The following is a 72089-nucleotide window of genomic DNA, read 5'->3' as shown; positions in this document are numbered from 1 at the left end:
ATCAATTGTTATGTCTTGATGCTCTTCTCCAGCAATTACCTTCATATCATAATTAATTTGATCATTTGCTTTTTCCCTTTTTGAGGGTTCTTATTGATGGAACAAATTAGTCTACTACGTTTAAGATGTGGCTTAGACACATTTGCATTATCATACTATTCAACTTAAACATGAACTCGAACTAAAACATTTGTAGCTAGAGTATGAGATTTAGTTACCCTTGGAAGGTTAATAAATAGATTTGGCAATTGATTTGCAATATTTTACAAATAATATTTTTCTAAACCATAATCTTCAAATTGACTTGTACGAGGACCCAAATGTGATAAAGCTAATACATTTCAATCTTTCTCTTTTCCCATCTGTTTATTTTCTCTCCTAATATTGAAAAAATTGATTTATCAAAATGATAATCAGCAAATTTGACCGTAAATAAATCTTTCGTCATTGGTTCAAAATATTTATTAATAGAAGGAGAATCATAACTGATAACTAGGGATTATAATACATTTTACACTCCTTCTTACTAGAGTTCTGATAAAAAATGTGTACAAAATGGTCCCAAAGGCTTACATGTTATACTTGTTTGCAGGGTTTGGTCAACAAGGTGACAATTCATCAAAACCAACTCAAAAAGGAGTGAAACAAGCACAAGTACCAAGAACAAGTCCAAGCACAGTGCAATAGGTCCACTGTGGCCGCACTCCATTTGGAGCGGTTCGCAGTGAGGAGGTTCAAAGAGGTGCCTATTTCAGGAAATCAAGCATTGCGATCGCAAAGCATTTCATGCGGACCGCAATAGACTCACTGCGGCCGCACTCGATATTGTGCGGTCCGCAAAGAGGGACTTCAGAGAGCTGAAGATTTAGAGCTTAATGCCAATGCGGTCCGCGGTCCTTTTTGTGCGCACCGCAACAGAAGCCACCACAGCCACGGTGCATTTTGTGCGGCCCGCGGTGGCCAAGTTCAGAGAGCAGATTTTAAAGCCAAGAAGCCTCACTGTGGCCGCACTCGATTTTGTGCGGACCGCACTACCCCCGTTGGGATATTTTTGTCCAGAAAATTCGGCCTAGTATAAATAGTTTCTTTTCCCATTTTTAGATCATCAGTTGTATTTTAACTTCCAGTTGCGCTCGTGAACAGTGTTCCTTACCCATTTTGAGTAATTTTAGAGTAGTTTTATCATTGAATCTTCAAGCATTAGCTTGTAATTAAATATTATGGGTTTTTCTTCATCTATTTCTTTGTTGTCTTCTATTATCATGAGTAGCTAGACCCATTAGCTAGGGTTGTGGTTCAACCGTAGTGTGGGTATTTGATGGGTCTTGTGTTTTAAGGCTTGAATGTCTATGAGTGTTTGATATTTGGACTAATTTATGGTTTCAATGTTGAATTAGTGGTTGCAAATTTGTGCCTATTTGACTTGGGTTCTTCTTGAGAAAGAGAACTTGAGTCTAGGAAAATTAGTCCAATAAGGAATTTGGGCGTATTCAAGAGATTGATAGCCCCAATTAAAAGGTTAAACCTAGAGATAGTAATACCCGACTTGAACCTAAATTGCTTGCACAAATTATCATACCCAATTGGTCTTGAGAAAGTCAATTAGGAAAAAATCACTCAAACTACCCAGAGGTATAGAGTGAGAAGTTCAGTGCATTGTTTATATCGTAATCCCCAACATGACAACCTAGCCTTAGCCTAGAGAACCCGTCAAGTATCCACCTAGGAGAAAGTCACTTCCCTAGTGTCTTCTTAACTATTTAGACAACCCTCAAGTATTTCACTCTTAGCTTAATTTAACATCTTATTATCATAATATTAGAAGTAATCAAAAGACCAACTATGATTAGAAGTGCAATTAAGAGCAATTAAACATCTCTAGCTTAGATAGAAACCCAATTCCCATTTCTAGCTCCCTGTGGAAATCGATCTCGACCTTCTTGGGTAAAAGCTGCTTCGACCACTCTCGCTACTTTGTAGTATTGCAGGGTTGGCTCCTATCACTTTTTGGCATCGTTGCCGGGGAGCTAACAATTTTGGCTATCTATTTAAATAGTTTTGTGTATTGTTCTTCTTTCCTTCTGTGTTACTAATTTGTGTGTGTCACAACTTCAAGTACAAAATGGCAGCAAACAACCCACCTCTTAAAGATCTTCTACCAGGGGAGGAGGTAGATGACAATGTTGATGATGAGGTTCTTATTATACCTCAAGGACAAAGGAGAGGCCGCCAGAACAATGATAATATTCCAGACCCTCCCCCGCCACCTCCAAGAGTGGCTCCTCGAGTGCTTCCAACCAAGGATATGCTAGTGCAATTGTCCCACCCCGGATCAGGGCGGGCAATTTTCAAATTACAAATGTGATGCTGACATTGCTGGAGCAGCCTGGGTATTTCACAGGCGCGACCAATTAGAATGCTTACAAACATCTCAAGGGTTTCGTGGATACCTGTTGGGGGAGCAAGCAAACTAATGTGTCGGAGGATGCACTTCGGTGGAGACTATTCCCTTTATCACTTAGAGGGAAGGCATTGGATTGGCTTGAGCGACTTCCCAACCATTCTATCACTACTTGGGATGAATTGGCGAATAAGTTTATTGCAAAGTTTTTCTCACCGGGGCACATGACAGCATTGAGATATGAGATCTTAGCTTTCAAGTAGGAGCCCACCAAACCATTACATAAGATTTGGGAGCGATATAGAACCATGGTAAAGGAATGCCCCAACAATGATATGACTAAGGAAATGATCCAATAGACTTTCTACCGGGGCATTAACACAACAAACCAGTGCATAGTGAACCAACTTGCTGGGGGTAACTTTATGAAGCTGTCTTATGATGAGGCTTGTGACATTCTTGACGAGATGGCTGACACATCCTCCGCTTGGCAAAGTAGAGCCAATGTGCCACAGGGTGACCCCACGGTCACTCACTTGCACAAAGAGCTACATGACCATGGGCAGGCTATAGCAGAGCTGACAACTACAATAAACCAGCTAGCAAAGGCATAGTTACAACAGGTTCAAAATTTGCTCTAAGTAAATGCTATGGAGGGTGTCAACATGCTAGTGAACAAAAAAAGACAAAGAGGTCAACAGAATCAAGGGAGTTTGGATCAATTTGATAATGATTATGGTGGATTCCAAGATGATGGTTATGATGTGCATAATGAAGAGATGCAATACATGAATAACTACCAAGGCCAAAGGGGCAATTCTTCCAACCAACAACAATGGAGACCCCAAGACAATTGGGGCAATCAACAACAACAAGGGAATAGTAATTGGGGGAACAACAACCAAAATTCCAATTGGGGCAATCAGAATAATAATTAGAACAACCAGGGTAATTGGAATGGCAACAACAACAATTGGGGTGGTAACAATAATCAGGGAGGTTGGAACAATGACAATCAAGGACATCGGGGGCAAGGGTTTCAAAGGCCCCCAATGTATCAACAACCGAACAATCCACCCCCATTTCCATCCCAAGGTCCTAGTTCTTCCAACAATGAAATGGGGAGAATTGAAATAATGTTTGAACAAATGATGAAAAAGAATTCAGACTCTGATGCTCAGTTGGCTTCCCACAATACTTCAATCAGAAATTTGGAGGTTCAATTAGGCCAAATCTCACAATCCTTGAATACTCACCCTAAGGGGGCACTACCAAGTGATACAGTAGCTAACCCGAAGGGTGGGAACAATCATGTGATGGTTGTGACTACAAGAAGTGGAAGAGGCGGTGATGTGAATGCCTCCAAGCGAAAAGCAATTTTGAGTGATGAAGTTGAGTTGCAAGAAGATGAAATTCCTTTGGTGGTTGAAAATGTGATTAATAAGAATGTGAATGAAGAAGTGAGGATTGATATTCAAGATGCCGAGGTGGAGACTCATAATGACGTGATCCCGTCTAGGGAACACGTAATAGACATGCCGGAAATGGTTGTGCCTAAAGCCAAGGCTCCTTTGCCAAGGCTACCTCCACCTTATCCTCAAAGGCTCGCGAAGCAGAAAAATGAGAATCAGTTTAAAAAAGTTTATTGACATGTTGAAGAGCTTATCCATTAATGTGCCATTGGTGGAGGCTCTAGAACAAATACCGGGCTATGCTAAATTCATGAAGGACTTGGTGACAAAGAAAAGATCTATGGATTGCGAAACTATCAAGATGACCCACCAAGTTAGTGCAATAGTGCACTTAATGGCCCCAAAGCTTGAAGATCCCGGTGCTTTCACCATTCCTTGCACCATTGGGAGTGTGGACTTTGTAAAAGCTCTATATGATTTAGGGGCAAGTATCAACTTGATGCCCTACTCAGTTTTCAAGACTTTGAGTATTGGGCAACCGAGGCCGACTTCCATGAGATTGCAAATGGCGGATAGAACTATGAAGAAACCATTGGGTGTTATTGATGATGTTCTTGTTCGGGTGGACAAATTTATCTTGCCAGCTGATTTTATGATTTTGGATTATGAGGTAGATTATGAAGTTCCAATCATATTGGGTAGACCTTTCCTTGCTACCTAGAAGGCATTAGTTGATGTGGAAGCAGGGGAACTCACCTTTCGGGTGGGTGATGACAAAGTGGCCTTTCATGTGTACAATGAAGCAACCCAACAGTTCTGAGGTGTGCTCTTTTGTGGACCTTGTCACATCAGTGATAGTTTATGATACCAGTGCAATGATCAATATGGAGGACCCTCTAGAGGCCGCATTGCTGAATCTTGATGTAAATGAGGATGAAGTCCGAGTGAAGTGCGTGAATGCTTTACATGGAATGGGCTCTTACTCTTATGAGCCTAGGAAACTCTCTTTGGATCTTGAGAATAGGAAGAATCCACCAACAAAACCTTAAATTGAGGAACCTCCAGTGTTAGAGATGAAGTCGTTGCCTCCACACCTTAGGTATGAGTTCTTAGGCCCTAGTTTAACTTTGCCCGTTATTCTTTCTTCTTATCTTACTAACATGCAGGTTGATGCCACATTGGCGGTGCTTCAAAAGCGGAAAAAGGCAATTGGATAGACTTTAGCTAATATTCGGGGGATAAGCCCCGCATTCTGTATGCACAAGATCATTCTGGAAGATGATGCAAAGCCCTCCTTGGAACATCAAAGGAGGTTGAATGAGGCAATGCAAGAAGTTGTGAAAAAGGAGATGATCAAGTGGTTGGATGTCGGGGTTGTATACCCCATCTCTGATAGCTCTTGGACTTTGCCAGTGCAATGTGTACCGAAGAAGGGTGGCATGACCGTGGTTACAAATTCACAAAATGAGTTGATTCCTACCAGGACCGTCACCGGTTGGAGGGTATTCATGGACTACCGCAAGTTGAATAAAGTGACCCACAAAGATCACTTTCCATTGCCTTTTCTTGATCAGATGTTAGATCGACTTGCTGGGCGCGCCTTCTACTATTTCTTGGATGGGTATTCTGGATACAACCAAATCTTGATTGCTCCGGAAGATCAGGAGAAGACCACATTCACTTGTCCATATGGCACCTTTGCTTTTCTCGGATGCCTTTTGGGTTGTGTAATGCACCGACTATATTTCAGTGATGTATGATGGCCATTTTCACCGATATGGTGAAAGATATTTTGGAGGTGTTCATGGACGACTTTAGTGTTGTGGGTGATTCGTTTGAGGAATGTTTGAAAAATCTTGATAGAGTGTTGGCCCGTTGTAAAGATACCAATCTTGTTCTTAATTGGGAGAAATGCCACTTCATGGTGGAAGAGGGCATAGTTCTTGGGCATAAAATTTCAAAGCATGGTACAGAGGTGGACAAAGCAAAAATTGATGTGATTTCAAGGCTCCCTCCCCCTACCTCGATCAAGGGAGTTAGAAGTTTTCTTGGGCATGCGGGGTTCTACCAGAGATTTATCAAAGACTTTTCGAAGGTAGTGAATCCCTTATGCAAGTTATTGGGAAAAGATGCCAAGTTCGTGTTCGATAAAAGATGTATGCAAGCCTTTGAACTTCTCAAGCACAAGTTGACAACCACTCCTATTATTATCGCACCCAGTTGGAGCTTGCCTTTTGAGCTTATGTGTGATGCGAGCAATGTTGTGGTTGGGGCAGTTTTGGGTCAAAGAGTGAACAAAATGTTTTATCCGGTGTACTATGCGAGCAAGATAATGAATGATGCTCAAATGAACTACACGGTGACTGAGAAAGAGCTTTTGGCTATTGTGTCCGCGATGGAGAAATTTTGGCCGTATATCATGGGTGCCAAGGTCATAGTTCATAACGATCATGTCGCACTCCGGTACTTGATGACGAAGAAGGATTCCAAAGCTAGACTGATGCGATGGGTCTTGTTACTTTAAGAGTTTAATTTGGAGATTGTGGACCGGAAGGGTAGTGAAAACCAAGTGGCAAACCACTTGTCCCACTTGGAGGAGGAGGGGAGGTCTTGTGATGGCCTAGAGATTAATGATTCATTTCCCAATGAACAACTACTTTCGGTGTTGGTGAATGGTATGCCATAGTTTGCGGACGTTGCTAATTTCCTTGTGACTGGTATAATCCCGTGTGAACTCTCTTCTAACCAAAGGAAGAAGCTCAAACGGGATAGTTTGGATTTCTATTAGGATGAGTCGTACTTGTTCAAAATTTGCACAGATGGTGTGATCCGAAGGTGTGTCCCGAAGGAGGAGAAATTGAGTATCTTAGAGGCTTGTCATTCCTCTCCCTATGGTGGCCATCATGGCGGGGTAAGGACGGCTTCCAAAGTTCTTAGTTACGGGTTTTATTGGCCAACTTTGTACAAAGATGTAAGTGAACTTGTGAAGACGTGTGACGAATGTCAAAGAGTTGGTGGAATTTCGAAGAAAGATGAGATGCCTCTCAATACCATCCTTGAAGTTGATATTTTTGATGTATATGGCATTGATTTTATGGGCCCGTTTGTTAGCTCATGTGGGAACACATATATTCTTATGGTGGTTGATTATGTTTCAAACTGGGTTGAAGCCGTGGCTTTACCCAACAATGAGGCCCGGAGTGTTGTTGCGTTTCTCAATAAGAGCATTTTTACAAGGTTTGGCACTCCTCGTGCAATCATAAGTGATGAGGAGTTTCATTTTTATAATAGAGCTTTTGACACTTTGCTTGCAAAGTATAGTGTTAATCACAAAGTTTCTACTCCTTATCATCCTCAGGCGAGTGGCCAAGTTGAAGTTTCAAACAGGGAAATCAAGAGTATATTGTCAAAGACGGTCAATGCAAATAGGACCGACTGGTCAAAGAAGTTGGATGATGCTCTATGGGCTTATAGAACTGCTTACAAGATTCTGATTGGTATGTCTCCATATCGGTTGGTGTTTGGGAAAGCTTGCCATTTACCGTTGAGTTAGAGCACAAGGCCATGTGGGCTTTGAGGAAGCTAAATCTTGAATGGGATGTGACAGCAAATCTTCGTGTGGAGCAGCTTAATGAACTTGATGAGTTCCGATTCCATGCTTACTCCAGTTCGTCCTTGTACAAGGACAAGATGAAGTACCTACATGATAAATATGCTCATGGCAAGGAGTTCAAAGTGGGTGATTTGGTTCTCTTGTTCAATTCTCGGTTACGTCTGTTTCCAAGAAAGCTTAAGTCGAAATGGAGTGGACCTTTTGAAGTGGTGTTTGTGGATCTGTTTGGTGCACTTGACTTGAAGAACAAAAATGGGGAGGTTTTCATAGTTAATGGGCATAGGGTCAAATACTACCTGGGCAAGATTAATGACAGCCACGTGGTGGCACTACTCCATCTATAGTGATTTGATGGTGCGACGTTAAATCAGGCACTTCTTGGGAGGCAACCCATGTGTCTTTCTTTTTATTTTTCTTTGATTCTTCTTTATAGTATAAGATTTATTTTTGGACTGACTGGTTGTGAGATGTTGTAGGATTGTTTTGATGCAGTGCATGACCAAGTTAGGAAAAATGCATACTCTCTGAAGTTTGCAATGCGGACCGCACTTCATTTTGTGCAGCCGCAAAGGCCTTAGTGCAGGGGAAAAAATTCAATGCGGACCGCAGAGTTGATGGGTACAAAATGAGGAGTCTCTGAAATTTTCCACGATGGCCGCAATGCATTTTGTGCGGTCCGCGGTGGACCATTACGGCCACATTGCTTTCCTGCAGTTCGTAGTGGATGTTTACCTAGTGCCATTTACTTCTGCGTACCACAGACAGCGGTGCCATTTTGTGCGGTCCGTGGTGGGTAGGTGAGATGGGCTCTAGTTCCTTTTTCTATAAATAGGACCTGAGGCCCTCATTTCAAACTTTTCGACCATTTGCACTCCTAAGCTAAAAAAAATATTGTTCATCCCTCATATCTGCACGAATTCAACTGCTAAGTATCGTTAATCAACATTGCATCCCACTTCTGGTAACTCTAATTCTTTCTTAGTTATTTAATTTCGTTACTTTCTTTTAACTTTCATTTTTCTTAGCTTTTCTCATTTTTCTTCAAATTTTTCTTTCAATTCTATAGCATAGGTTTGATTAATCATGTTTAAATTAGGACTAATTAGTTAAAACAATGATTAAACACTTAGAGGATCAAGAATAGATGAAAAATTGGACTAAAAACATGAAAAACTTGAACCTTAGGTTGGTATTGCTGCTGGGTACTCACCGCGGACCGTGGTGGATTTTGTGCGGTCCGCGGTGCTTCTGTGCGGTCGGTAATGCTATTTTGTACGGACTGCGGTGGTGAAAGTTCTGAAAGCTGTTAAGTGAGGACCGCGACCGCAAAGGATTTTATGCAGTTTGTGGTGCCTCAATGCGGACCGTAATGCATTTTGTGCGGTCTGCGATGCCTAGATTCAGAGAGTGGGTAGTTTGAGTCCTACCTTAGTATGGACCGCGGTGCATTTTGTGCGATTCGCGGTAACTTCTTTGCCGCCGCACTTCATTTTGTGTGGTCCGCGGTCTGCAACTTCTGAATGTCTGCAATTTTTCTACAATGATTCACTAACTCTGCTGATACTAACAAAGTTCAAATGTATTCTCTTTGCAGATCATGGTGAAATTACGAGGCAGAAGTGATAAACAGAAAGGGAAATGAGAGTTCTCCCGGGGTAGGGGACAAGGAATGATTAGATTGACCCCGCAAGCCCGACAAAACATCAAAAACACCAGAAGGCTCATTAAGGCTGCTGACAGAGCTATTGACCAATCAGGGAGTGAGTATGAGCCTTCTCGGGAGGCATCTGACTCAGACTCCGTGCCAAAGTATGTTCCTGACTAGCCGGAGAGAAACAGATTGAGGGATACACCTCCGGTCTCTCCCACTGCCCAAGCATCAGTGCGCATATCTTATGAGTCATCTGAGGGTTCAGCTGTAGGCAGTAACAATGAATATTCCCCCTCACTTACAGTTTCATTATCCAGGGAGGGGCCCGTAGAAGAAGAAGGAGAAGAAGTTGGAGAGGGTGAGCCCCAAGTAGGAGGGGTAAAGAGAACCAAAAACCCGGAGGCCTGGCAGCACAGGTTTGTGAGTGAAGTGGCCTACCACAAGTTCAGAGAATGGTGGCCCAAGAGGAAATTAATACTTGAGCGAAAATTCATCACCCGGGACCTTTTACCTCACAACCCCAATGTTTTGAGACAGTTCAGAGAGAGAGCAGGCTGGGACTATTTCATAGGCCATATAGAGGATGCAAATGAGCACTTGGTAAAGGAGTTTTACACGAATGTTGCCCACATCAAAAAGGGCACCATAGTGACCAAAGTGCGGAACTTAAAAGTAAAATTTGATGGCAAAATAATAAATGATTATTTGGGCTTCTCGGAGGAGGATGAGGCACTGTACTTAGAAAAGGTGGCATTAGGTGAGGCTGTTCGTCCTTGGTTGGCAGAGTAATTAGCAATCCCAGGTACCACCCCAGACTGGTTGACTGCGGGATTCAAGATTTTGAGGAGGACCCTGAATTTCGAAGCTAAAGGGTGGGAAACAATTGTGTGTAGCAGGCTAGACCCCACCACTCGCGACAACTCACTTCCTATCCCTTGGGCTATATTGGTGGCATCGATCATGGTGGGTTACTCGATCAACATTGGGAATGTGATGTCCCAAATAATTACACGGGTGGTGAACAAAGGTGATAGATCCTATCCCTTCCCCAACTTCCTGACCATGTACTTTGAGGACCTAGATGTGGAGAAGCGGAGATTTGATGTGAAAGTGAAAACAAAGGCACCGTTCTCCTGGTACAGCACCAAGGGTCCCGACAACCCCTAGGACCCTAAGGGCAAAGCCACTACTTCAACTGGCCAGTCTGAAGAGCCAGTAATAGTAGTGGCTCCTACTCAGCCTCCTTCCGCCACAGCAGACATGGCCTAAGGACCATCTACTTCTACAGTTCCAGAGATCCCCTCATCTACTGCATATCCTTTGATTGCCCACCGCCTGAACCAGACCCTCGCTAGCATCAACAACTGGATGCAGACAGCCACTTCTAAGTTGTCTGTAATATCTACTTCAGTGGTAGCCTAGTCAGCACCTCCTCCGCCACAGGTCCCACAGTCAGTAGAGGACACTCTGAAGGAGCATCTGGACAACTAGAAGAAGCTCATAGATGCTGTCGATTCTCATGGAAAGGCTGTCATGCCCTGTTTTTTCTTTCCTAAGTAGAAATTGGGTTTATGACATTTAGAGAGACAACTCATTCCTTTTGGGAACTGGGTTTGAATTTGGAGAGTCACCACCTAATGATTATGGTGCATTAGGACACCAAAAGAGTTCGATTTGAATAACCAGAGATAGGGTAAGGGCTTGAAATTATTCTAAGGGAAAGGTGTTAGGCACCCCTCAGAATCCACTAGTGTGGTTCCCGACCAGACCATTATTGTGAATTGAGGTACAATTAAAGTATAAGCAAATAAGGCTCAAATAATAATCGATTTCAACACATAATGGTTTGAAAGTAAACAAGTTTTGAAAGAACAATTAGAAAAGCTGATTTTTTAGAATAAGGAGTTAAATTGCTAAAAGAATAAAGAATTAAGGAAAGGGGGTCCTAGGTTTATTAAAAAACATGGATCACCCCACACAATGTTCGGTAATCACTCCTCAATGAGGGATTACACGTGACATTATCATGTGGTCATCATATCCATATCTACCCTTCCCACCCCGTTAAGGTATTAAAGTGCAGATTGGTCTCGATTACTTGTTGCATGCTATTAATCGTCCCATTCCTATCAATCCCGGAGGCACTTAAGACTACTAATCCTAAAGGGAGGGATGTTGGGCTTATTTGGAGTTTCAAATGTAAAAATTCTAAGATGACATACAAAAACACATATTGCATATGAAAGGGGAAACGCATAAGCATATAGGCTCAAGTATACCTCCTCGAACAAACACATAAAGTAGCATGTCTTACACATACTGCTTAGGTCTGATTGAAAAGCATTAAAGACGAGGGAGACGAGATTGTTGAGGCAATTTTAGTTTATTGCATAACTCAGATAAGAAGTTCGAATCAGGCCTGCCTGCTGGTTGTAGTAATTAACAGATTCAGTTTTACAGTTATTATTCTAAGGTTTGCCTAAGTGTTTAGACGGGGTCCTATAGGCATGATATCTGCTAAATTTAAAAGGTGATAAGATAGTAGAAGCTTGAAATAAATTATTCGAAATCCTATAAGCATGCTTGTTAAACCTTGTTAAGCGAGGGAATTAAGTTATTAAGAGAAACAGAATAAACAAAAAAAAACTGAACTGGTTACAGGTTCTACAGGTGGTAGTATCTACTATTACTGACTTTAATTCCTAGGAGCATGTTATCTAACGTTGACTGCGAGTGACTGCGAGCATGTTATTAAGAAACCCCTATAGGCATGATTTCTATGCATTACTCGTTTTAAACCTTATAGGCATGACATCTAAATGAAGTTTGAATATGCAGAATTAAAAGTACCCTATAGTCAGGTTTTCTACGTGAAGTTTGAATTTTCAGAAGTTAAAAAACCCTATAGGCATGTTTTATACCCTTGCATGCATAGTTACCCAACCCTTTCACTAGCCAGCCCCAAGTGTTTATTACAACTTATTACAAATCAGAATAATAAATTACATCAGAACAGAAAAATACAAAGAAAGTACAACCAGAGGAGGCCTGATTCTTGACTTCCTCTCTGAGTTACGAGATAAACCAACTCAAAGACCATTGATCCAAAGCCTTTCTCCAATTTGAGTGTGTCAGGGTTCCCTAAGAGACTCAATGGGACTCCGGGTAGTGCTCACACCCAAATTGTATTACCAGAATAAGGACAAGCGCAGTGTGGAAGTGCCAGCCCTCAAGTGTCCAAGTTCAGAGGGAGCTCATGGGCCCCAAGGCAAGGCTCACAAGAGGGGGGCAGAACTTAAGTCTAAGAGAGAGTGCAGGTGAAGAAACAGAGTAAAGAAGAGGGAAAGAGGTGCTAGGAAACAATTACAGAGTTAAGGACTTCACACAAAGGGGTTCAGGGATTGGGGATTGCAAAGAGCCTATGCACTTAGGCATTAGTTAATTCTGGGCATGCACAACAATAAGGAGTGTTGTTATGCTTACAAAATCAACCAGAATACACAATCACATAATGGTAACATAGAGGTTATGATCCCAGAGGGATTCACGTCTGAGTCATAGACAACAATTCTTAATACTGTCATGCCTCAAACAAACCATCAGTATCAAACACATTGGGGTAGGGGTTTAGGACACACAATAGATTCAAAACAGGTAGAAGGAAATTGCAGCATGCTAAATTAAGTACTGGACTAAACACAAGCAGTAGGCAAACAAGAAGGCAAAAGTATTAAGTAAACATATTGTTATGATGCTGAAATCTTAATCAGAACATACCAGTTCAAAGAAGCAAAATATAGTAAAAGCAGGTAGCAGGACTTTGAAGACAGGCCACAGTACGAGTAGTAAGAGAGAATATTTTGAGTGTAAGTGATTTCAGAACTAAGTGTGTTCCCTTTGTGTTAATGAAAGAGCAGGGTATTTATAGTTTGAGGACAGGCATAAAATAAGGCAAGGATCATAGTTTAACAGTAATTATGGAACTATGTACCAATTAAAATCAAATCAGTATAAGGACTTTCTTTAATTAAGGAGTTAAAATCAAACGGTAATGGGCAGAAAACATTTAAAGAAAGAAATCAAGTAAGCATCATGTGCAGAGTAGACAATTAGGGGTAAGTGCATAGAAGTTTAATTAAGGAAAGAATCTTTGAAATACTCGGTTAGCCAAATAAGGTAAGAAAACAAAGTAAGGTTGCAGCATATGGAGACAATCGAAAATCAGTACATAGCAAATCAGAGAGTCAAGGATTTCAAAATCACTGATTTAAGGAGAGTAACATGGGTTCCCAAGAATAAACAAGTAAACAAAGTTAAAGACAAGAGAATCGAAAGTCTAAGGGAAAGTTTTCAAACCAATTCAAAAAATAGGGAAATCAGTAAAACAAGGAAATAATCAATTACACGAGTGCAATCAAAATTACACGGGAGGTTTGAAACTAGTCCAAAATTGACGGTCATTTTAGAGAGGAATTTAGCATATAAAAGAGTGCATAAACATTAGGTATGCGAGGCTGAACTTGTGACAAAGAGAATAACAATCGCAAAATCAGTAGATAGTGAATTATCGCAACATGGTAGTCACATAGGTCAACTTAGTAATATGGAAAAAGGTTATCAGAAGCATGCAAAAGTCCGGGTAAAAGACTTTTTCTAAAAAATTTAGTCTAGTTTCAATGCTTACAAGAAACCAAATCACATAGAGAAACAGAAGTTGAAACAAAAAAGACTTCAAATCCAGTCGAGCTAATTCAAACAGATGAAGCAGTTTTCAGAAGTTCGAATAGGTCTAGAGAAATTAGAGTTTTGAAATTAATTGAATTCAGAGCATGACGCACAAGTAAATCACATAGCAAGTAGTCTCAGGACTCGAATGAACCCAAAATTTAGGGTTTTCACCCTCAATCGAGTTCTAGAGATGAAAAGCAAGTAAATCGGACAAATACTAACAAAATAGATTCAGCAATCTCAAAAGGTCAAAACCCTTAACATGCAAACTCGAGTAAAAGAACAACATAAGGAAACACAATAGAACATGTTAGAAAATAAGAGAAAGCTTCGAAATAACTTAACAGAAACTCAAATCGGAAAAGATAAGGGTTCTTGAAGGTAGAGTTTTGAAAGAAAGCTTGAGAAAGCGTTTAAAAGTTTAGAGTAAACACGGATCTAAAATAGATCTAAAGAAATCAAAAGAACCTCAAAGGTTAGGGTTTCAGAAGAAACCCAGATGGTGAGAAAGGCTTGGAAACCATCGATCTAAGCAGGAGAAGTCAAGAGTTCGGCTTGAATAGCCATGGCTGGCCGGAGCAAAGTTAAAGATGACCGGAGACAGCCATAAGAACTGAAATCAACCAAGGTCTGGACCGAGCTTTCCCGATCTGGCCTTGAAACCATAGTACTCGAACACATAAAAGCCAAGGGAAGTGGATATAGGCCTCCAATGGCTTCGGAGGCCATGGATTTGAAGGATTTTCAGGTGGTAATTGAGGGCGGCGGCTTGGGTTTGAGAGACAATTGAGAGAGAAGGGGGGTTCAGAGGCGGTTGTAGGCGAGAAATGGTTAGAGTTTTGGGGGTAGTTGAGAATTAATTAGGAAAGGGTTGGTGGTGGCTGTTGATCATTATGATCAACGCCCTGGATTGAATGGGTAGGTAGGGGATCCGAGCGGGTTGTTCTAATTGGGTCGTGGGTCGGGTATGGCTAGGATTTGGGCTAGGTAATTGGGTTTAAAATTGGGGTTCAATTCAGGCTACAATTGAAACACAATTGGGTTATATTTTAAATAGCCACTCTTCCCTTATTTATTTTATAGAAAATAGTAGAATAATTTCTGGAAATAAATTAAAGGTACTAAAATGATTAATAACACATAATTGTCAAATTAAAAATATTGGATCTAATTTTTATAGACCTAAATGTAATTAATCTAAAAGAGACTAATATTGCAATTATATGCAATTTAACTTTAAAAATAATAAATAAGTTTGTAAAAATATGCAAAAATTACATTAGCTATATTTTAGTATAAATATGAGAGTCCAATAAATGAATCACCAAAAATGATAATTTTGGAAATAATTATTGGTTTTTTTTGGATAAGATAGGACAATAAAATCTTTAAAAATTAAGTAAAAATAATAAAATATTTGAACATACTTATATATGCATACATACGCTATTTTGAAAGTATTTTTTAGATTAAAAATATATAGAGAAAAATTGGGTATCAACAAAGGCATTGGATGAGCTTGCTAGGGAGGCAAAGAAAATGAGAAAGACTCGTGCTTCCAATGAGTCGGTGAAGGAGCTACGGGTGGAGGTAGAGTAGTTGAAGGCGGATCACTTGCCTCTGGATCTGTTATTGCATGACCCGGCTCCAGCAGCCCAGCCCCAGCCAGAGCAGGAGACAGAGAGGCCACCCAAGAGGAAGAAGGTGATTCCCCGTACTGACGATGATGTCATAGAGTTGGAGGACCTGTAGGGAGCTTCCTCTAGCTAGTCCTAGATTCCAGTACAGGCCTAGGATTCAATCTAGGCCCAGGTCCCGGTAGAGACACAGATCACAAGGAGTCAGTCACAGGTTCTCGAGCAGATCGAGGACCCCGGGACCCAGACTCAGAACCCTATGCAGACGGAGGGCCAATAGGGACTTTCTTTTTCCTCCATTCCTTATTTTGTGCTTATTTTGGTTAGTTAGCATTGAGGACAATGCTAGCTTTCATTTGAGGGGTAGCCCTATTTGGATGACTGTATATATTACATTATTTTTTTCTTTTATGCTTTCTTTTTACCTTTGGATTGTACATAATTTTATCATTTTATTGCACTTTTCATACTTTTACTTTTGGTCTATATATAAAGATACGCTCCTATGTATATATTCATTCTCCCTTATGTATATTCGACTAAATCCCCTCTTGTATATATTCATTTTACTTTTCGCATTTTTCCTTTCATAGTTTCTTGTTTTGAGTTTTTGCAATAAGCCTTTGGTTTTCTTAATGTCATGGTTCTTTCCAAAGGTGGAATTTGTGCAAACCGCGTGGCTCTTCCCGATGATGAATGGCATGACAACCTTCTTAAGGGTTTGAGTCTGTTTTCTTTTTAGTAGCCAGTTGGTAAGGGTGCCTCAAGCAAAGCTTCACTTGGGCCTAACATATTTGCCTTTGATCCTATGGTCAAAAATAAATCGTTGTGTATAGGATGGTGAAAGTTGTGACCTTGAGACTCTTGTGTTGGTTGATAATCATCAAGTGATTTTTCGGGAGCATTGTGTTGCTCAAATCTTAGATGAGGTTGTTGTGGGCCCCCGACTCTGTTTCTTTAGCAATCCCATAGCTTGTGCGGTGAGAATTTGAATTGCAAGTCCAAGTCCCGAACCATTAGTCTAGAACTTGCCCTGAATGTTTGTCTAGGCGAAATCCTAAGTGTAATTTGACTTGAGATGTGATTATTGGCTCTCATTGATCCGAATGATATTTGAACACTTCCATAGCTTACCAATGATAATATCCTTAGTCAACCCTTTTGAGCCATGAACCTTTTTCTTTCAAAAACCACGATACAAGCCTTTACCCGTTCTAAAAATACCCTCTCTTGACACCCGATCTTTCCTTAGCACAAGGCAAAAGCATAAGTTTGGGGGGGGGGAGAGACGAGGAATGCAACAAAGTGGTAAAAGGTACAAAATGAAGAAAAAAAAGGCAATGAAAAAGAAAAAAGATCAAAAAAATAAAAAGAATGATCAATGTAGAAAAGAATGAAGGGATTCAATAAAAGTAAAAAAATGAAAAGTGTGGAAAGTTGAGAAAGGAGAAAAAGTTTGAAATGAACAAGAAAGAGTGACAGTGTGTCTCTCTAACCCCTAAGAAAGAAGCAAATGACTTAAAAAGTCAAGTGAATGTGTGCCAAAATGAAGCAAAAGAAGTGCTAAAGGGAAGATGGAACCTGCTTAGACTAAACATTTCCTACTCTGAACCAAAAATCTTCACTATATCTCCATAAAAGCCCTATATGATCTTGAGTTGAATGAAGCTTACATTAGTGGTGACTCACATAAGGGGCAAGCTTATGGTACTTAGAGTCGGACTTGTGACTTTTCTTTGAGAGAGATGAGTGTATTTCCATTATCCCCGTTCTGAGTGCTACAACCCTAAAGGTGAGGTTTGCTTAGGGAGAGTTGAGGATGCGTGAGTTTGGGTTCCACAATGACCAAAGTAATAGAAAGAGTTTCTTTGATGTGTTGAGTCAACTCTTGATGCTCTTGTGTCGCACTAAATCCATAGTGCTTAAAAGAGTGACTGTTGTTAATGATTCATTTGAATTGAGGGCAATTATTAGTCCCAATAAATGCTAGATGAGGTCACTTTAGGTCAGCTAAATTTTCTTGGATTTACTCTTAAGGGGTGAGTCTTATTTTGTTTGCTTGAAGACAAGCAAAAACTTAAGTTCGGGGGAGTTGATAACTAGGGATTATGATGCATTTTACACTCTTTCTTACTTGAGTTCTGATTAAAAATGTGTACAAAATGGTCCCAAAGGCTTACATGTTGTACTTGTTTACAGGGTTTGGTCAACAAGGTGACAATTCGTCAAAACCAGCTCAAAAAGGAGTGAAACATGACAAGTACCAAGAATAAGTCAAAGCACAGTGCAACAGGTCCACTGCGGCCGCACTCCATTTGGTGCGGTCCGCAGTGAGGAGGTTCAGAGAGGTGCCTATTTCAGGAAGTCAAGCATTGCGACCACAAAGCATGTCATGCGGACCGCAATGGACTCACCGCGGCCGCACTCGATATTGTGCGGTCCGCAAAGAGGGAGTTCAGAGAGTTGAAGATTTGGAGCTTAATGCCAATGCGGTCCGCAGTCCTTTTTGTGCGGACCACAACAGAAGCCACCGCGGCCGCGGTGCATTTTGTGCAGCCCGCGGTGGCCAAGTTCATAGAACAGAGTTTAAAGCCAATAAGCCTCACTGTGGCCGCACTCGATTTTGTGCGGACCGTACTACCCCCGTTGGGATATTTTTGTCCAGAAAATTCGGCCTAGTATAAATAGTTTCTTTTACCATTTTTAGATCATCAGTTGTATTTTAACTTCCAGTTGCGCTCGTGAACAGTGTTCCTTACCCATTTTGAGTAATTTTAGAGTAGTTTTATCATTGAATCTTCAAGCATTAGCTTGTAATTAAATATTATGGGTTTTTCTTCATCTATTTCTTTGTTGTCTTCTATTATCATGAGTATCTAGACCCATTAGCTAGGGTTGTGGTTCAACCGTAGTGTGGGTATTTGATGGGTCTTGTGTTTTAAGGCTTGAATGTTTATGCGTGTTTGATATTTGGACTAATTTATGGTTTCAATGTTGAATTAGTGGTTGCAAATTTGTGCCTATTTGACTTGGGTTCTTCTTGAGAAAGAGAACTTGAGTCTAGGAAAATTAGTCCAATAAGGAATTTGGGCGTATTCAAGAGATTGATAGCCCCAATTAAAAGGTTAAACCTAGAGATAGTAATACCCGACTTGAACCTAAATTGCTTGCACAAATTATCATACCCAATTGGTCTTGAGAAAGTCAATTAGGACAAAATCACTCAAACTACCCAGAGGTATAGAGTGAGAAGTTCAGTGCATTGGTTATATCGTAATCCCCAACATGACAACCTAGCCTTAGCCTAGAGAACCCGTCAAGTATCCACCTAGGAGAAAGTCACTTCCCTAGTGTCTTCTTAACTATTTAGACAACCCTCAAGTATTTCACTCTTAGCTTAATTTAACATCTTATTAGCATAATATTAGAAGTAATCAAAAGACCAACTATGATTAGAAGTGCAATTAAGAGCAATTACGCATCTCTAACTTAGATAGAAATTCAATTCTCATTTCTAGCTCCCTGTGGAAATCGATCCCGGCCTTCTCGGGTAAAAGCTGCTTCGACCACTCTCGCTACTTTGTAGTAGTGCAGGGTTGGCTCCGATGAATAACCAACATATATTTTCAACCTTCTTCGGGAACACATCTTTATACATTATGGTGGAGCAACTGGAACATATACATCACATCCAAAAACTCTAAGACGGAAAGTAATTGGCTCATGACCAAAAGCCAACTATAATGGGAGACTTCATGATATCTAGCTGACCTTATGCGCACAAATGTTGCTACATGCAAATTAGCATACCTCCACACTAAAAGAAAAGGTTTTGTCCTCATTAAAAATGATTTAGCTATTAATTGGAGGCGTTTAATCAACAATTCTGCTAGACTATTTTGAGTATGAACATGAGTAATCGGGTGTTGAATTGTTATTCCAGTAGATATACAATAATCAGTAAAAGCTTGAGATATAAACTCATTATAATTATCAAGACCAATTATCTTAATTGCATGACTCTTAACCTTATTATTTGAGTCTCACAAATGGCATTTTACATGTTGATAATAAGCACACTTGCTTTTCAAATGTGTATAACATGATTCTTAATACCTTTATTTATATGGTTACATTGAGGAATACCAAGGGGTATCATGTTCGTGTCATTTACCATTCAGATTATGAGAATGAATCGAGAGGAGGTTATGAAGAGTTATAACTATAATGATAAGAAATAGCGGAGAGTTAACTACATCATGAGAAAAAAAAATAGTGGGAGTAGTGAACAAAATACTATAATTTACAACAAACATTTATTTATTCTTTCTCTTTTAGGACATTTTTGGAAAGTCACCTTGTCATTGAATTTGGATATAATTGGGTATAATTACATAATTTGACATGTTTGTCTGATCAAGTATTAACTAGTCAGCATAGAATTGGGTGTAATTGAGAGAGAGTAATTAAACTCGCCCATTTTCAAGAGGAATGTGAGAATTGGTAATTGTAATTGTAATTGCTAGATAACTTTTTAATTTTTTTTCTTTTATTACTTTTTCTCTTTCATTTCTTTCCGCTTCCCAAATTTTTTTCTTTTCAACGTCAAGTCACTTTGGTGTTGCTTTTCAGATACGAGTACTTTACAAGTCCTTATATTTCTTCTTCCTTTTTAAACTTTTATATTTTTTTTTGTCAAAAAAAATACTTTTATATTTTGATTATTTATTTCCCCCCTTTCAATATTTGTTGAAATATTATTTTTTTGGATAAATTTTGATTGATGATTATAATAATTTGAAAATATCATTATTATTACTAGCTTTATAATAATTAGTTGTTATACAAATTGTGTTGTAGATAGATTAATAAGTAGTGTTTCTATTTTGCTTAATACTTAGAACTTTTTTTTTTACTCATTAGTATAAATTTTATTATAGAGAAGTACTTTCTAAAGTTATACCGATCATTTAAAAAAATAAATTAAAACTTTAATATTTTTTTATATATACATATATTTTTCACACACTAAAGTTTGCTTACTTTGTACATTACTAGTTTTATTTCCTGATTACTAGTATAAATATTTATTATAGAGTATACTTTCTAAACTCATAGTTAATTTTCTTATATTCGCATGAGTTGGTAAAACTATTAAATTTGTTATTAAGATTTTATTAATTAATTAATTTAAGTAACAATATTATTTATTTGGAAGATATCAATTATTTATGACATTATTTATCAATTTATAACGATGTAATTATATTTGTCTAACCAAATATGATAATAAAATTTGCACGGTAATTACATTATGGCAAACGATCAAGGTGTTACATTGCCCAAACAGACCCTTAGTATAGCAATAAAATTTTATGACACTAATGACAGCCGAGCGAAAAAATCCAATATTAAATTCAGTCTTTGCCTTAGTTCTTCTCTTCTATCTCTGCCTCTGCCTCTCACTTCCCTAGGAGAAGCAAAGAATTGCAGTCTGTAATCTGTATGTAGATGCGTGCATATACATACATATATTCAGCTACCTATACTTTCTTCTAATTTAGCCAACCGTTGATTCTTGGTTGTTTCTGGCTTAGATCCCCTCTCCCTTTGTTTTTCTCACTTGGTATAATTCCTGTTATCCTCTGCTTTATGATTTATGCATATGCATGTTTTGTGATATATTCAGTTTGTGTTTATGGATTTCAATCTGTGTCATCTGTGCACTTGTGCGCTTTTCCTCTAGTAAAATTTTTATTGAAAGAAATGGGGTTTTGGAAAAATAATTGAGTTAAAATCTCAGGAGAAAACACTAGGTAATTTTTTTGGACCCGCCTAAGCTTTGGTGAGCAGAGTTACCCAGTATTTGTGCCGGTGGGAGGTAGTAGATATCCAGTGGAATAATCAACATGCGCGCCCGTATACTACTGTCATAAAAAAAAATTGAATTTACTGATTTGGGGCACTTCTTTTTTTGGTTATCCGTCTTGATTTTGTGACATTTTGTTGTAGTGTATGTAGTTTCTGAAAAGAAGATGCTGATTATTCGGAAGTTGCTGATAAATCTTAAGTTCTAAAGTTCGATTATTTTTAGATTCTATCGCCTGCACTTTTTTTGCCAATGCTTTAGTTTGCTTGTCTTTTTTTATGGTATTTATCGAAATGGTTTTACCTTATCTCTTTTTCTTTCCACTTTCCTTGTGATTCAGCCATTTTCTTTATATTTGGAAAAATGTTTGTATTTTGAATGCACGTATGCAATTCGCGCGTGGAGAATTAGGTTTTCTTTACAATTTAGGGTTCAAAAGAAGTAGGCGGTTATTAATGGGATCTTGATTTTGCAGTCACTTGGATTGGTTTCTTATTTTTATTTTTATGTCGTGGATTTATATAACCGACCAGAACCAGTTTTCGACTGAGATATAGTTGTTGTTCTTGTGCTTTTATTTAAGGTGCTTGGTTATTGCGCGTGCAAGCACTGTGATGGCATTCACTAGTACTGATAAAATCAGATTGGCAGATACAGTGGTATGTAGTTATTCTGCTCTTAATCTATGGTGAAACCCATTATTCCATTGGTAGCCATCTGAACTAGTTGTTGAACCAACAAAATTTCACCTACTTCAGTTGCATGCACCAAAATGGATCAAGTGGATATAGAACTATTGGTATTATACAACCACAATAATTTCTCACCTTGATTAGTTGATGCACAAAATGTGACCTAGTTATATATAGAATTATTGATTTTATCCTCTCTCCTAGTTTTGTTGTAAGAGCGACATATTTTCAAGTAGCTAGATTCATATGACCCTAGCTTCGCACATGTTTAGGCCAGTTTAACATGGTTGACCTATTTCCTCCGCCTGGGTGCAACTTATTTATGTGTCTTATCCAACTTTACGTCTATAATAGTCACTTTTTTATTGTGTTGACAAAAGTAGGAGTTGTGTATTAGTATTCTTAAGCAAAGGGTACAAAAAAAGAAGAGAAACGAGAACCTTAAATATCTAAGCTAGCACATTGAAACCTTGTCTTGCATGGGTGTTGAACCTAAGACCCGTAAAGCCATTGTAATCGAGCTCATAAATGAGCCTGATAAAGAAAAAAAGAGTCTAGAAAATGTTTCATGCATTTAGAACTAGCATTTAACTGAAAATGCTCCCATTCCCCGAGAAAACTCTCTTTCCTACTTCCTAGGTTGGCAGGGTAGTATTTTCCGGTGTAATACCCACCGGATTCCCCCATCCTTTCTTCTCCACTCTCCACAAGCCTTACCATAATAATATGGATAATAACAGGATTTATTACAATGCAGGTTTCAAATCTTTCGATATCACAAAAAACAGAACGAGATCAGAAGTTTGGTTCGAATGGGTCGAGCGCAGTAGAAAATTAATGAGGTCTGCAACAGTTAGCATTAAAGTTATGAAATGGGTCACATGTGTGTTTAATGTGGCTTCAAAGGAACATAGCAAGACAATAAGAAGATGGTCTATGAAAGACCATTACACAGAATATTATTGCAGCCTTAAATATAATGAGTATGGTAGGTACATCAGTTTCATTGCAGTACAGGGCGATAATAGATCTGTTATAATTACACCAGAAATTGCATTAAATGCTAGGTGGAGTGCTATAGCCCAGAAAATTCTTAGGCTCATAAATGAGCATGATAAAGAAAAAAAGAGTCAGCCGGAAAACATCCCTCGTCTGGAGTCCTCTTTCAAGGAAGCAATCAATACAAGTAGGTGGCAATCAGAAGGAACAAAAGGATCCCCTATCAAAATCAACAATGCCAAGATCACAATCCCAGGTGGAACAGAGATAACGGAAAAAGATATCTTGAGTCGATGCATTGTAGGCAGAGTTCTGACCCCTATGAAGGAAGCACCATCTTTGAACGACATCAAAAGATGGCCAAGCTCCAGTTGGAAATCTACCATCAATGTTAATGTCCACGAGAAGAACGACTCCCAATTCTTTTTTGAATTTCCATCAAGGAAGGAAGCAGAGCATGTTCTTAATGACGAATGGTACTATTAGAAATTTAAAGTTTGGTTAGGCTGGTGGAGTCCTACCACTGGATGCTAGCCGGAGGAGGTAAGGCGGGACTGGTTGTGGATCAGGCTTTTGGGTCTACCGGTAAATCTCTGGTCGGAAAAAGTGTTCAAAATTATAGGAGATTATTGTGGGGGATGGATAGAAACAGAGGAGGAAACAATGCTTAAAAATCACCTGCGCTGGGCAAGGATTAAAGTGAGGGGAGATGGAAGCAAGGTTCCTAGAGAGATAGCAATAGAAAGTGACAATCTGCTGTACAAAATTCCAGTGTGGTGCGAACTGCCGACGACTATAGTGGAGGTTCCTTTGGGGGAGGAAGAAGAAAGAGGTAGTTGTCTGATGGGTAATGAAAGAAATAGTTACCCGTTGGTTTATAGTGGAATCCACCTTGGAAAGAGTGTATTGTCGGCGGCTTTCCAGGACAGTCACGTGGGTCCTCAGCTGGAATTTAAAAGCCCTAATCAGTTGGCACATGTGCCAGGCTCACGTGCGATTGGGCCTAGATTTGTAAAAGAGAATATGGGCCCCAATTTTAAATTGGGCCCAAGCCAGGCTAATTTTTCTTTCAAGTTATGTTACAAGGATCTAATACCTTCAGCCCATAAAGAAACATTTAATGACCCCCTTTTAATTGAAGTCCAGGCCATCAAAACAGTAAAAGGAAATAACGAAGGGGCGGACCAACTTGAATTCAGAGACAGAATTCGAGGAGACTCTTTACACCCTCAGAAAGAGTCTGAAGAGACAGAGAGATCGACCAATTCAATCACTGCAACAATCATGGAGATCAGCAATTCAGAGAATCAACATGCAACAGAATCAACATGCAACAGAATCACAGGAAAATAATTACATGCAAATTGGGGAGGTAAACGATTTGGGGGAGTGGACCATTGAAGTTCTCCCTCTAAATTCCTTAATCAGTGAAGAAGAGGATGATGCTGAATTTAATGCACCAATCTGGGCGCATCAAAACATTATCAGATTGAGTAAGGAATTTGGGGTAGAGTTTAAAGGTTGTGAGCAGGAAGCTTTTCAATTATTTATGAAAATTGACGGCAAAAGGAGAAATGCAATGGAATCGACCTCATCGATTATGAAGACAGTCACACCAAAAAAGAAGCTAAGCAAAGAAGTTAGGAATTTAGATATAGGGAGCAATTTCAAAAGTAATGGAACAAGGAGCAGGGGGGATACATGGCCATAGATACTAAATGATGATCAAAATAGTTTCTTGGAATGTTAGGGGGCTAAATAGATATAGAAAGAGGGAGTTGATAAAAAATATGATGGGTAGTTGGAAGGCAGAAATTTACTACTTTCAAGAGACAAAAGTAAAAGGGGAAATAAGGGAGATTGTCAGAGATTTATGGGCTAGTAGATGGGTGGAGTACGCTCAATTAGAAGCTAGTGGGACTAGAGGGGGCATTCTAATTATGTGGGATAGTAGGGTATGGGAAGGGGAAATAAGTAGTGTGGGGATGTTTTCTATTACAATCAAATTCAGTGGAAGATCACAAGACTTTGTTTGGCACCTCTCTAGCATTTATGCTCCTAATGATAGAGGGGAAAGAGAAAGAAGTATGGTGGGAGGTAGGGGTTGCTAGGGGCCTATTCAATGGACCTTGGGTGGTATGCGGGGATTTCAATATTGTTAGATATCCATCAGAGAAAAAGAACTGTAGTAATTTCAACAGGTCAATGGCTGAGTTTGCAGAATTCATCAATGATATGGGGCTGGTAGACTTACAGTTAATGGGTTGGAGGTTCACTTGGAGAAAAAGGGTTGATCACAATGTTGCTGCTAGACTGGATAGATTCCTAGTTTCTGAAGAATGGGATGAAGGATTCAGAAAAATTGATCAATCTATTCTACACAGAGTCACATTAGATCATTCCCCATTGCTTTTGCAGAGTGGGAACTGGGAACCAGTTAAGTCCTATTTCAAGTTTGAAAATTGGTGGTTGCTGACTGAAGGTTTCAACAAGAGAATCAAAGAATGGTGGGAGTGTTTCTCATGTGAAGGCAGTCCAAATTTTGTCCTAGCTTTCAAATTGAAAGCTCTAAAAGGGAAGCTCAAAGAATGGAGCAAATCAGCTCAAGGCAACCTGAAAACGCAGAAGCTGAGTATTCTGGGCCAACTAGCTGAATTGGAGGAGACAGAAGAAGTGAGGTCACTGAATGAAGAAGAGAAACTCAAATAAGCAACCTTATTGATAGAGTTCGAAGAAAATGCTAGGAAGGAAGAGATAGCATGGAGGCAAAGGTCTAGAGCAATATGGTTGAAGGAAGGGGACAAAAATACAAAATTCTTCCACAGAACTGCCAATGCCCACAAAAGATTCAACAACATTGACAAGTTACAAGTAAATGGTGAAACAGTGGAGAACCCTGTAGATATTAAGAGAGAGATAGTGGCCTTTTATCAACACCTATATTCTGAGAGTTGGCGACCAAAGTGCAGCTTAAGGGGCTGCCCCACCATTAATGCAGAAGATAACCAAATGTTGCCGAGTCCTATTGAACCACAGGAAATATGGGAGTGTGTTAAAGCTTGTGCAGGGGACAAAGCCCCAGGCCCAGATGGATATACAATAGTGTGTTAAAGCTTATGCAGGGGACAAAGCCCCAGGCCCAGATGGATATACAATGGCCTTCTACATCCAATGCTGGGAAGTGATAGGATTAGAGGAGGTGATTGCTGCTGTTCAAAATTTCCATGAAAGTGGGACCTTTGAAAAGAGTTTTAATGCAACCTTGGTGGCTTTGATTCCAAAGAAAGTCGGGGCCAAAGAATTAAAAGATTTCAGACCTATTAGTCTGATAGGAAGTTTCTACAAAATAATTCAAAGATCCTAGCAGAAAGGCTCAAAAAAGTTATTGGAAAGCTGGTGGATACCCAACAGATGGCCTTCATCAAAGGTAGGCAAATCATGGATGCTATTCTGATTGCAAATGAGTGTGTTGATGCCAAAATGAGGAGCAAAGATCCAGGCATTTTGTGTAAGTTAGGTATTGAAAAGGCTTATGACCATCTGAACTGGGAATTTCTACTGGGAATCCTACTGAAGATGGGTTTTGATGAGAAATGGATCAAGTGGATTAAGGCATGCATAAATACTGTGAAATTTTCAATTCTGATAAATGGGTCGCCTGCTGGATTCTTTTCATCACAGAGAGGTTTGAGGCAGGGGGACCCTATATCCCCTTCCTATTCATTCTAGCAATGGAAAGTTTAAACAACCTGTTTAAATCTGCAAAAGCTAACAACTAGATCAAGGGCTTCAGGGTGAACCATAGAGTTCCAGAGTCTCTGGAAATCTCCCATTTATTATATGCAGATGATACTTTGGTTTTTTGTGATGCTAATAGAGATAAGGTGCTCCTTCTGAGAGTGATTTTCATACTCTTTGAAGCTATTTCTGGATTACACATTAACTGGAATAAGAGCTTCATTTATCCAGTTAATGAAGTAATGGAGATTCATAACTTAGTGAATATTCTGGGAGGGATTATAGGAACTCTGCCAACAGTACATCTGGGAATGCCTCTTGGAGCAAAAAGCAAATCAAAAGGGATCTGGAATGATGTAATTGAGAAATGTGAAAAGAAGTTGGTCAGCTGGAAGAGTTAATACCTATTACTGGGAGGGAGACTTACACTAATCAATAGTGTTCTAGATGCTTTGCCAACTTACATGATGTCTCTATTTCCTATGCCTACAAGTGTAGCAAAAAGACTTGATGCCTTGAGAAGAAACTTCTTATGGCAAGGAGCCAGTGAGAATAACAAGATTCACTTAGTCAGATAGGATGTTCTCACAACAAGCAAAAAGGAAGGGGGTATGGGGATCAGGAATCTGAAATTGCAAAATCAAAGTTTGATGATGAAGTAGCTATGGAGGTTTGCTACAACAGAACAATCTTTGTGGAAGAATGTAATTGAGGTAAGGTATGGGAAGGAATGCAGCTGGACAACCAAACCAGTGAGCACTCCTTATGGGGTTAGCCTGTGGAGATCTGTCAGAAATTAATGGCCAAAGTTTTGTACTAAGTCTAGTCTTAAAGTGGGTAACAGTATGAAGACCTCTTTCTGGGAAGACATATGGCTCGGACAAAGAACTTTGAAGCAGTTGTTTTCAGACATTTACAACCTGAATCAACAGCAAGTTTCTTATGTGGGAGAAGTGTGGACAGTTCATGGATGGAATCTCACCTTCAGAAGACTCCTAAATGATTGGGAAATTCAAAGGATGTTACAATTTTATAGCACCTTAGAACAATTCAAAGGGACTTCATATTCTGAGGATAAGATGCATTGGAATGGGAGAAAAGAAGATAAGTTTACTGTCAGATCTGCATACAAAGCTCTTAATCAGTCTAACAATCAGATTGGATGTTGGCCATGGAAGATGATCTGTAAAGTAAGAATTCCCTGCAAAGTTGCATGTTTTACTTGGTTATTAGCAAGAGAAGTAGTCCTGACACAAGATAATCTTATCAAGAGAGGTTATCAGTTGGGGTCCAGATGTCACCTGTGTGAAGCTCGTGGGGAGACAATCAGCCATCTTTTTTTACACTGTAATGTTACTGATCAACTATGGAAGATATTCATCAATCTGAGAGGGATCCAGTGGGTTATGCCTAGGAATATCAAGGAAGTCCTAACTAGTTGGAAAAGAGATGGGGAACATTCCGGCCAAAAGGAGAGATGGAAGATTGTCCCAGCTTGTATCCGGTGGACAATATGGAAAGAGAGGAACCAAAGATGCTTTGAGGACAACCATAGTTCAATACAAAAACTGAAGATGAGCTATTTAATGCTCTTTTACTTTTGGTGTAAACAGGAATTCCTAGAAGAGTGTGAGAATATTTTTGATGTTTTAGACCATTTGTGAATCCTATAGAACTTTAGAAGAGATTTTGATGTTTTAGACCATTTGTGAATCCTATAGAACTTTAGGCTTCTCTTCTGGGTTCCTGCAATGTAATTATTAGGTGGTTTTCACCACTGGTGTAATCACTTTTATAATCAATACAAACATATTACCTTTTCAAAAAAAAGAAATATTTGTATCACCTTCCTTTTCCACTAATATTAAAGATTGTCTTCGGTTTACTTTCCATGTGAATCAATTATATTGAACTTGACCTAGACTAAACAAGAATAAAGAAAATTTGTGCCTCTTAGGAGATGTAGAATTCATAAACTTCTTTTTCATGAAACCAAATGTTGGCAAAAAGTACCTTATGGATATTTCATAATTCCTTGATCCCAAGGTACTTCGTTATTGGACTACTAGTCCCTACGTTCGTGCGTTGCACAAATTCGCTGAAATGATTTTTAAATTTTGGACCACATATTGTAAACATTTTTTGCTTGAACTATAAATCCTCACAATAAAAAATATATTAACATGATTTATATAGCCGACCCAAGTGTGATTGAACTATATTTGTTGTAATTTTATATTGTGGGCTAGATTAAGAGTCTTATTTGTATTACATGAGTTGTATGGATTAGAAGTTTAGTTTAAGTGTCATGCTAATAGATAGCTGTTGAAATATTTCTTATTTATTTCGCATTATTATCAAATACAAAATATTTTTCTAGAACTTGAAATATTTGATGATAAGTTTTAGAAAACTGTTTTCCTTTCTTTTGTACATTAATGTCAGAATTTTTTAAGAGGTAAAATAGGGGCATTTTGGTCTATCAAAATTTTACTTAGATTCTTCCCACTTTTATAATAATAACAGATTAAACATGTGCAATTTTGACTTCGAGGTATGTAACCTGTACCTTAACAAAAAAATATTTTGACTTCGCGGCAAGTGCTAATGGTGCTCTTGGGGACATACTTCACCTTAAGTGCTTATGTTTCCTAATGCATCCCACCTAAGGCTTGTTAGGAAGCTCTGTTTACTGAACTTAGTTTTTGACTTTATCGTAAGGAAAAATTCTTGATAGGTATTCCACCTTGTGGGAGTGGCATCTCATTAGAACTTGACCGTAGACTCTTGTATTGATTTTGTTTCCACTGGATGCCATTATTAAAAATGCATTACTTTATCAAGAAGACTACACTCTAAACTGTAGAAGAGTTTATTTTAGTCTGCTGTTCAGACCCTAAATAAAGCTTACACCAATGGTATAGGATTAGTGAACAGAACTCAGATTAATTGGTTGAAATTAGATTTCGAGCTTATCAGGTTAAGAACTTAAGATTTATGACCAACAAAGAATCTCCTAAAACAGTGGCTTCAGACATTTTTAAGATTAAGACAAACTTTCTTGGAAACTCTCCCCGAGTGTCAAGTGGTTCCTGGTATCCGGTGGTTCCTGTACACCAATATGATCAAGTAGTTAGACCAATTTTTCAATGTGAAGTGGCCCGCTATATGGATTCATTTGCACTCTTGATGACTTGGGAAATGTTTTGTTTGGAAATATTTCATGCTAACTTTCTTGTTTGTTCAATATAAATAGTATTCCTAAGTTCTGGCTCCCCCGACAGGGACGGGAACAGCCTTCGGACTTTACCTGTTACCTGGCACATCAGGGTATAAATAGTATGCCTAAGTTGTGGCTCAAACTATTTACCTTTTGCTGCTTTATGAATGATTTTATTCCCCAGAGCATCAACTTCCTTTCATGGTTGCCAAGTCTCCTGTAAAGTCATTTAGTTGAGCAGTTTCAAAATTAACTTTTCTTACCACGGATCTCGTTTGTGGCCTCTCCTAGCCTTATCTGGACAGTCACTCTGATTTATCTTCTTGTAGAACTTCCTGTTATTAATGATATTTAGTTTTATTGGTCTTTCATTAGTTTTATCTTGCATTTTCTTGGTGATTTTAAGTCATTGCTTTCATCATAGAGAAGAACTCCTGTACTTTGAGTGCCCCATAGAGTTAAATTATATTTTCTCCTTTGAAAGTGTTTTTGTCGAGACCCCGCACATGTTTAACTGGATCTTCTTGTTTATAAATTTGTTCCTTGTACTAGATGGACTCATTTGGGTATGGAGATTGTTTCAATTGCTACTAGGCTGACATTTCAAATTTGATTTATAATTGCTCTGTATTATCAATTCATATCAGCTCTTGATGACTTGGTGTGAACTCCCTTTCAGCATTTATTTTACCAATCCAAACAGGGGTTCCTGTCTTTGTAGAAAGTACATAAATTAGCCCTTTGGTTAAATAGGATAAAAGGTGTTCTTTTTCTGTCCTATGTTGTTCACTGTTCCAGGAGTTCTCTTGTCGAATAAATCATGTTTGCTTTGTTTGGACAGTTCTATTCAATTTAGAATTGGTTAGATGGAGCGAGATCATCTGGACCTTGCGACCCTTGGAAAAACGGATCATAATGATATTCATGGTTCTTCAGTTGCTAGTCACCGCGATAATATGAAGTATGAGCCAAAAGATTTGAGAAATTCTGCAGACCCTGCTTTTAATCAGAATCCTATAGATGTTACTTCTTCACCAGAACGAGAAGATCATAGCACAGACGATGAGGATAACCAAGGTGAAGATGCTCAAAAGCAGTTAGTGCTTTACGATCCTGCTGCAGTTGGTGCTGGCGAAATTGAACTCGTCCCTGATCCTCTTGATTCTCAACCTCGACGAAACTCCTTTCCGAATTATACATCTAGAATTTTGCCAGCTGTAGGGGCATTTACCGTGCAGTGCGCAAACTGCTTCAAATGGAGGCTCATACCTTCAAAGGAGAAGTATGAAAAGATAAGGGAACACATTTTGGAACAGCCTTTCTATTGTGAAACAGCCCGTGAGTGGCGTGCTGGAGTATCATGTGATGATCCACCTGATCTTACTCAAGATGGAAGTAGGCTCTGGGCTATTGATAAGCCTAATATTGCTCAGCCCCCTCCTGGGTGGGAACGTCTTTTAAGAATCCGAGGTGAAGGAGGCACCAGGTTTGCTGATGTGTATGTGTCTTGCATTCCTTCCCTCCTCCTTTTGCCGTTAGTAGGTCTTAAAAAGTTGTATATGATTCTTCCCTATTAAGCTAGGACAAACACTGCCTAATTAACATTTCTCTTGTCATGATGATTTTTACAGGTATTATGTTTCGCCATCGGGCAAAAGACTTCGTTCCATGATTGAAATTCAAAAGTAAAATTACTAAATCTTGAATCTCTATTCTCTTTACATATTCCTCATGGTTTTTGCTCAATGCTTTCTCTTCCCAGGTACTTGCAGGAACACCCGGAGTATGTAGCAGAAGGTGTAAGTATGTCCCGGTTTTCATTTCAGATCCCAAGACCTCTGCAGGAAAACTATGTTAGGAAGCGGCCTTATCGTCCAGCACTTGCACATGATGAAGATGATCCTGGTATGCCACAACCTTTTGCACCTCCATAGACTTGGTTCTTTAAGCATGCTTAAGTTAAAAACTCTAGCATTTGGGATTAAAGCTAGTTGCATGAATGTAGTTCATGCTGGAAAATGAGGAAATAAAGTTAACAGGTGCTATTTGGTTCTTTCTCCCCCTCTAAGACTGCTATAGGTGAACAATGAAAGAATTACTTTCAAGTTATGAACTGTTCCGACTGGAGTAACTGGAAGCTTGTCCTAGGGATAATGAATCTATCTGAACATACACGTTATAAATGAATCACTGTGGTTTTTGTGCATTAAGCATTCAGCCCTCTTAGGCTATAAGTACTTGATTGATGGATTTTCCTTCACTACCCTCTGTTTATTATAACTAATCACCTCTTGGATTGAGAAATTATACTGTGAAGTTCTAAGTTCATAAGCATAGATCGGTTCATGTTGATTGGTGTGATTCCATTAAGTTTCTAAATTGTGTGAACTTGAGACGGCGGCTGGATATGAAGATCTATGTTATATCTTTGCTCCTGACCGGTTATTCATCTGGTTGTCCCATCACCTTAGTCTAATTATTACTGGAGCTTGTAATAGGCAGTGTTTTCTACAAAAGAATGAGACTTTGTACTCGGCACTGATTGAAGCGCATTTGTAGCTATGGCAGTGAAACGCATATCATGGATTGGTTCAGATGGCGGTACAGATTTACGGCTTGGTATGCCAGGGCTGTCTGCACCTATTTACCGGGCCCCTCTTTTTGAACCTGTGAGCCAATCGCTCAAGAAGAAGCGGACTCCATCTAAACGAATGAGCAACACTGATGCAGCGTGCAAGTCAAGTTAGAAGAGTCTCGTCTACTTTTGTTTGTATACGATCTGGTGAAATCTCTGAGAGTTCATTTTGTGTAAGCTGACATTGAGCAACCTGCACATGGACTTGTACGTACGGAAATGTTACTAGAAATATGGCTTTTACCAAGCAGTGTTTTTTGATGAACTTCCCTGATGGTCATATCTTTTGTTGTTTCCGTTGAGTGTAGACTGTAGATATGAACGAACTAGGTAATGTAAAGAACGAGTTTTAGTTGAATATTTACTTCTGTTAAAAGCGAATGCTTATTGTTAAAACTTAAATATAACTAACTGGCTGTTCATGGTGTTTTCACGTCAAGATGTTTAGAATCTTCTGTTGTCTTATACTACTATGTTTGACGCCCCATAACATTTTTAACACTCCTACAGTGGTCTACTCTTAACTGTTGTACTTCATAAAAGTTCAAATACAAAGAACCAAGTCTTGATACAAAAACAATGACATGATCGCTCTCCACACGCGCACACACAGTCTAATATTGAAAACTATGAGCAAGTTGGTCCGTTTGCGAGATTATCATACTATTTTTAGTAGAAATTGCACGGGGCGACCAAATAGGGCGCCCCATTTAATCTATACCCATTTCTTTTTAAAACTTTTAACTTGTAATCACTTCTTAAATAATTTCAGCTCCCTTTCTCCTCCTCCTTCTCCATCACCATCACAACCTCCCCCCCCCCCCCAATATAATGAAAGCAAAGAGTACAAGGTTTTCACTGGCCCATAGGCCATAGCTACTTAGTAGCATGGATGGAATTATAAAGCCACAAGAAAACTCTAATCTATTCTAGAAGAGATTTGCAGGCACTCCTCATTGCAACAGTCATCTTTTATGATTATGTATTCCCAACCCTTTGTTAATGTCATGCCAACCAACTGTCATCTTTTAGTCTGTTTCTGCAGTTCTTAAATCCTCGATCTCAAAGGTAGCTAATATCCAAGGATTTACTGTATGTAATACATGTTGCTTAAATGACGTCCATATGATTCTCCGAAGCATGATATTTGACGATCCTAGCACCTCGAATAACTGAAGTCTCCCATTTACAACACAAAACTTCAGCTCTAGAGCTGAATATTAATAGGTCGTTACAACACAAAAACTTCAGCTCTAGAGCTGAACTTCAGGCCCGACTACTAGAATGCTGAAGTTTTGCGTGATTGTCTTTGCTACTTCAGCCCCGTATGCTGAAGTTATGCGAAAAAGCGGGTACGCTTGCAATTTTTTTTGCAAAGCGGGCACAAGTTAAAATGTGGCACAAAAAACGGGTATAGATGCAAATGCCCCCTATTTTTAATATAGTTTTGCAACCATGTGTCGTTGATTATAGGGAAAAGGGCTAAATATACCCCTCTACTTTGATATAATGTTCACATTTATTCTCAGTTATACTATCAGGTCAAATCTACCTTCATCGTTAGCAAAGTTTTCAAATTTACCCTCTAATCTAATGGACGCAAAATCCCAAACTCCTATTTACTACAATTTTTTCTCACAAATTACTTATCCCCACGTGTGCTCTACCAAAAAAGAAAATATCCTTGACAAGTTGATTTCTTGTTCCACTTGATTATTTAGAGCAGGAAGACTTAACAAACTCGCCACCTCCAGACATGAGAACACTAGTAAATATTCCTTTGAAAGGATGTTCTGAAGCTGGACATAAATGTAAACAGATTATTTAATTTAGGATTTCTCAGACAATACTAAAGAATCATATGTCACAAATTTCATGCAGAAGTGCATGCACAAGCAAAATTTGCATCAAATGACCTGCTAAATCCAAATCCAAAAGGGAATGCATTTACATGGATACATACGTCCTTGTTATGCGTGTAGTCCATAAAAAAATAGCAAATATTAGTAACAACTTCATAAGCGAATGCATTTCGACCACCTGAAGAATCAAATAAATCTCTTCCAAATTATATACGGTATTTCCCTCATCCTCATTCCGTTGGAGACATACCCATAAACTGTCAATTCTGCCTTTCCTTTATGGTTTGAGCATAACCAAATACAAGGGGAATAATTATGTTGTAACTCCACACTCCCATTTTTATAATATGGACCTTTTTTCTTCTCTGATGGATCACACGAAGGAGATGACTGATTTGTGAAGAAGAATTGCAGTAAATAGAAGGGATTTGGGGCTTTCCGTTAGGTTAGAGGGTAAATTTGAAAAATTTGCTAACGGTGAGGGTAGATTTGATCCGATAATGTAACAGAGGGTAAATGTGAACAATATATCAAAGTAGAGGGGTATATTAGTCCCGTTTCCCTTGATTATATCGTTGCTAGATGCGCATTTCAACGAATCATAATCAGTCTGTGGCGTATGCTTCGGATGAGAAAATAAAATGAACAATAATCGATTGCCTAACTCAAATATAGCTTCTCTGAATTTTATTAAAATGCGTACATACAGTTTCTTAAAATTTCACAAATTTGCTGGGCTTGAACATATCACAGCTTCTCAAATATACTTGATATTTCCAATAAAAGATTGAAGGAGAAAGTATATTATGCACTCTGAAATATCAAGCTTCATGGAATCCTCTGCTCCCCTCGGAAAACTCCATTGCTTTGACGCAAAGGAAACAAGAGATTTTGGGTTAATTTTCGGGGTATTATCACTTTTATCTCGCACTATAAACTATTTATATCTGGTAGCCGAAAAAATATATAAAATTTATATAATGTTTGTATATAACATATAAAATGTATATATACAAAATATATACAAATTTTATATATTTTTTCGGTTGTTATTTTTACAACGGCTATACAGTGTCACTTTTCCTTAATTTTCTCGCGGAAAGCATCATTCTATTGCCTTAATACCTATGCTAGAGCAGATTACATAATATTACGTTTCGTCTTTGCAAATTGTTAAGTGACTTGCCTAGAAATACACAAAAGTTAGGCTTACTTTTATACATAGGGAAAATGACACTTTATAGCCACTCTTAAAATAATAATCGAGTTATATATAAATTTTATATATAAATTTGTAACTTTGTAACTTCACTGTTATAGCCCGTATAGGGGATATTCAACTGTTTTAATGTGATAAAAAAATAGTTTGAATTGTGGATTATCCCATTTAATACTCTTGTGGATCCTGTTCAATGAAGCTCACAGGGGAAGCTTAATGAAAAACCTTTCTCCTATAAATAGGGGGCTAACCACACCCATGTAAAATGTTGTACAACAATCAAAGAGTATATTTACACAACTATACACTCTGATAATATCAAGCCTCGTGGAACTATCAAAGGAACAAGAGAATTTTGGACTAGTCTCGCGGTAATCACCATGCTTCTATTGCCTTAATACCAATGCTAGAGCAGATTACCCTTACAAACATGAGCTCCCTACCTAGACTGGACCCATGCAATGGTGATGAGAGACTACTCACATATATTCACCTTACACCTTTTTTCTTTTATCAAAGATTAGCATCAGCTCTGTTACATCAAGGGATCGTTAAATATACCAAGATCCCACGAAGAGCTGGCTCGCTTACTGTACTGGTTGTATAAAAGAAGGAAAAACTTTGGCAGCACAACTTCCATCATGCTTGACCAACAAAATTCCTAGAAGCTATATTTTGTGTAAGTTTCCAGCTTCAAAAGAATTGTTAACAGGCTATAATTACACGCCTCCCGCATCTGAACTGCTACAAGCTTGGTGTTGAAGGACATTACCTCCAAAATCTCCATCCAAGCTCATTTGTTGAACTTCTTGTGGAGAAAGAATCTTGATGCAGCGGACACAACTCACAAATTCCCTGAAGATATCATATGATAGTATAGAATATGTAAGTCAGAGGGCATATGCTTCTTTTTGTAGAAAATGCAAACGGCTGGAAATTTGACAGAAGCATAATTTATGAACTTACTCCCAAGGGTCATCACCAACCAGGAGAACATCGTTCTCATGATCCACATACACAAGCTTCCATCCTACTCTTTGTCTGTCCTCCAGTTGTCCCTCTATACCAAATCTACGAGCCAAATCTAGCTTAAGCTCCTCATAGCCTGAGTACCGTCCGATATCAATTGATCTTCCCACCGCACCACGCTTGTACACCTTTGAAAGATATGATGCAAAAAAATGTTATAACTCTAAGAAACAATGAGATCCAATTAAATCACCTTACAAGGCTACCAACCTTGGTATAAGTCCGCATACGAGGAAGTTGAGGCGGTGGGTCCCAGGCACCTCTATCCATGAAATTACCATCATTGATAGTAGAATCAATTGAATTAAAGGTCATATATTCGGAAGCCATTGAGGCCAAGAGTTCAGGCTGCGCTTCCTTGGGGTTTTCATAGCTAGAGAGCATGCCTCCTCCTGATGAGAGATTGTCGGAGAAATCCTTCCTTGATCCCATTAAGCTTTTTGTGATCAAAGGATCAGGCATCATAGGCAGTCCTAACTGATTTTCCATATTTGCTCCAAAACCTATATCATTCCTTGAGTCACCCTGAACTTCTCCGTCTGGACTATCTCTGAATATCAATGGATGAGAACTGGAAGATAGTGGTGGGTCTGTAGCCTGCTGCAATTGGACATCATTTTGGGAAAGGCAAGCTGAAGTTGCTGAAGATGAACTATCCAAATAATCCAATGTGTGTCCTGCAGTGTTAAGAGTTTGAGGTGCCAAAAACCCATGGTTCTGGTTCTTGGAGACGTTTATTGACGGCTTAACATCATTTTTCTGTTGCAACTCTTTAACCAGGTTACTATTAGCAGACATAACTTCTAATCCACTCGAATTTAAAAGGGGTCCAGAATAGTGGGTTGTTTCATCCCGCACACCTGTGCTTTCATGGATTCGACCATTCAAATTTTGCTGAACTACATTTTGACAGTTGTTAGTGGACACTGAGGTGGACCATGATGGGACTTCATCCATTACAGGCTGCCCTCCGCCTGCAGTTCTTGTTAAACTACTACCATTTGTGGCAAGCTGATAAGTCGTTCGGGGTAGAGAGTAGCCAACTGGTCCAGATAGGTCTGGTAAGATTCCATATTGCTGCTGCTGCTGCTGAAGCTTTGGTTGCTGAGTTGGCTGGACAAACCGAAGATTGGACTGGCTATTTGTTCTTGTCATCTGCTGCTGCACAACCTGCGAGTGGGAAAGTGAAGTGGAGGTGGACGTGGTTTGAGACGCATCCAACATTTGGCTTGTTGCCAGTGACCTGGAAAAGTTCTGCGATGCATCCAAGAACTGCTTCTGCTGATCCTGGATTGACCCAAGATGCGAAGATTGCTGTAATGCAGATTGTTGTGCTAGAAGTGATTTTTGTTGCTGATGCAGTTTCTGTAGAAGTTGAAACTGTGCTTGATTTTCAGAGAAATGATGTTGGTTAACTGGATCTGGGGGCTGGGACGACATGAAATTTTGCTGCTGACTTTGACCCAGAATCTGTTGTTGTGGTTGTTGCTGCGGTAGGCTCTGAGGGAGGTTTCTCTGCAGCTGGTTTTGAATTGATTGTTGCGACGGAAGAACATTCTGAGATTGCACAAGACTCTGAGCTTGCAGAAGTTGTGCTTGAACTTGGCTTGTAGGCAGTGATTGATTAGTTGAATTTTGTCTTGGTTGCTGACTTATATCATATAACTGTTGCTGCGATTGCATAATTGAATCTAATGAGTTGAGCGTTGCCGCTGGTAACTTCTGGAGCTGTTCAAGCTGTTGTCCCTGTTGGTTTGGCCTTTGAGTATTAAACTGCAAATTGTGCTGCTGCTGAAGTTGAGGTGCTGCCAAACCTAGCTGGCGTGATAGGTCCGCTCCAGCTAGGTTTTGTAGAACAGAACCAGATAGGGAATTCAAGTAGTTGGACATCATCGGGTTAGTCAGAGAAGGGTTTTTTTGCATGTTCATCCATTGGACTAAGCTAAGACCGGGCAGACCTTGAGGATCCGTCATGCCAAAGTCATCACCAAGCCATGGCATTGTCCTCCTGAATACACCATCCATATCAGAACAATCACCATCTGCAAAAAAGTAATAGATCTCTATTGATTAAGAATTTGATAGTTAGTATTTTACATTTGCAAATGACTGTTGTGTTGAAAGCATCCTTCTAGATGTATATTTCATATTTTACGTCAGCATTAGCTTATCAGAAAAACTTTAGTATTCAAGGACCACAACAAAGGTAACTTGGAGTTCAAAGTTTCTTTATTACTTTTGTCACTTAAAAAGGTTCTTCTTTCTTTTTATTTTGGGTCAATTTTCTGTACAAATATCACCTATTTATAACTAGGTTAATCCTTACTATCTTGTTGTTTTTATTTTGCTTTTATATGACTTTTTGGTACTGTCCCTTCTTGTCTATATTTTCATTAATGTGGTGCTTATGCTTTCCTGAGCCGAGGGTCTATTGGAAACAACCTTTCTATCCTCACAAGGTAGGGGTAAGGTCTGCGTACACACAACCCTCCCCGGACCCCACGGTGTGGGATAATACTGGGTATGCTGTTGTTGTTGTTGTTATAACTAGGTTAATCCTAGGTCCACCTCCTTGTAACCGGTAAAAACATTCCGATCAAACATTCTCAGAGGAAACCTTCATAAAAAGACAAGTCCGCATTGGCTGGAAACAAGAGGCAAATTCTAACTGCTCCACATCAACTTTTATTAAATGGAATTCTGTTAACAAATTGCTCAACTACCTGGCATTCCAGGTTGCCTTGGATGCTTGGAGCTGAAGAACGGACTAGAACAGATTAAAAAGGGTGCTGTTATAGGTTCAATCTCCCAAATAGACACTCGGTTGATCCTTTCCCCAGCAGTTGACTCATCCCAACCGACCTAATCAAGATAGGTGTCAGCTGAATAAGTTGGACAAGTAGAGAGGAAATTAGAGAGCAATAGCTCCACTTTTTTTCTACCTGCAAGTTCCTCCATTGAGAGTTCTTCCACCTCACTGGATCCATATCACTGATGCCAGTAATTGTTCCCATATACCTTCTAGTTCCAGATTCTTCTGTCTCAAACATCATGCGAAACCGCATGCCAAGAGATACTTGACTGCTATAAGTTGCTTTGTAGTATTTTGCTAAAGGAATCACAAATTCAGAAGGACCAGCCCTGTTCATATTAGAGGCTAGACTGTAAATCTCATGATAGGAAATATCATTAAGGACTGAAACAATGGTAGCTCTTGAGGTTATTGATGCATATATAGACCTACACAAAAATAAATACACTGACCTTGGGTTATAAAACACAGTGAAAGGGCTGTTGTTTGCAGCTGCATGAGCTGCCGCTGCTAGGATGCCAATATGCATGCTATCACTTGACAACACTGACGACGATAAGTTGGTCGGCTGCCTGTTTGCCTTTCTAATTCCTAGTTGAAACTGATGCTTTTCATCCCTATTGACAAGGATTAAAGGGCGACAAGTAAGATTAAAAGCAAATGACCGAGTAGGAAGAGACTAAGACAAGTGTGTAGATTCTGTTGCAGTCTAAAATACCCTTTTATGGTTTATCATGGAATGTACTTAGCTTTCCATTATAGTCTATGGATTATAATTATGATTACATTTGCCTGTTCCCAGATTTCAAAATTCAGAGACAATATTTCATGTCGGCATATCATTGCCATTTTCATACCTAATAAATAAGACCGAGTCACCTGCAAAAAGCCTTTTTCCACTCACGACAAGGCTCCACCCTGTCGTTAGCAAGTGTCGTTTGGGTTGCCCTGAATGATGAGAGATAGGTAAGACCCCGGAAAAATGCATAATTCTCATTCAGCTATACTCAAGCTCATGAACCCACATGTAACTGCTAAATAAACCTACCTCGATAAACATGTCTAAAGGTCCATACGTTATCATGCAAGTCTCTAGCCACAAGTTCTTGAGCAGGTGGTTGCAGTGAGTAATCCTGATTATAAACAAGTAGCGTGTCGCACATAAGATATAGAAACAACAGATAAAAACTTTACATAAGAAAATATAAAGGATCTTACCAGAGGAGGAAATATTTTCTCTGCTGCGCGTCGAGGCACAGAGAAACCTCCATGAGTGCTTGTATCACTTGCGGTCAAGGTCTTGCAAAAAAATTCTGGTTGTGGTTTATTTACTTTCATAGACAAATCTGACCTCAGTAATGCCTCCTTGTCGAACTGCATGTGAAAAGGTCACGCCAACTGAGTTTTACATTAAATTAGAACAGGCTATACTTAGAAAGGAGAGGAAAACAGCAAGATGAAACAACGAAAACAAAACAAAAAAAGGACTATTGAAGATATCAAGGAAGAGCCATACTGAAGGAACTGGTTGCAGTGTCATTTGGGCATACACTTCATCTGTTTCTGGATCAGCCTAAGTAACAAAAAGGATAATCATTTTCTTAAAGCAAATAAATTAATGTAGGACAACATTTATCAAGACAAGTCAACTGTGAACTATACATACATGCAGTGTAACATTGTGAAGAAGACAAATTAACTTTGACGGGAGATTTGGATAGTTTGGAACTTGAGCTTCCACATCTTTCTTGATAGACGCTGCAACCTGAAAATATACATGCAATAGTAATCAGGGGAGTTGACTCTATGGATTGAGAACGAATCTTTCCAAATGCACAAAACAGATTCAGTTGTAGAACTGATAGTAATGTATAACAATAGACATAGAAATGACACATTCTTCTCATTTGGTTTAGCAACTTCAAGAAGAACATAGATTGACACTCACTTTTATCAATCCTAACTAACAAGAATGACTATATGCTCTTCTTTCAGCCATATGACACTTGGTTATGTTATACTTGTAATCAATTTAAAGTCCCACCCCGCCACCTCCTAGAAAGGATTGTCTACAAGTTTTCGTTATGAGAAGACATTAAAAGAGTTACCAGCTTTGCTAATTGAACAACAACACTATCTCCATCTAGCCTAAAGTACAGAAAAAGCCCTATTATGTAGGTGCAGGCGTGCAGCACAACAAAACAGAGGCAGAGCCAAGATTTGAAGCTTATGGGTTTGAGATTCCAAATCTTTTAAGTTACTGGGTTCTACATTAATAATTTATACATATTTAATGAATTTCATAAGACAAATACATGATTTGGACCAATGATACTGGGTTCGCCGAACCCGTACTATTCTCCCTCTGCCCGAGAACAAAAAAGATAAAAGCGCAAATTACTAACAGAAAATGGACACAGAAGATACAATGCATACCACTAGTAAAATCAACAGTAACAACCGCGAAGTTACCAATACATGAAGTCAGTGATTAGGCTACACCCTGCAGCAACCCAGCCAAATGGCATAATAAGGCCAATCTTAAGCAGGAACACCATACTAGCTCATGTTAGCAAACAAGAAGGTAAAAAGGGTTAAATGTTACCTGTTCACTGTGGCCTTGAGGGAAGTAGACAACGTGGGTCCCAGCGACCGGCAAGTTCACCAGAGGTCCGGCGCAAGCTTGCCATAGCTCTGGGTTTATTCTCTTCTTCTCATCTGCTAACAGAAACCCCCCACCAGTCAATCCACAGTAGTTCATTAGTTATAACCGCCTTTGTTTCTCAAGAAAATCAAGGATTTAAGTTATACACATTGATAACATAAAATTTTCCCATTCAATATAGTTTAACATGCTGTAACTGGTAAATCACCAATCCGCACTTACTACACGCATAAATTGTGAAAAGTTTTTAATTAATCTGGTAGTGTAAAAGATCTTGCCAGCATATAAAGGGGTTGAAAAAAGAGAGCTTTACTCATTCTTGCTAGATTCAAAAGCTATGAAAAGGTGAATCTTTTTCTCTCCTCTTTTAGATCATATTTTCCTGGAAAATTCACTGAAGCAAAATATCCAAATTTGACTAGTACCTCCTCCCCACGTGTAAGCAAGACAATTGGGGAGTCTCTACTCATAATTTTCTGGTCATTGGAGGAAAAAGGATAGGAAAAATTTAGAATAAAACAGAAAGGAAAATCATATTTTCCCGGAACTGAAAATCCTTAAAAACAATAAAAGACAAGAATGAAAAGAAAAAAAAATGTCTTTTTGATTCTGTTATTCTTACAATGCCTTTGTGTATAAGACAGAGAAACTGACCTTCATTGCCAGAAGCCTGCTGAGTTCCGGCACCGGCTCCGTTTACCGGCGTCTTCATTTTACTTATTCCGGCGACTCCTTTTCCAGCTGAAATGAGCACCCCCACATAAACCTCACATGAGATTCATCTCGCCGGTATCAAATCGGAGTTGCACTGAACCCACAAAAGTCCCAGCTCGAACAAACTCAATAATGAATCAAATAGAAATACATACTGATTCTTCTTACTTTACATCTCTGAGCTCAGGAAAAAGGAGATAGCAGAAGGTTGCCGGCGGCCAGAAGGATATTATTCCGGCGAAAAAGGTAGCCGGAAAAAGAGGGAGAAAGAGAAAAGTGTTTTTTTTTGGATATTGGAGTAAAGAAAAAGTGGAGGGGACAAAGAAGCTTTGGGGAAAGGAGGAGATGTTGAGGAATACAGAGACCAAATGCTGCACTTTCACTTTTAAATTGCCCCCTTTTCTACACTACACCTCCCAGACACACACACACACACACACACTATGTAAATATTTTCTTTTTTTACCTTTCTCGTTAATACAAAGCAAGCTCTTTTTACTTTGTCCATGTCTTTGTTTGTTTATTTGTTCTGCTTGCTACTGTGCTCTCATCAAGTATATGTCTCTGTTTTTTATTGTCTCTTTCCCTCTGACTCTCTCTATCTCTGTTTATTAAGGTGGCCTCACAAAAGTTTGACCATTGAGCTGAAAGAATGGCCAACTTGTCCTATTTCTCTTTAAACTACCCAGTGTTAGAGGTTAGGATTTCTAACCTTGTCATCCATATCGTATTGTTATTTAAATATAATATTTATTTTAATTATTATTTAAATTTTATATATCGTACGGTTAAAGTCATCGTTGTAATAACGAAAAGTGTTAGCTTATGTTACATTATTACTTTTTTTCTCTCTCATCTTGCCTTCCTTATTATTAAATAAACATATTTTATCTTTTATCTTATATTTTTACATAATAATTCTATTTTGTATCCTACTTTTTTTTATAATATCACAAATTTATTATTCATATTGATGGTGCATCACATTATGAAACGATTGAAAAATGATACAATCTATCAAAATAATACAAACACATTATGAAATGACATGCAATCCATCCAAACAAGTTGAGTGTAATAGAAGAATTTTAATAGGGAATATTTCTTGTTTAATGAATCTTATGTAATATTAAAGTTAAGTAGTTGGGACTACAAAACGGATAGTGAACACTATAAAGCAAAACAAAAAAAAAAAAGTATATTTCTCTTTTTTCACTGGTTTTCTTTTAATTCAAATTCAAATCTTTTTCTCTTTTAATCTTCTTGGGATAAGAAAAAAATGCGCTTTTTAACATTATTTCACATGATCAATGAAGGATCTTCAAATTTCCATGAATTCTCAAAATTACCCTTTTTATCAATCATATATCTCTTGAATTGATCTACCTGACTACCTTATATAGTTATTAATGAAGTAAAGTGGAAGTTGATTGAGATAGAACTCGGAAGATTAAGGAAGTAAAAGCTTCTGTCCTTTTTAAACTTGTGCGTAAGAGGAACAAGGATTTATTATTGCATCAAATAATATACCACGTATAAACTTTAGGGTATTACTAGTGTGTGATTATAAATCGAACTTTAAGTATAATTGAAAAGTTTCTAAAATATACTTTTTTGTGTTTACATACTCCCACTTTTTGAAAAGGAAAAGATGTACTATTTCGGTGTATATCTTGAATTACTATCATCAACTTATAGCTTATTTGACCAAACAACAAAAATCAACTTATTTTGAGAAGTATTTTTTTTTCTCAAAAGTACTTTTGGTGAGAAAGAGTTTGTGTTTGACTAATTAATTTGAAAAGTACCTCTGAGCAGCAATTAGTGTTTGGTCAAGCTTTTAAAAATTGCTTTTAAATGTATATTTTTCAAAAGTGCTTTTGAAAATAATCTACTTTTTTTCTACTTCTCCCAAACTACTAGCCTATCTGGCCAAATTTTTTTTTGGCTAAAAGTACTTTTTTGGGCCAAAATTTGAGGGGTTTGGCCAAAGCGTTTGGTCAAACATGCTATTATTATGTTCCACTCTATTTAGCACTCTTTTTTTCATTATATTTATAAAAAGTTTTATATTCTGAAATAATTTACTTTTTAAATTTATTATTTACTCTAGTAACATACTTTTATAGTCATAAAAATATCTAACATATTTAAGAATTTAAAAATCCTTCTTTAATATTTTGTTGTACAATTCAACAAACTATACAATAATACAAACATGCAATTTTCACGATCCAATTATGTATTACCGAAGTAGCCTCCCTCTTGAAGTCCCCAAAAGTTTCTTGTTGTTACAATAATTATTCATAGTAAACTTCAGTCATTGGCACTAAAATTTAGTGGCCAAAACATTGTAAAAGATAGAAGAATTACCACTGGGAGTGGGATGAATGCAATTCAGGCTTGAACTTTTGTGGCTGTAGACCATCACTATCAGTCTATCACTTTCTTTCTGACCTTATTGCCCTCGTTAGTAGAATGACTAGTAAATTCATAAGAAAATTAAAAAATTGACTACAGAATAAAATGTCGCAAGAGAACTTGGGGTTTATGCAGTACACTAGTTATTACGTATGTAAATAGAAAGCGAAAAACCTTAAAAGTAACCCATAAGAAAGGAGGACGTATATTATTTTTCATTTATATAATTATCATTTTTCATCAAAGAAAAATATGTCATCCTCCTCTTCTTCTTCGTTTTCCCACTCTTTACTGCTTACTGTGATTCTTTCGGTACTAAAAAATAAATTCAGAATTAATTTTTTGAGTTTAAAAATAAGCAGTGATTCTGAAGATTCCTTAATAAAAATGTCTTGTATGAATTGATCGAATTAAATAGATATTCCTTTAACATAAGTCATCTAAAGAATCTCGAAGACCTACTAAAGTATGAAAGGCAGGGTCTTTCATAAAAGTCCCTTCATATCTTGAAAGCATATTTTCTTCTATATAGGAAATCTTTTCTTGTCCAATCAAAAATAATTTTATCAGAGTAATTAGCACAAATAATCATTTTTAAGACTCCTATTTAAAGAATACTCAAAGTAAAATTTAGCAGCCTCAAAATCAACCGAAGGTGTGAGGTTTCAGTCTTCAATCCGTCGAATTTGAAATTAGGCTCTGCCAAAGTCTAACTTCACACCTTATGTCTAAAGTTTGAATGCAATTCAAATTCAGATTTTTAATCCGAATTTAGGCTCGACACTGAGCTGGGGTCTTGAGAAGAAGAAACAACAACATTAACATGAACGGTTTGATAAAACTAGCTAAGTAAACTTTAAATGTTTGTAATAGCTACATGTGTTCGTAATAAGGATGTTAAAAGCAGCTACATGGTGCCATTTTCTATGATGGAAATATGTTAGGAATATCTTTTGATAAATAAACACTGGCTTCCTCGAATTAGCCATTAGGACGTTCATAAAAATCCGAAAAATCGAACCAAACCGACCAAAAATCCCGATACATTTTAGGTTTGGTTTGGTTTTGGTTTTGAATTTTAAAAACCGATCAAATTTGGTTTGGTTTTGGTTTTGAATTTTAAAAACCGATCAAATTTGGTTTGATTTTGGTTTCAATCAAAAAATAACCGTAGAAGTAGCTATTTAAATTTATTATTACACACACACACACATATATATATATATATATATATATATATTATGTAAAGTTTCTAAAATTTTATGGTATATTATCATTTATATTTTTAGTCTAGTTCTTTGCTGTTTAATAATCTAATTCTTTGCCTTTACATTTTAGTTTGATTGACAATTTTCTTTCGCTAAGTATAAATTTTTTTTATTTCATGCTAAAAATAATTAATTTTAATTGAGTACTTAAATTATTCATTCTCGGAGCTATTTCTCGATGCTATGTCTTCTTTCTCCTTGCTCTGTGAATGATCACCAAAATATACCCAATTCATAAATATTTTGTGTCACATTTTTTTTAATTCCCCTCCCATTTGATTCCCATTTTGTTGGAGCTATCACTCTTTTGGTGACTCAAAACCCACAATCTTAGGATTGTAGGTGGGTGATGCTGATCATCAGAGCAACCTCTCTTGTCTTGTTTCACAAATTTAGGATTAATAATGATGGTAAAATTTTGCTATAGTATAAACTGTCTGAGTCATCATAAATATAGTCATAGCAATTAGTTGGACTCCATACAATAATTATAAGCTATTCTATGTCAAATACAGAGTCTATTAAGTGAGTAACTAAGGTATCTGAAGTTATACTAGGAAATTTGCTTTTATTTTGAAGGAAAAAATAAAGGGATTCTAGCAATAATTAATTAATGCATCAAAATTCTCTTTAGTTATTGTGTGGGGAACAATTTAGTTGATTTCACATCTAAAATGCACTACATGTTTTTCTTTCAACAAAATCAAAAATGCACTAATAAAAAATTTAGACTTAAATATCCCTAAACATGATGTTTCAATAAAGTTCAAATCATGACAAACATTTGACATGTGCAGAGACATGTTCATTACTTGGCATGCGCAGAGCAACGAAAGAGTCTCTTATCTATACACTTAAGTATCATTACCCAACTTAATTCCTTTTTTGTCTTCTCTAATTTTGGTTCATCAAGGAAAACACCAAAATCCAATTGTTGGACCCACACCTCGAAGTGATGTTAACAGCTCTAAACTTCTTTTCGTGCATTTTGGACATCTTTTCTTATTTATTTTACTACGTATTAATTTTGTAATTTCCTAATTGCTTCTCAAGTATATTATCCGTATCAAAACAACAATTTTCAGGTTTCGTTAACTTCTTGTTTTTGTTTTAGTTCGCTTATAACGTCGCAAGACGTCAAAATATCAATGGTAGGAGAAGTTTTATTTTGTGTCTCATACAACTTACATTAGTTGTATGAGGCTCCTTTTTGTCTTACAAATTTATGGACCCCAATATTACATTTCTGGGTCCACAAAATTGCGAGACAAAAAAAAATTGCCTCATACAACTAGTTTAAGTTGTATGAAACACAAAATAAAATTTTCCCAATGGAAGCATTTAGATTGGATGTATCTAGGGTATCAAATGGACAGGTTGACCTAATTTTGGCCGGGTTAAAATGGGCAGAGTCAATAAATGGGTTGGTCAATGACTCGCCCAAAAATTACTTGGTCTGAGATGAGTTGGGTTGATGTGCTAAAATTTGGATTATAGTCCAATCCGCCCAATTCTTACCAAGCTTTAATTAGTGTGTGTTATTTTCTTCTGAATTGTTTAATTATCAAATAAGATTTTTTTTCTTTTGCTATGGTTATATATAAACATATCAAACAAAAAAAATTATTTTAAAGATATTTTAGCAAAGTTACTCATGGATTAATTAGGGCTAAAAATTAGCTCAACTTTAGATAGGTTGAGATGTGCTGGGTCAAGATGAGTTGAATTTAACAAATAGACGGGTCACTGACCAGCTCAACCTTGAACGAGGTGGGCGAGTTAAATGGGTTTAGGTTCAAATTACCACTCCTAGATGTTTCATAATGTATTATTAGTTATATGGTTTACTTGTTTAAATTTATAGTAGAATTTGAAGAATAATAATTTTATTTAGAGGTAAGAATTTATATTTGAAAGTATTGGCCCTAAGTAAAGTTGTTTTGATGATTGACAAAAGAACTTAAACATGGACCAGATCCATCCACAATGTACACAGACACAGGCAGATTCAAGCATAAGGGATGCACGTGAGGGAGATAAGCTTAAGTTGTTATATTTGATATTTCCTGATCGAAAATGTTGTATAAATGATAAGGAGAAGGAATCCTTACTCGAAGAGAACTTTGTCCAAGATAAAGGAGGAGTTAGAAGTTGAAGATAACTAGAGCTCTTCTGCCAAGGAATATTATTGTATTGTAACTCTAGTTATTTTCTATTCTGCTAACTCTGTATATTTCAGGATGTTTTCACTTTACAGACATGCACAAAAGCTGAAGTTAATCGTGAATTGAGAGCAAAATAGCAAGACATTTTGCAAACAATTCTTGTGTGATTCAAGTGTGCGAACCTGAAGCTACATGAACTAGATAGAAGAACTAATTCCAAGTGTCTCTCTTTTATTCTAGTTTCACTGTAGTAGGTGGTTTGCAAATTGTACCTTTCAGATTATCTAGAAGCCATTGTATTAGGTACTCTGATTATTCAAGTTAGAGTTAACTCGAAGTTGTCGCAATAGTTAGAGGTTGGTTGCCACAACGAGATTAGAGGTAATCCGTAGGTTTACAAAGAGTTTTTATAAATGCTATTTTGGCTCAGTAATTTAGATAAGTGTTGGGAAATTTCCTACTAAGTAGTAGGTCGTAGTTTTTTTACCTTTTGAGCCAGGTATTTTCCACGTAAAAATACATGTGTTATTTACTTTCCGCATTTATTATTTCTGCAATAGTAGTATACGGAACACATAGAAGAACCAGGTCCTTCTATAATTTGTGCACGCGAAGATTGGACACCACACAAATTACCCATCCCCCCTCTTGTGTGGCATTGAAGTATAAAACATCAATTGGTATCAGAACAGGTTATCCTTGAAGAGGCTAACACCTTAGGAGAAGATCAACATGAGTGCACCACCTGGAAACTGAGAAGGGCAATCCACTGCTAGGCCACCACTCTTTAATGGCCAGTACTACTCTTGGTGGAAAAACAGGATGAGAGATCATATTATAGGAGAAGACTATGAGCTATGGGACATTATCACCGATGGTCCATTGGCTACCTTGAAGAAATTTTTTGAAGGAGTAGATGTGCCAATGACAAGAGCTGATTGCACTGCTACAGACTTGAGGAAGTGGGAAAAGAATGCTAAAGCCAAGAAATGGCTTGTTTGTGGACTTGGTCCAGATGAGTACAACAGAATCTAAGGTTATACCACTGTTAAGCAAATTTGGGACACACTGCAAGTGGCTCATGAAGGAACACCTCACGTGAAGAAATTTAGATGAACTCTATTGTACTCTCAATATGAGAGTTTTACCATGAAGGAAGGAGAAAATATTCAAGAAATGTACACAAGGTTCACTGCACTGACAAATGAGATGAAATCTCTTGGAAGGATTATTCCTGAAGAAGAAAGGATAAAGATATTGACTAGAGTTTTGCCTATCACTTGGGAGAGTAAAATCACTGCCATCTAAGAATCAAAGAATATTGCTACTCTCCCACTGAATGAATTTATTGGAAATCTTATTGCTTATTAACTTAGGAGACAGACCATGAAGATGGATTTATCTACGAAGGAAAGGATTTTGGCTCTCAGAATCACCGAAGGCTCTGATCTGGAAGATGATGAAATGAATATGATTACCGAAGACTTCAAGAAGTACCTAAGGAGAGGAAAAGATTCTTCAAGAAATGGAAGCTATAGCAACCAAAGGCTCCTAAGACACAAACCAATAATGGCTACTACAAGTGTGGAAAGACTGATCACCACATCAAGAACTGTCTTTTATGGGAAATTGAATGGAAGAAGGAAAGAGCAGAGCAAAGGAACAAGTTCAACCCAAGAAAAGTAACAAAGGATCAGCAAAGGCTATGGTCACTGCTTGGGGAGCTCAGATGAAAGCTCAGGTGATGATGATGATGATGAACGAGCATTTATAGCCATTGGAGAATCTGATGAAGAAGCTGAGGTAAGTGTCTCTCATCTGAAAGACAAGATCAAATTTTGTCTAAGGAATGGTTATCTGAGTTGCTCCTAGAACTAACTGATGATTCTGAGGATGTAAATAATGAAAAGGAACAGCTGTCAAAAGAGTGTAGTTTTAAAATCTAAGTGCGAAAATCTGGAACATAGGGCTAGTGAAACTGAAAGCAAAAATGATGTGCTAAAGAACCAGGTTCGTGAACTTGAAACAACTATCCTAGAACTTAGATTTGAAAATCTAAAACTGAAATTAGGAACAGGTAAAAGGACAGCTGATCACACACAACTCACTTTGGAAGAACATGTAGGAAAATGAAAGATGAGTTGTACAAAAGGGCTCAGGAGGATCTAAGCAAGGTCAAGTATGAGCTAGACAGAACCTGTAAATGCAATAGGTCCTCCGATGCACTTTCATGGCTACAAGAACACCATAGTAGCAACAGAAAAGAACTTGGCTTTGGTAACCCTACACCTAAGTGGGATCCCAAAAGCAAGTACCTCACACTTCCTGAGAATAAAATTTGCACACAATGTGGTAAAACTGGTAACTATAAAAGTGAATGCACTGCAAAAGAAAAGGCAAGTCAAAAGAACAAAGAATTTGTTCAAGGGAAAAATAAGATGTCAAGTTGGGCTAAAAAGAATCTGATTCATCCTTTTGCTTATAGAAAGGTGCCCAAACTAGTTTGGGTTCCTAAGACTAACCCCTGATTTCCTTTTGCAGGTCCAAGTGAAGGGGAGCAACCAAATATGGTACATGGATAGCGGTTGCTCAAAGTATATGACAGGAAACAAGAACCAGTTCCTTTCACTTGAGGACCTTAAAGGAGGTAATGTCTCCTTCAAAAATGGGAAGAAATGTGAGATCATTGGGGTTAGCAAGGTAGGTAAGACTTACTCTCACTCTATTGAGAATGTCTACCTGATTGATGGACTGAAGTACATTCTTATAAATGTATCACAATTGTGTGATAGAGGTAACATGGTTGTATTCACCTCTATAAAATGCTTTGTGATTAATCTTATCACTGACAAGATAGTTTTGTAGGAAAAAAGAGTGAACAACATATATATTGTGGATCTGTCCACACTCTCAGATAATGAACTCACTTGTTTAAGTGTGTTGGATAATGATCCCCTCCTTTGGCACAAAAACTTGGACATGCCAGTCTAAGTCAACTCAACAAACTAGTCTCCAAGGACTTAAGACTGCCTAACATTAAGTTCAAGAAAGATAAAGTTTGTGAGGCCTGTGCAAGGGGGAAGCAGGTAAGATCCTCTTTCAAAATCAAGAAAATGGTAAGCACCACCAGAACGATGGAACCGGTCCATATGGATCTTTGTAGACCAATGAGAACATTGAGCAGATGTGGTAAAAGATATGTTATGGTGCTTGTTGATAATTATTCTAGGTTTACTTGGACATTGTTTCTAACATCTAAAGATGAAACATTTGATATGTTTACTTCTTTTGTTAGAAAAACTCAAAAACAAGTAGGTAATCAACTTGCATCAATTAGGTCTGATCATGGTACTGAATTTCAAAATGCTAAATTTGCTGAACTTTGTGATGAGGATGACATAGATCATAATTTTTCTGCTCCTAGGACTCTATAACAAAATGGATTAGTTGAAAGAAATAATAGGACATTGGAAGAAATGGCCAGGATTATGCTTCTTTCTAGTAAACTATCCCATAGTTTCTGGGCAGAAGCTGTGAACACTGCATGTTATAGCATAAATATGTGTATGACTAGACCTCTTGTTGAGAAGACTCCCTATGAGTTACTTAAAGGGAGAAAGTCAAATATATCCCATTTTAGGGCATTTGGATGCAAGTGCTTTGTGCAAAATAATGGTAAAGACTCCCTAGGTAAATTTGATCCCAAAAGTGATAAGGGAGTATTATTGGGGTATTCTTCACATAGTAAAGCTTATAAGATATATAATAAAAGAACTATGTGTGTAGAAGAAAGTGTACATGTGGTTTTTGATAAAACTAACATTCTTTCTGAGAGGTAGGAATATGAAGATGAAGCAATTGGGCTGGTAAGAAACTCAAATGAAACCACAGCCTAGACTGAAGCTGCACCAGAGGAAGGAACAAGTGATGGAACATGTTCTTCTACCCAGGACAACCTGACAAGGGGAACTGAACAAAGAAGAATCGATCCTCAAACCTTAAGGGAACCTGTCTATGAACATGTTCCTCAGCAACAAAACAGTGAAGGAACCCCTAGGGGAAACCAGCTGGTTGTGAAACCTTACAAGTACCAAAGTTCTCATCCCATTAAGAACATAATTACTGATCCAACCTCTAGAATCAAAACCAGATCTTCTTTGAAGAATCTTTGTGCTTTTGACGCTTTGCTATCTCTTATTGAACTTAAAAATATTGCTGAGGCTTTGGAGGATGCAGACTGGGTGAATGAAATGCAAGATGAACTCAACCAATTTGAGAGAAGTCAAGTTTGGCATCTGGTACCAAGACCCAAGGACAGATCAATAATTAGCACAAAATGGTTCTTCAAAAACAAACTTGACGAAGATGGAATAATTACAAGGAACAAGGCAAGATTGGTGGTTCAAGGATATAGTCAATAAGAAGGCATAGACTATGATGAGATCTTTGCTCCAGTTGCAAGATTGGAAGCAATTAGACTCCTTATAGACTTTACTGCGTACATGGAATTCACTCTCCATTAGATGGATGTCAAGAGTGCCTTCCTCAATGGCTATCTAAAGGAAGAAGTGTTTGTCAAGCAACCTCCGGGCTTTAAAAGCGATAAATATCCTGATCATATGTACAAGCTTGATAAGGCACTTTATGGGCCCAAGCAGGCTTCAAGAGAATTGTATGAAAGACTATCAAAATTCTTTCTTGAGCATGACTACAAGAGAGGTAAAATTAAAAATACTTTATTCTTGAAAGAAAAATGTAAAGATCTCTTGGTAGTTCAGATATATGTTAATGATATAATCTTTGGAACAACTACTGACAAGTTAAGTAAAGAATTTTCTAAACTAATGGGGAGTGAATTTGAAATGAATATGATGGGTGAGCTTAATTTCTTTTTAGGTTTACAAATTAAACAAATCTCAAATGGAACTATGATCTATCAACAGAAGTATGTGAAAGAGTTGCTTAAAAGGTTTAAAATGGAAGATTCCAAAGAAATTGACACTCCTATAGCACCAATCATAAAATTGGATGTAGATGAACATGGTTCATCTGTTGATCAGAAGTTGTATAGGGGAATGATTGGTTCCTTGTTATATCTCATTGGTAGCAGACCTGCCATTGTTTTCAGTGTAGGTCTTTGTGCTCGATTTCAGGCAAATCCAAAGGAGTCTCACTTGACTGTTATTAAGAGAATCTTGAGATACCTAAAAGTCACCACTGACCTTTGTCTATGGTATCCAAAAGGTAGTAATTTCAACTTAGTGGGATATGATGATGCTAATTATGCAGGTTGTTTTGTGGATAGAAAGAGCACCTCAGGTATGACACACTTTCTTGGCTCATGTCTTGTGTCTTGGGCCACCAAAAAGCAAAAGTCTGTGGCCTTATCTACTGCTGAAGCTAAGTATGTTGCTGCTGCCTCATGTTGTGCTCAATTTTTGTGGATCAAACATCAATTCACAGACTCGGGTTGTTTCTAGGTCTAATTTAAACTAAGAAATGAAATTAGGAAAAAAAATTTATTTGTTTTTCAAGTTTTGCAAAAAGCATAGGGCTGTGACCATCACCTAGGTGTTCGCCTAATGGGATATAAACCTTAATGCTTGTTTTATTGGTCAGGGTGAATTATAGCTATCAACATTCAATTACCCACTTAATACCTCTCGGTCAGATAGTGACTTTGCCCAATTTGGCTTTCTCAAGTCCAAATGGGTGTACCACGAAATGGTGGATAAAAGCTCAAGTCGGGTTATTACTATCTTTAGGTTGAACCGTTTAATTGGGACTATCAATCTTTCGATTGACCAAGTTCATTGTTAGCTAAGTTTTCCTAGACTAAGTATCTCTTTCTCAAGTAGAAACTAAGTCAAATAGGCATGAACTAATGTTTGCAACCATCAATTTTATAAATTAAAGCATGAACAAGGCTAAATAATAAACACCCAATCATAAAAAGCACTAAATCAAACACCCATAAGCCTTATACACTAGGGTTGGGTCACAACCCTAGTAAAAATCTAGCTACTCATGCTTGAAATTGAAGAAATAGAAGAAGAGATGATAATTAAACTAATATTGCAAAATAAATGACAAAATCTATGTTAAAATAATCCAAAAGATGAAAAACTACTAAAAGAAGTAAAGAAAAACGACTACTGTAGCTGATGATGTCAAAAGTTAACCTAAAAATGTGAAACTCGTCTATTTATACAGGGATGAAAATTTCAGACAAAAATGCCCTTTCAAAGTTTTTACGGCCGTACAATTCCATGTGCGGTCCACACTTTTCTTCAGCTTCACAGAATTGGAAATCTGCAGCCGCATAATTCTGGACTGCAGCCGCACTGCACTCTTTCTGCGGTCTGCACAATTCATGTGCGGACCGCACAATTCAACTTTTTCTGTTGGCCTTTCCTTCATACTCTGCGGCCCCCGATGATATTTTGCGGTCTGCACTTCTGAGCTTTTGTGTCCTTGAGTTCAGATTACTCCTTCTTGAGTTGAATTTCATCTCGAGAGTTCACTTTCCAATATTTCTGCAATTAAGCACATTTCATCGGTTTTCGAGAACTATGAAATACTGACAAGCAAATAACTGACATCTTCACAAAACCTCTAAGTAGAGATCACCTTGAAAGGAACATGTTAGAATTAGGGATGATTAAGATCACGTAAAAGGAACTAGTTCTAACTCAAAAATTGGTTAGAAAAAATTATGAATTTTTGTATATAATTAGATTAGATTTTGCTCAGTCTCATACTTTCATCATTTAACTCTTGTGCCATGTGCTAAAATGACTCATTAATATCTAATGATATTATCTCTATTTTCTTGGAAAATTCATACTTACCCACGAGATTTCTCAGTGAAGAACCTGGTTCATCAAGATTATTTGGTACGTACTCCCCACTCTGCATATTTTAGAAAAATTATATTTGGATCATGATTAAGAGGAGTTCCATTTAATCCCAAACTCTTTTGAACTTATCCCTTATGAAATGAACCAGTTTCATTCAAATAGAGTCCAAAACCATAATAAGTGCCTAGATTCTAGGGACACTCTTCAACGTCTTTTCAAACTGACTTCCAGTCTGATTAGACTTTTGAAAAAGCTACTATTACCCAACTAAACTCCTCCTTCTTAAATTGATTAGGCCTTAGTGTTTCTTCGCTTCTAATATTCAAGCCGTCAAAAATTCTCTCAATCTTCTCTCATTTTCCAAACACACTCAAACTCATCTTCTCTCATACCCAAACACAGAAATGGCAAACCCCTCTGAGAATCCCTCATCACCACCCAAGGAAATAGTACCCACACCGTCTATTACACCTTCAACCACACCCATCTCTAAGAAAGGAAGGGTGAAGATGATGGCTCGCAAGGTTGTTGCTGGTGGAGAACAAATCAAGAAAATAAATGAAAAATTGAAAGCGAGTCGGGAAGAAGAACCCCAGAAATCTGATGAATCATTCAAGTCTGCTACTGAGAGAGAAGAAACTTTTTCTTTTGAGACAGAAAAGGTAACATATGTCCCTAAAGTTACTCCTGAAATCATCTCTGAGGTTTCTACAAATCTGGAAAATAGGTTTGTTCTAGTAGGAACTGTGGCTAGGGTTGAAACAACTAAATCTGGGAAAATTGGTGGTAAAAATAAAAAAAAAAGAAAAGAAAAGGAGAGTAAGGGTTCTCGAGGTGTTGTGAGGGGAATGGGAAAAGGAGTGGTTGAATCTTCACCCACTCCTATTGGTTTAATTAAAGAATAAGGTGCTATAGTAGTGTGGAGTGAGGAATCTGCTGGAGAAGAAGACAGTGTGAGAGAAATAGAGGGAAGTGGGTCTGGAGAAGCTGCTGAAAGGTTGGTTTGATTATGGAAAGATGTTCAAGAACCTGTATCATCTGAGCAGGAAATCCTCGCAGACCTACTGAGAAAGGTATCTGATAGTTAATCCTAAAAGGAAAAAGAGTTTAGGAGTCAAAGTCCCTGGTACTGCTAGGGAAAATAAGAAAAGAAAGTCTGATTCATCTATCACTGTAGAGACTCCTCTTACAAGAGAAAGAGCTACAAGGACTCAAAAGAAGCAAAGTGAGGCTGAACTGGAAACTGCCTTAGAAGAAAGTAAGAAGAAAGTTGCTTCTAAGGAAAAGAAGAAAGTGGTTGATCCTGTTAAGGTAGTTGAAATTGACGAGATAAACCTGGTCCTTCGGGATGAAGAGGAGACAGAAGAAATGGAGGTTGTGACTCTAAAGGCAAAGAAAGACAAGACTTACATAAAGAAGCCTGTTTCAAAAACACGGAGCTATCTACTTTGGCTAAAAAAGGTCTGCATTGAAACCAAGAAAAGTGAAAATAGTGGAGGGAGAAGAATGGAGTGGAAAAGAAGAAGAAGAATACGATGCTGAGAAGGACAAGATGGTTAAGCTTGGGAAGAGAACCATCTTGAAAGGTAGACTCCTCATGAACTTGGAGGAGGAAGGTATGTTAATGTTGTGGGAGAAGTTACAATTGCAAGGTTGGAAGGACATGGTCCTTCGGATAGATGGAAAGCTGGCCAAAACTGAGATTGTGGAGTTCATGACAAATTGTGAGATCAAATATAGTAAGGTCACCAGTGTGGTAAATGGGGTGACAATGAGTTTTGATGATAAAGAACTTGGAAAGATCTTAGGTGTACCTGCTAAAGGATACAATGATTATAAAAAGCTTAAATGGCCAAGTCTAGAGAATCTCCCTACTGCCCTTGCCATTACTAGGAAGTTTGGTGAAAATGAATAAGAGCTTGAGCCCAAGGCTATTTTAAAAAGTGAGATGAAGCCACCCTACAAAGTGTTTTTCGAATTTGTTAACAAAGTTGTGCTGCCTAGGCAGGAAAAGAGACACATTTTCACATTCATGGACCTGGTCCTTATGGAATGTTTGGATAGTGGGCGTCAAATCAATTGGACTGGATTTATCATCCAACTTCTTGATAGGGTTATGAATGGAACACAAACTCACTCCATACCCTATAATTTTATTCTCACGACTGTACTTGCATATTTCAAGGTACCCATCAAGAAATGGGAAATTGGTACACGCAAGAATTATTTTGGGGCAAAAACTCTAACTGCTTGTGACTATGAAGTCCACACCACTCCCAAGGAACTGGGTTTATCCAAAAAGGTACCTATGAACAGCAAAGTGCGAGCTTTGGTGCAAGAGAGTGGGTTTAAGGAAGCTAAAATTGAAAGGCTGAAGAAGATGTTGGCAGAAATGGAGACTGCGAGAGATGCTCTCAGAGCTGAGATGGCAAAGGAGAAGGAGAAGAATGATGACATTCTTCAGGATATGCTGAAACTACTTCAAGCCAAGAACCAAGAACCTGGTCTTTCCTAGCCTTAGGTCTCCTAGCCTAGATAGATCAACCAGTGACCCAAATGTGATTTTTTTGTGTTTTTTTTCCTCATGATCCAGTATTTTTATTTCTTTTATGCTTTGTGGATGACTAAGTATCAATGATAATCAACTATTTTTGTGCTCTAACTGTTTGTTGATGCTTCTAGATGGCTAATATCATTAGATTGATAAATTATGCTTGATTCCATGATTGCATTTGAAGTAGCCCAAGAGGCCAAGAGTAATTTCTATTAAAATCTGGTTATCTAACAAGATAATGCAAACTTTTGATGACGCCAAAAAGGGGAAATTAGGTTGTGCTTTTACTTTAGATTGTGATGTTTATAACCTAATGAACCTAGTCCTTGATGATTAGTGACTTTAAAATGAAATGTATTCTAACTTTGTGTTGATTTTGAGCTGAGTTGAAACAGGGCTTATGCTTATAGAAAGCACCGAGTTTGTCATTGTCAAAAAGGAGGAATTTGTTGGCCCAAGTAAAGCTGTTTTGATGATTGACTAAGAAACTCAAGCATGAACCAGGTCCATCCACAGTGTACACAGACACAGGCAGATTCAAGCATAAGGGATGCACGTGAGGGAGATAGGCTTAAGTTGTTATATCTGATATCTCCTAATCGAAAAAGTTGCATAATTGATAAGGAGAAAGATTCCTTACTCGAAGAAAACTTTATCCAAGATAAAGGAGGAGTTACAAGTTGAAGATAACTAGAACTCTTCCACTAAGGAAAAGTATAGCATTGGAACTCTAGTTATTTCCTATTGTACTAACTCCATATATTTCAGGATGTTCTCACTTAACAGGCACACACAAAAGCTGAAGATAATCGTGAATTGGGAGCAAAACAGCAAGGCATTTTACAAGCAATTCTTGTGTGATTCAAGTGTGCGAACCTGAAGCTACATGAACCAGATAGACAAATCAGTTACAAGTCTCTTTTATTCTAGTTTCATTATAGTATGTGGTTTTCAAATTGTACCGTTCAGCTTTATCTAGAATCAATTGTATTAGGTACTTTGAGTATTCATGTTAGAGTTAACTTGAAGTTGTCGTAATAGTTGGAGGCTGGTTGCTACTGTTACACCCCATGTTTTCGTACGTAAAAGTATGTCTTAAGCAAATTGGTGAAAGCTCGGAAATGAAATATTACATCCCGCATTTTTCGTACGTTAAAGTTTTATCGTAAGTTAATCGACGTAAATTCGGGAATGAGATTATTTTAAGATTATAAGCATTTTATGATATTTCAAACATGTAATGAGTAAATTCGTGAAGGTTAAAAGGTAAGCAAATCAAAGAAAAAGAATTTCGTCGAAGTATGACATTTTGGGATAAAATACGGCCCGAGCTAAAATACCTGGTATTTATGAACTAGTACAATACAAGGTACCCCATGACCATGATAGTAAGGTGTATAATGTGTATTAAAAGTGAGTAGTATTTTAAGTAATTTGAGATAATTCTCAATTATGTGGATATTTTGTTAATTGTGAATTTTTGGTGAAAGATTAACCATGTAATTAAGGAATAAGTGGATAATTTTTTGGATAAGCCTTATATAAAATACGTGGCAGCCAAATATGTGCAACCTAATGACTACTAATGTCACATAAAATGGCAATAATTTGAAGGGATTAGAGGCCAACTAAGACATCAAAGTGGGGCCCACTCTCTTTGAAAAAAAGGGACCATCTTCCTACACTATTAAAGAAAACTAGTTATGTCCAACATAAAAGGTTACTGTCCAAAAACGTGAGAGTCTTTGAAAGTTTACAAAGTTCAAACGTGAGACTCTCTGAAATATTACAATTTCCAAATATGAAGCTCTCTGAAATGCTACAAGGTCCAACATGAAATGCTAATTCAAAGAAAGCCCGGTACAATCTTTCTCAAGAATATTATATGGATTTTTTCCTACTTTGATCCGCCGTTGCGTGTTTTCGCAAAAGAGATTTGGTTCAAGTATGTTAAGTCTATCCCTTATTTCTTTTGGCATGATCTATACGTCACAAACGAAACGAGCAAGTGCACAATTTCCATAAATGACTCTATTCATATAAATACTAGGGGTGTCTATATTCTTGATTCCCCATGTGAATTATTATTATATCTTCTATTCATGGGTCTCATAAAAATACGTATTTGATAAAAGTTTATCCGAAAGGCATATTGATTTTAATAGCATACCGAGAAAATCTTATTAACATATTTCTTATGCATTTCATGCAGTTATACATGTACATTGACCCATGATCAGATGGCATTATATATGCATATATATGTATATTATATGTATATGGGATATGGGAAAGGGTTACAGCATTATATACGCACCACCACCGTATCAACTGGTATACGTTGATGAGTTGCCCATAGTGGCCGAGATGATATGATGGAATGCCCTCAGAGGCTTGATAATGTTATGAACACATGTACCTATGCACAACATGACATTCATATGCATATGCATGACACTATAAGTATTTCATGATTTACAGATTTATCCAGACTTACAGGTTGAGTTATTTACTCTATATTTCTTTCATGTCTATTATGTACTTATTTATGTGCCTTACATACTCGGTACATTATTCGTACTGACGTCCTTTTTGCCTGGGGATGCTGCGTTTCATACTCGCAGGTCCTAATAGACAGGTCGATTGCCCTCTAAGTAGGCTATCAGCTCAGCGGAAGATGTTGGTACGCTCCATTTGCTTCAGAGTTGCTTGTTTGGTTAGTATGATTTAGATGCATATAGTTTGGTATGGCGGGACTCTGTCTCGACCTTTATGAAAATTATGTGTTCTTAGAGGCTTGTAGACATATTTCATGTACGTAAAAGATTGCATGGCCTTGTCGGCCTATATTCAGTGTACGAGTGGTTATTTTAGCCTTATAGGCCCGTATGTCTTACGTATAAATTGGTATTACATGTTATATTCTACCTATTTCACGATAGCCTCTCCGACTCAGTTATCTATGATAGAATGATACGAAAAGATACGTTATGTTGGTACTTGGTTGAGTAAGGTACCAGGTGCCCATCGCGGCCCATCGATTTGGGTCGTGACAAAAGTGGTATCAGAGCAGTTCTTTCCTAAGGAGTCTACAAGCCGTGTCTAGTAGAGTCTTATTTATGAGTGTGTCGTGCACCACACATATAAGCAGGAGGCTACAGGACATTTAAGACTGTCACTCCTTCTTCTTACTCTAGATCATGTGGTAGAGCTCACTTATAAGAATTCAAACTTTTAGCTCCTATTCCATTCATAATAAGGCGATACCTATATCCAGAAAGACGGTTGGTAAGAGATATGGCTATGAAAGTGTTAAGTTAGAGGAACTCGACTTTGTATCGTGCTTATGAAAAGTAAATATGAGGTCTTCAACAGATCATGTATGTACTAAAAGGTGTAAGCTTCTTGATAAGGATCCCTAAAGCAGAAATATCTATCCACTCTTATGGTAAAAAGCAATGAAATGATCATAAGATACAAGTTTAAAAAAAAAGATGCAATAAAGCAAGGTAAAGAAGGGTACGGGGTACCCAATTAGTAAAGATGAACATTATCTACAATTCAGGAAGAGAGATATAAGCATTTTGAGTTACTTTCATCAATAACAAATGTATGTACAATTGACCGCACCCGTCTCAGTTATTCCCTATGAGGGCTAACAGGTGTAGTTTAAGAAAAGGACGAAACATCAGAATCTAGCTGGGGTTAGAGTAACCCAAAATGATGGATGAATTATTTGCGTTAGTTGACATTTCCGAATAATATTGCAAATGTGCTAACATATCTCCTCGTGATATACCCAGATGTTGCACTTTAAAATAGTACAGCTAGATATGAGCACTACGAAGATAGGCACTGAAAGCCTGAAAGGGATAAATATTACCTTAGTGTGACTCTTGTCCCTAGTAGAATGAGGACGTTGAGCAACCCGAAGAGCTGATGAATGAATCAAGGAGAACTAAAAGTGAAAGAATGTCGTTTTGAAGTTTTCACAAGAAAGGGATAGGCAGAAATATTAGCAGAGTAATGAGAAGAGAGATAAGGAAGAATTATAAGTGAGATGTGATTCATGGATGACAATGGTTGAGTGTTACAGAATCTATTGTCAAATGAAGAAAGAGACGAAAGGTGATAGGCCTTAAGATAATAAAAGAGTATAGGCCATACAGTCACATCCTCATTTCAAGAAATAAGTTCGCAACTCTAAAGTGATTACTAGAAGAAAAAAAAAGTTTGACCTAGAATAATAGAAACCAGTATGGATTGGTGAACAAGATAAACTAAACATGAATTAGGAACTGAGTGATTTGATAATCTCAGCATCATGAGAATTTGAGATTGCATTCTGGCAGTAATAAAATGGACAACAGAAGAAGATCCATGATGAATTCAGAGGATGGTCATTCAGGAAAGTGCTTCCCTAAAACAAGCAATATGAGCAAAGTTAAGCTTAAGGGACTGTATGTGCCAGTTACACAAAGTGCCACCATTACGAGTTAGAAATTTTGTTATCCTTGGTACAGAAAGGATTATCGCAAGGCGAGTAAGGATCATCGATAATGTGAAAGGATGCCAAAGATGAAAAGGTAAAACTTCTATAGGCAGGTCATCATAGCTCTAACTCTTAGTACTCCCATAAATAGGGGAATATGGAATGGTGTGGCATTAAGTCAGAATTAAGTGGATCTAGCAACTATCGAATGATAAAGGAAGAATGCGATAAAATTGAGAAAGGGATGAGATTGCACTTATTTAAATGTTACATATATGCTATGATTCCAAAACATTATGTAAGCACGGCGCCAAGAAAAGGAAGTAAGGGTTCCTGCTCGGGATGTTTTTGATAAATAAAGAGCTAGTAAGACAAAGGAAATAACCCAAGAAAGATTACACGGAATATGGATATGAGAAAGGGCCAATGAGTAGTTAATAATTGATTAAGGAAGAGCCTAGTTATGGCTAAAATGGAGGTTACAGACGAGTCAGCAGATCGTGCAAGATAAATATAGTAAAACCCAATAAAGTGAATTCAGGCTCGCAATAACGTCATTGTAATACTTAAGAAGTATTCAGATAGGAGTAGGGCTGTTAAAGGTATCGTATGACTATTGTGGGAATGAAAGATAGTGCCACTAGGAAGATGATAATAGGCTAGATTTTGGAGACTATTTATGCCCCAACTTGACTATGCTTCACTATCTAGGATGGTTAAATAACGATAAATTCGCCCTAATTGTGAATTTCATGTTTTGCAGGAGCAAGTTGTGCTTATGGAGACATAGGACAGTGTTTGGAGCTAAATTGAAGCAAGGGAAGCCCCTCGGAGTTGAGGACATGTGAAAGAAGAAAGAAAAGAAGAGATAAAAGGCTGAACCCTCTTAGCGCGACCTTAGCAGGGCCATTAGCGTGACTGCGCTAGTCCATAAAATAGAGGTAGAACACTAGGCAATATGCGCGGCCATTAGCGGGTTTCGAGCGCGGCCGCGCTAGTCCAGTCCGGAGCGCATAAGTTCCGGGGTAAACTTGGAAGTCTAGGGGTAATTCCACTTAACATATATGAGGTTCAACTCGCCTAAAAAGACATTATCAAGATTTTTACACCTTAGTGGAAGGCAAGAAGAGGCAAGAGGCAAGGAGGATAATTCGACATCGAGTTCTACCTTTCTCCCTTTTGTATTTATCATTCATGATGAGTTTTGCTGTTGCTATTATGAATGCAATTATGAGTAGCTAATTATTTAGTCTAGGGTTTTGATGGAACCTGTTGAAGGATGAACTTCGTGTTACGTTAATATAGTTTGCCCAGTTTAATCTCTATTTGTTCAATTATGTTCTTGTTGTAGTTAATTGATAGGATCCTTAATTAGTTGTGCCTATTTAGTATGTATTACTTGGGAGAGAGTGCATATTTAGGTAATTGTTGAACAACACCACTCCCAAAGTATATGAGGAATCAATAACCGAGGGTTTAAAGGTGGGACGAGGGATAACAAAACCTTGGGTGCGATCTAAAGTGAGCTGTAATAAAAGCCAGCTAGCGTAACTCGGGAGAGTGCATCTAGTAAATTGTCGTAATTACTTGGGAGAGATTTATGGTAGTAAGAGTGCTCATGATCGATAGAGACTATTAGGCAATTCTATGCGAAACATAATAGCAAGGGATTCTGTCAATAGGGAAAATTACAACCTTAGATCCTTCTCTTATTTGTTTACAACTCAGTCATTGTTAGCATTTAATTTACTTAACTTCATTCAGTTATAGTTAGTAAAAACATCATTAATTGTTATTCAAAATATCTGAGAAGTTGATTACAAAGAATTCAGTGAGTCTGACGAAAGTAATTGGTAGGTTAATTCCCGGTAGGATTCGACTCTAAGCTAAATACTTGGATTATATTTGCAACGACCGCTTGTCCTTTTTATAAGACATAGTTGGGTGTGATCAAATTTTGGCGCCGTGGCTGGGGAATTAACGGTGTTATTATTACAGTTGAAAGAAATACAAAAATTCTTAGTGTAGTCAGTTTTCTTTATTTTCAATCTATACATTGAAATTTTAACGTTTGTTGACTTAGTTGTACAGGTGCATGCCTAGAAACTCATCGAGAACTAGTGAAGTATTTGAAGCATTATCAGATCCCGAGAAACTTTTCAAGGCCTTGAATCGGGCCAACCGGAAAAACAAAAAACAACAATCAACTGAACAACTTGAACTAGACATGGGGGATAACGTGGTAGACCCGGCTGCGCCAGTAGTGGTGCCTCTTGTGCCAGAAGCTGCTCTTTATGACTGGGCACAATCCACAACAGAGAATTTAGCCACAGTGAAATTAGTCCCGCAGATACAGGCCGAATCTTTTCAAATCACAAACAACATGCTGCACTTATTGCAAAACCATGGACTATTTTCGGGGTCATACATTGAAGATCCTCAACAACACTTGAAGAATTTCCTGTCTATCTGCAAAACTCAAAGGTAGCCCAACGTAACTCAGGAAGTAATAAAGTTGTTGTTGTGTCCATTCTCAGTGACAGGAGCTGCCCAGACTTGGCTAAATTCATTCCCCATTAATTCCATCACGACTTGGGAGGAGTTAGTCAAGCAATTTGTGAATAAGCTTCATCCACCCAACAAGACTGCTCAACAAATTGATGAAATTTTGAGCTCCAAACAGAAACCAATGGAAACACTACAAGAAACATGGGAACGATTCAAAGAGATGTTGGTCATATGTCCACACCACGATATTCCAGATCAGATGTTGGGGCAGCGATTTTACATGGGTCTGACAGATAGCGTAAAGACTAATGTTGATGCTTCAGCTGGTGGAGCATTCTTGAGAAAAACATGTAGAGAAAGCCAGAGCCTACTTGACAAGATGGCACAGAATTCGGGGCGGACAACCAGGAATGGACCGATCACTCTAGTAGTTCACTCAGTGCCCTTAAATCCATCCAACACTCTTGCTGAAAATATGGCCACCTCAATAACACAAATGATTATACTCACCAAAAATATGGAAGAGTCAGGGCAGAAGTAGTAGGTGCACATTGTAGATACTACCAATAGGGGCTTATGCACATCTTACATTAGTTAGCCAATTGGTAGCAAATGGAATGAAGAAAGTGATCATCATAATTACCTGAGGACATGAATTATGTGTCTAATTATGGGGGCCAGAGACAGGGTGATCAGAATTGGGACCAACAGAATCAGCCATACAAGCTAGTGCAGCCACAACACAACAATTGAAATATGGGAGCCATGCGACCTCACAATAACGTGGCGCCTTACCAAAGGCCACAGGGATACAACAACCAAAATTAGCAGCAGGGTTATCATCCTCCTCAGCAGCAACATGGTGGGAGACATGAAGATGGGTTTGCTAGACTCGAGGCAATGATGCAACAAGTTATTAGGTCAAATCCAAAAATGAGTGAAAGAGTAGATGCACATGAGTCATCTATAAAGAATATTGAAGTGTAAATGAGTCAGATCTTGATGTCTTTGAATAATCGTCCTCATGGGACATTGCCTGTAGACACTTAGGTAAATCTAAAAGATCAAGGCCCGAAGCAGTTAATGGCAGTGAGTCTACGTAATGGAAGAGACTTAGACTTGGAGCAAGAAAGGGCTCGAGAAAGCAGATAGACTGAGACACTTATACCAGTTCCCATTGAGCTAGATGATACAACGAAACTGACAGAGGTGACAGTATAGCCTGCCCAGGAAGACACCAACAGACAGAGTGATGATGAGAAAGAAGCCGAGACAACCTAGGAATCGATAGTTGAGGTGGTGTCTGACAAAGAGAATACCCAAATCATTGGGAAGAAGAGACCTTCAACACCATTCCCATAAAGGCTGGCCAAATACCAGAAAGAGGAACAATACAAGAAATTCTTGGAGATGCTGAAACAAATCCAGGTAAATGTTCCATTGATTGATGCATTGAAGGAGATGCATGGTTATGTAAAAATGATGAAGGACTTGATGTCCCGAAGTTTGATTTCCAAGATTTGGCCACAGTGACTCAGACTCAGACCTGTAGTGCTGTGGTGATAAGACCAGTTGCTGAGAAGTTGTTTGATCCAGGGAGTTTCACAATTCCCTGTACCATTGGTAACTTTGCCTTTGCCAAGGCACTTTGTGATTTGGGGTCTAGCATATATCTTATGCCCCTGGCGATCTATAAGAGGTTGGGAATTGGAAAAGCTAGACCCACATCTATGTTATTGCAACTGGCTGACAGAACTGTAAAGAGACCCTCATGTATTTTGATGATGTGTTGATACAAGTAGGGAAACTTGTATTCCCTGCAGATTTTGTGATTCTGGATTGTAAGGTGGATGAAGAAATTCCCATAATTTTGAGAAGGCCGTTCTTGGCCACAGGGCGTGCCCTCATTGATTGTGAAACTAGGAAGCTCAAGATGAGGTTGAACGATGAGGAAATAACATTAATCTATGAGGCGACCAAGTGAATTCGCCAATTGTTCTCTTATTGATGCCGTGGATGTAATCGTGGAAGAGGATGATGAGACATTGACTATTGATGATCCTCTTGCTGCATGTCTTGTGAATTTTGGATGAGGTGAATGGGAAAGAATGGGTGCTGGCTCTAGAGGGCAGAGGGTTTTGGGAGAGAACACTTGAATTCGAGCCCCTGTACTTAGAAAACAGAGAAACTCCTCCATCCAAGCCATCCATAGAAGAACCACCAAAGTTGGAGTTAAAGCCACTGCCCGCCCATATCAGGTATGCGTTCCTAGGACCTAACTCCACATTACCTATTATTATCTCATCTAGTTTGTTAGATGTGCAGGCACAACAGCTTTTGCAGGTACTCAAGGAGTGCAAGACTGCCATTAGGTGGACCATGGCAGACATTAAGGGGATTAACCCGACATATTGTATGCATAAAGCTCTGCTGGAAGAGGGGCACAAACCTTCCAGGGAGCACCAAAGAAGGCTGAACCCCAATATGAAGGAAGTGGTGAAGAAGGAGGTGATTAAGTGGTTGGATGCGGGAATCATTTTCCCCATCTCTGACAGCAATTGGTTTAGCCGGGTGCAATGTGTTCCTAAGAAGGGTGGTATGACGGTGGTCAAAAATGATAACAATGAGTTGATCTATACAAGAACCGTCATAGGCTGGAGAATTTGTATGTACTATAGGAAATTAAATATGGCCACCCGGAAAGACCACTTCTCACTTCCCTTCATTGATCAGATGCTTGACAGACTGGCAGGGAGATCCCACTTCTGTTTTCTGGATGGGTACTCAGGGTACAACTAAATCTCTATTTCACCAGAGGACAGAGAGAAGACCTCCTTCACATGTCCATATGGAATTTATGCTTTTCGGAGGATGCCTTTTGGCCTATGCAATGTGTCACACCTCCTTTTTCCTACACCCCCGTAAAGGGGTATATAAGGGAGTTTTTTCCAACTTAAAGTGACAATCGAAACGGGATCATTTTTATTAAAAATGCAGAGTCGCCACTTAGGATAATTATGGTATCCCAAGCCACCGATTCAAATCTCTAATCGAGGAATTCTATTAACCCGGGAGAAGGTGTTAGGCATTCCCGAGTTCCGTGGTTCTAGCACGGTCACTCAACTGTTATTATTGGCCTATTTATCAAATTTAAAACACTTTTAAAGCCTATGTGCATTTTTGCTTTAAAATCGCTTTTAATTATTCTAAGTAAGATTTCAACGTTATCTAAAACACATCTTTGGACTGCGCCACATGAAATGCACCAGCAGTCCAAGACATATTTTATTTAACGTTGTTAAGATTTATATTTGAGTCACATGAAATGCACACTCGAGTTTAAGGAAGTTAATTATTAAAATAACGCGCCTAAAGCGACTACGCGTTTTTAACTTTGCGAGGGACATGGAAAATTTGCTAAATGGCACGCCTCGAGTTCTAAGGATTAAAATAAGGTTAAATAAATGAGGGCCATACGATTGTCATTTTGTTTGGCACGGCACCCCTCGATTTGTTCTAACCAAAAGGTTTCTAAGCTAACTCGTGAGGGCCATGAACTAATTGATCTCATTTACTTATGGCCCACCTCGATTAATTTAAAGGACCGACTAATCATCCAAACGTTAATGGGGCAGAGATTCTATTACGGTCCAACTAAATAGAAATACCTTTTAAAAGAAAAGGGCGGATTATTTAAAGGGACTGCTTGGGCTTGGCTTAAGGCCCAACGTTCACAAGCCAACAATCGGAGGCAAGCCATTAGATATCCATCGGCTAAAACTACATGAGCCTCATAATTAAACTAACATTTTCATTTTCTGAACCATTGATTAATTAAAATGCAACAACTAAACTGAATCTCCAAATTTCTAACGTGATTTGGGCCTGAGTCTACCTTAAACTTATATGGCCTCATTACTTGAAAACATAAACATTGGCCCAGGATAGCCCAGATCCTTGTAAGCTTGACATCAATGAATGCAAGACTCTAAATCGAGTCTTCAAGTGCGCATAACAACGGATAAAAAATGGCTTGCAGCAATACCCCAAATGATCATTATTTTCTAAAAAAACTAAACACTGGACAAGAACAAGAATCCAGGTCTTGATTTCAAATAAGATAGTCATAAACATATTATAGCAAGTTGGTAACTTGTCAAAACCATAAATTCATTGTTTGAATCATAGTTTTTCAAGAACACTAATGCCTCACTCGAATTCTAAAAGACAATGTGACAAAAGACTGTGATACAAGACTCAGATTCTGAAAAAACTTAGCTGAACCTGAAACCAATTTAAACTAGATCTAAAGAAAAACAAAGAAACAAGTCTAGATCTCTATTATAGGAAAGGAGACATGCACTAACATTGAGATTTATTACACAAATCAAACTCAGAAGCTATAGTATTGAACCCTCAATCCAACTTGCATACAAGATCCATACTACAACAGACTTAAAAACCTTACCTAATACACATTTAAGAGTCCAAAAACATCCTGTATCAGCCGTATTTAAACAGGTTCAAATCCAGACCTTAAAACAAAATGAGTAACACAAATGACTACATTTAGGAGGCTAGACTAAATGGACACCAATCCCAATTACCAGATAGCATACAATATTCAGAATCTCAGTCTCTAATTACATATTCAGAGGTAGAAAGATAGTAAGCAAAACTCTCTAAATGAAAAAAAAACAAGCAAACAAGTGAGCCAAACTATGAACATAACTATTGTGACTATTTCTCAAAGCTCTAGATTTCCATTTTTTTTTCCAAATCCAGCTTTACTTTAGGCGGAATGTAGAAATGTGTACCTGGAAATGAAAAAGGGAAACAAAAGAAGTGAAGGATCAGCAATCAATAGCAGCATAACTCAGTTTTGGTCTCAGCAGTGAAACAATATTCGAACCAAATAGTCCAAACCAAGCTTCCACAAACCCAAAACTCAAGACATTTTAGCCCCAGATACACCAGAAATTGTTTCAGAATTGGATAACTTCAGAAATCACAAAAATCAATGGAACAATGCTTTACTAAAATTTTCAGCCGTTTTTTTTTATTTTTTCTGGATTTTTCCCTTCAAAGTCTGCCTTGAATGACAAGGAAATGTGCCTTTATAGGCAAAAGAGTAGGACAACAACAGACCTCGGTCTTTGCATTTTGCCCCTTTTTCAATTTTTATTTTAGCTCCCATACCCCTAGTTAATTATCAGAATTTCAAAAACAGCCCACAATCCCATTTTCTGGAAGCTTCTCAATCTGTTACACTAAAGATTCCCCAAGCCAATTTTCTAAACTATCCCCCACAACCCCTGAAATTACCCTGATCCTCAAATGGGTCATGGGTCTGCAAACCCAAACATGACCCCACTTGGGCTTTTTGATTTTCAGAACCAATTAAAGACAATCAGGGATCCCCAAATTAAGAACTGACCCAAAATTCCCAAGATAAGAAACCCGGAACCTTTAATATGCAATCAAAACACAAGAAAGTGGATGACCTAATTAACTTAGACATACAACAGGAAATTAGCTAAGTTAAGGGCCTAATTGTATTAGCTATGCTTAAAATTAGCTTAATTAACTAAAAATTTATCCACATAGAAATATTATCAAAAATATTAATTAGCCCTACTTAAGTAAAAATAATTATTAAAATAAGACTGAATGTTAAAACAAAACTATTTTTTTGGTATTTTTTCAAGATTAAAAATGACTACAAAACATTAACGAACCTATTTTTTGTAATTTTTGTTTTCTTGTAATAAAATAAAAGTAAAAGAGTAAAAATGAGCTGAAATAGCTATATTAGGCCTAAATTAAATATTTACGTGCTAAAATATGAAAAATCTTGGGAAGAGTCAAAAATCACATGTCTACAGCTGCTCCTTTTTGACTGAAAACACGAAGAGTTTTCGGACAAAGAATGACTAGATAGGTTTTTTTACCCGACCCTTATTTGGAGAGACTAAAACTAAAAGAGAAGGGAATGTGACCGAGCCCTAGCATCTGAGCTGCCTACATATCCTTGGCTATAAAGGAATCAGGTCACATATAGTTCAGAGGTGAGTGAGATGATGGAGTATGCCGAGGCGGAGAGCCGGTCGAGATGCCGTTCCGCCGAGGTTCCGGTCCGTAGTCCTGATGTTACATAAAAAATCAAAACATGAAAAAGACTAGCTAAGCCTATCAACTACGAGTTACAAGATTCCTATCTATAAGTCTTCTGAAGCTTGATCTTGAGTCTTGAATGGTTCTTCATGCAGACTTTGGATTTAAACCTTGACGCTTGCTAGTTGCAGGTGCTAGCTCGTTCTTCTTCAGCTTTTCGGATCAAAACCGGGCATGCAGTGCTTGTGACCCCGGCCATGTTTTGAGAAGCTCATATCTTTCATCAACTTCTACATTTGTATTAACTTCTTGCCTTTCTCTTTTTTTCTTTATTGTGACTAATTTCTGTTGATCACCTCGGACTGCTGACTTGCATTCTTGCCGCGAGCTTCTTTTGTTGCTGACTTGAATTGTAATTTGAGATGCTTTCCCTTTTCTTCAGGTGGACGCCTGATTACTGAACTCGAATTATAATCTGAGATGCTTTCCTTTTCTCCAGGTGGACGCCTGATTACCGACACTTAAATTGTTTCCCTTCCTTAAAACTGGTGTTATTCTCCCTTGCTCTCTAGGTGATCGCCTGATTGCCAAAATTTTATCTTTATTCCCCTGCTTTCCAGGTAGGCGCCTGATTGCCAAGACCTTGACTGTATTCTCATGCTCTCCAGGTTAGTGCCTGATTGCTGAACTTGAACTGTATTTCCGTGCTCTCCAGGTGGGCGCCTGATTGCTGAACTTGAACTTTATTCCCGTGCTCTCCAGGTGGGCGCCTGATTGCTAAAACATGAACTGTATTCCCGTGCTCTCCAAG

At 38.1% G+C, this 72089-nt stretch overlaps 3 protein-coding genes and 1 non-coding gene across 10 annotated transcripts; 2 read left to right on the top strand and 2 right to left on the bottom strand.

Moving 5' to 3' along the window:
• The first annotated feature begins 20841 nt into the window (after positions 1-20841).
• On the top strand, positions 20842-33028 carry LOC104219682 (methyl-CpG-binding domain-containing protein 2-like). 6 transcript variants are annotated; one of them, XM_009770396.2, is made up of 7 exons: positions 20845-21068; positions 21895-21970; positions 22761-22845; positions 30802-31458; positions 31592-31645; positions 31723-31865; positions 32520-33028. In XM_009770396.2, the coding sequence occupies exons 4-7, from the start codon at positions 30827-30829 to the stop codon at positions 32705-32707; spliced, it is 1017 nt and encodes a 338-aa protein (XP_009768698.1). In that variant the 5' UTR covers positions 20845-21068; positions 21895-21970; positions 22761-22845; positions 30802-30826; the 3' UTR covers positions 32708-33028. The 6 variants fall into 6 exon arrangements, with proteins under 6 accessions (XP_009768723.1, XP_009768698.1, XP_009768693.1 ...); XM_009770421.2 differs by lacking the exon at positions 22761-22845 and having other exon boundaries at positions 20842-21068; positions 32529-33028; XM_009770391.2 differs by lacking the exon at positions 22761-22845.
• A 2861-nt stretch (positions 33029-35889) lies between these two features.
• Positions 35890-43513, bottom strand: LOC104219713 (auxin response factor 19-like). Of its 2 annotated transcripts, none has more exons than XM_070174365.1 (13): positions 42837-43513; positions 42123-42238; positions 41184-41282; positions 41034-41090; positions 40736-40891; positions 40566-40650; positions 40375-40465; positions 39970-40134; positions 39648-39846; positions 39429-39567; positions 36916-38747; positions 36643-36833; positions 35890-36531 (listed from the first exon to the last, which is right to left on the bottom strand). In XM_070174365.1, the coding sequence occupies exons 1-13, from the start codon at positions 42892-42894 to the stop codon at positions 36396-36398; spliced, it is 3324 nt and encodes a 1107-aa protein (XP_070030466.1). In that variant the 5' UTR covers positions 42895-43513; the 3' UTR covers positions 35890-36395. The 2 variants fall into 2 exon arrangements, with proteins under 2 accessions (XP_070030466.1, XP_009768741.1); XM_009770439.2 differs by having other exon boundaries at positions 42123-42235.
• A 12501-nt stretch (positions 43514-56014) lies between these two features.
• On the top strand, positions 56015-57152 carry LOC138868572 (uncharacterized). The gene is made up of 3 exons (XM_070146130.1): positions 56015-56396; positions 56517-56607; positions 56708-57152. Exons 1-3 carry the CDS (start codon positions 56015-56017, stop codon positions 57150-57152), a joined length of 918 nt encoding a protein of 305 aa, XP_070002231.1.
• Positions 57153-65310: 8158 nt separating this feature from the next.
• On the bottom strand, positions 65311-65413 carry LOC138869856 (small nucleolar RNA R71). The gene has a single exon (XR_011400106.1). It is a non-coding gene; the product is annotated as a small nucleolar RNA R71 (small nucleolar RNA).
• Between the last annotated feature and the right edge of the window lie 6676 nt (positions 65414-72089).

Source organism: Nicotiana sylvestris, chromosome 5 (genome assembly GCF_000393655.2).
Source record: "Nicotiana sylvestris chromosome 5, ASM39365v2, whole genome shotgun sequence".
Taxonomy (NCBI): Eukaryota; Viridiplantae; Streptophyta; class Magnoliopsida; order Solanales; family Solanaceae; genus Nicotiana; species Nicotiana sylvestris.
The sequence above is the reverse complement of the archived record's forward strand: the minus strand, read 5'-3'. Positions and strand labels throughout refer to the sequence as shown.

What these genes read in the sequence shown, in the direction of transcription:
- LOC104219682 (XM_009770412.2), top strand. Translation starts at nt 30,827, where the DNA reads ATGGAGCGAGATCATCTGGACCTTGCGACCCTTGGAAAAACGGATCAT. An exon ending in GGCACCAGGTTTGCTGATGT is followed by an intron (nt 31,459 to 31,591) that starts GTATGTGTCTTG and finishes TGATTTTTACAG; the next exon opens with GTATTATGTTTCGCCATCGG. An exon ending in ACATGATGAAGATGATCCTG is followed by an intron (nt 31,866 to 32,519) that starts GTATGCCACAAC and finishes GCGCATTTGTAG; the next exon opens with CTATGGCAGTGAAACGCATA.
- LOC104219713 (XM_070174365.1), bottom strand. Translation starts at nt 42,894, where the DNA reads ATGAAGACGCCGGTAAACGGAGCCGGTGCCGGAACTCAGCAGGCTTCT. An exon ending in GCAGGCTTCTGGCAATGAAG is followed by an intron (nt 42,239 to 42,836) that starts GTCAGTTTCTCT and finishes GGTTTCTGTTAG; the next exon opens with CAGATGAGAAGAAGAGAATA. An exon ending in CACTGCAACCAGTTCCTTCA is followed by an intron (nt 40,892 to 41,033) that starts GTATGGCTCTTC and finishes TTTCACATGCAG; the next exon opens with TTCGACAAGGAGGCATTACT.
- LOC138868572 (XM_070146130.1), top strand. Translation starts at nt 56,015, where the DNA reads ATGGCAAACCCCTCTGAGAATCCCTCATCACCACCCAAGGAAATAGTA. An exon ending in TAAATCTGGGAAAATTGGTG is followed by an intron (nt 56,397 to 56,516) that starts GTAAAAATAAAA and finishes TTAAAGAATAAG; the next exon opens with GTGCTATAGTAGTGTGGAGT. An exon ending in TCTGGAGAAGCTGCTGAAAG is followed by an intron (nt 56,608 to 56,707) that starts GTTGGTTTGATT and finishes TAATCCTAAAAG; the next exon opens with GAAAAAGAGTTTAGGAGTCA.